Below are 69,637 nucleotides of genomic sequence, written 5' to 3'. Positions count from 1 at the left end.
AAACACACACACACACACACACACACACACACACACACACACACACACACACACACACACACACACACACACACACACGCACACACACACACACACACACACACACACAAATTGCCATAGGGAGTAATAAAGATTTATAATTTATCCCTCTCCAGAGTAGGGATGGGCATTTCTAGCAAAAACACTATTCGAAATTCGCTGGCCAAATTCGAATTTAATTCGAATTTCGAAAATAAATAAAAAAATGTAAAAAAAAAAAAAAAAAAAAATTTTTTTTTTTTTTTTTTTTTGTGTGAGTGAAATGTTGCATTGTCTCCCCTGATTCTAAGTCTACGGCTTTATTAATTAATATAAAAAGCTTCTGCTGTGGATTTTTAGCTCAAACAAGCATTGCACCACTGAAGTAAAGAACATGTTACATGACATTGACATTTTCGAAAATAAAAAACAGTTTTGACAATCATGAGTGGTTCATTAAATATTTAGTAGGCTCAGGTCTGAGTGCCAAAGGGGTGCCAAAGTCACCCCCTCTCCCTCTTCATGGGATTTCATCTGCCATTAATTTTTCCATAAACCTTGCTTAAAATGCTTATAAAAATTGTTTTACTTGCTCAAACCAAGCGATTTGACTATACTTAGAATCAGGGGAGACAATGCAACATTTCACTAAAAAAAAAAAAATTTTTTTTTTTTTTTTTTTTTTTTCGAATTTCGAATTTCAATAATAAAAGTCGACCTTGATAATAACAACGATTATTCGAAAATTCGAAATTCGATGCCCATCCCTACTCCAGAGGGCTAGGACTTTCCTCTCTCATTGCTTCAAGTTTCCTTCCGAGTCTGACAATAGAAGCCATTTCATCTCAATCATTTTCAGACGAGTAGTTTCCATCATGCAGCCTGCAACAGTCTATTACATTCCCATTGGCTGGCTGTTTATTATTATGCTGTGATTTTTGATAAGTGGAGAAATGTGGTCAGCATGCATCATCACACCGTGCAACAAGGACAGCCATTTTCCCTTTGCCCACAGATGAGACCTTCCCAGGCAGTCACTTTAATCTCCACTGTTGTCAATAATTCCCTTTGGAGGAAACTCTCTTGCTGCCTTCAACACCGATGATGACAAATACACACAAATTTATAGTGGCAATTTATGGCATTTGTTTGTGTTTGAGCTAAAGCACTGAAAGAATATTATTGGTGGGGGGGGATCCAAAATACTGCTGGTTAAAATAAAATAAAAGATGAAATAAGCCTCCATTAATTTGAGCAATACATTGAGCGCTTTTACAAAGCACGCTGCCCCCCCGATCCACCGCAAGAATGACAATGACTTGACTGAGGAAAGAACCATAAGCTGTGATGGGTTTCTTCTGCCTCTCAAGAGAGGAACTTAATTAAACTTGACAGCTCCATTTCACTGCTTATTCCAGGCGACGTTAGACATTAGAGTCGCTGCAGTCTGTGTGTGGTGATCAACCGCTGTCATTGTCAATCTGCTCTTTCCCCCCCCTGACAATTGTCATCATTTAACCCTCGACTTGATGTGAAGTCTGGCATGCTCTGTCTGTTGACAAAGTCATGTACAGCAGCATCTGCTTGCCAACTGTTACACTATAGCCTTTATCAAGTGACTTTCAGTTTCATTTCAGTTTGCTCTCTGTGTAAACCTTTTCAACTGTAACACAGGTTGGGTTCATTCTCAGGTGGTTTATTATCGCAGACTTGTATGCCTTCTTTTTACCACAGCGCTGAGCGCAGCCATGGTCATAATAACACACCACATATTCGGCTCATTCAGTCAGGAGGGAAGGTGTCTAGGGCCCCAAAATTAACCTCTTGCATTGCACCGTAACACGGGCGTTACGTTTCTGATTTTTTGCTGTTTTTGATGTCCTTAACGTGATGAATTAGGTAGTTAATTCTAAACAATGCTGTTCATGCACCAAATTAATCGTCTGAATCTTGCGCATCGAACCATGTCTTCCTTTTTCAGATCAGATCAACACAGCAGAAGTTATAGCCGTCTTTGTACAAAGACAAAGACAACATTTCAGATTATTTGGCTTTTTCAAATTGCTTTTTCAAATGGCTTTTTGGAAATCCGCCTAGGTATCGCCCTACAAAAACCACTGCCAAATACTCATGTTTTGGTATTTTTTCATTTTCTTTGAGTTGGGATGTGGTAAGGCCTGTGGCTATGTCTCCATTGGGTTTCTAGCCATAAATAAAACAACCACAGGTAACTGTTTACACTCTAAAAGTGTTTTTTATTCTAGGCGAGAATCAACCACTGTGTTTGCGCTGGTGTTACTCAGGGTCAGTAACACATAGAGTCATTCTGATACTTGGGACAGAAACTTCAAAGTCTTACCTTTCAGAAAAGGTCTGGCACTTGTCTGTATCCCTAGCGGTTCAGCCACAGTAAGCATTTTAGTTTGGGTATGTTTTCACCATTTTCTTCAGAAATAGGTGGCTTTAGAAGAGGTTTTAACCGTCACCAAGCGCCAATGACGACTAGATTTTACGTTTGGCGAGTGACTCTCAGACAGCTGTCTGCCGCCTGCCGAGTCCCAAAATAGTCATCATGTAAAATTAATTGTTTACCGTAAGTGGCGTTAGCGCACCCTCTTTAACAACACATGTGTGTTTGTTTGCAGCTCTGAGGAAGGCAAATATATCGTTAGATGTGGAGCGCCAGCTGCTATCCATAGCATACACGTCGCTACTTGTAGCTCAGCTGACAGGAGTCAGACACACACATGCGTTTCACGAACACAGAAATGTTATCATCGCACAGTGAAATTTTGCGTTTAGGCCACATTATTATCACAACAAAACAGCATGTGGGACCACCGAGTAGCGTCACAGCTTCCGGCTATACAACGTCAGCAGCCTCGCTCTGTCTGTCCGAGTTACCCGCGTGTCAAGAGACTGCGGAGTTAGCAAACGTTAGCAACAACAGGTGATGTCACGCAATCATATAGTATAAGATCCTCTTCCCTTGTGCAAATGTGATTATATTAGTATAAGATGACAGTACGATCCATACCCAAATCCAGACCCAAATCTCGGGAATTCTCGCCATGAACAATTGTCCCCTGCACACATACGCACAACACACAAATCTCCCCCACACACATCTCACCAGATCTCACACACACACATCTCACCAGATCTCACACACAAACATCTCACCAGATCTCCCACACACACATCTCACCAGATCTCACACACATACATCTCACCAGATCTCACACACACATCTCACCAGATCTCCCACACACACATCTCACCAGATCTCACACACACACATCTCACCAGATCTCACACACACACATCTCACCAGATCTCACACACACACATCTCACCAGATCGCACACACACACATCTCACCAGATCTCACACACACACATCTCACCAGATCTCCCACACACATCTCACTAGATCTCACACACACATCTCACCAGATCTCACACACACACATCTCACCAGATCTCCCACACACATCTCACCAGATCTCACACACACACATCTCACCAGATCTCACACACACACATCTCACCAGATCTCACACACACACATCTCGACACACACAAGTGACATCGTTTCTGTCATAAATCGTGACGGACACCGCCACCGCCACAGACAGATACAGTAGAGACAATTCACAGTTGAGCAAAACACAGTGGCTGCGTCACTTCCATCACTTTCGTGACTGACAGATTAGTCTCGCTGGCCAGCCTCCTCTCCCTTCCGTCCGAGGAGTCTGGCGCCGCAGGTCTCCATAGTGGGATTGCGATGGGCGGCGCTTAGCGGCAGTGCCCTTGGAAAATAGTTTCCAACAATCCAATTTGCCGTTTTCAGCGTGTAGCAACGAGCTAGCGTGTAGGTTTCTGCCGTTAGCTTGCTAGCTAGTTAGCGTTGTTGTTTTCACTGAGGCGGCAGGGCACTATTTACAGCGACACACAGGGAGGAGGGAGTGGAAGCCGCTCTGATTGACATGGTCGGTAGCCAATGACAGAGCTTATAATAAGCCGGGAGCGGACATCCGGCTGCCACCGAAACAGTTGCTCAAATGGGAGAGCAGAGTAGAGCAGGGGAGGGTTTATCCCAGTTATGGAGACCTGCGGCGCCAGACTCCTCGGACGGAAGGGAGAGGAGGCTGGCCAGCGAGACTACTGACAGACAGACACCGCCTACCCACTTTTAACTTTTCAACGACTGTAAGAAGATTAGTACAGTATTAACAAACATTATCTTACTAGCCAAGAAACAAAGGCGAACAACAAAGAACTTTTACAGATCAGAACAGATGGACTGCACAGAACGCTTCAATACAGAAACAATACCACACCGTTGATGGAGCGAGGCAGACGGTGCAGGGAGCAGGACACTGACGACAGGAGTTGGTTAGCTCAGCTAAGAGCTGATCCATACAAAAGAAACCCCACTCGTCTCAGCATTTTTCTCGCAAATGGACATCAAAATGGTTGAGCTACATCGCTACACAGGAGGTTATTTTAATACATCCATGCACGCACAGGATACATAACAGAAAACACACCAAAGCACTGGAGTCAGTTACTTTGTGGATAACTTACCAATTGCTGGCCTGCTGCTGGATCTGTAACGTCATCCACATGTTCCAGGTCAAAACTGTTCTGTATTTGAGTTAACTGTTCTGATTTCAAAGTCAGGTTCCGCCCCAATCACAGTGAAGGTTGTTGCAGTACACCTGGGGCACCCGCGGTCTTCTTGTGCAGCTGGCTGTCGCAGGTTGTCGTAGGTCTCACTTTGACAGCTCTTCCCTTCTTGGATGAGGCTGAACCATTATGGCTTGGATGGTACCTTGACTCGCGTCTTCTTCGGCCTCATGCGTTGTAATAATAGTCACATCTCTGCGGTCTCCAGGCTGCAGCATGTAGCTCTAGTGGTCACTCCCTCTGTTGTGTTTGTTGTCTGATTCAACAGCGTGATATTAGGGCCATGGTTGGGACGGGAGAGTAGTGTCCATAGCAGCTTATCGTGAATGCTGCCCATACAGTACTCTACATTCCCACATTTTACCGTCCTTGAAGCATGCCTTGAAGGCACACTGGCTGCTTCCGGCTACAAATGACGTAAAATACGTCATATAGAAGACTTGCACATCTCCATTCACGCCAATTGACCAAATCAGCGGGGATGTTTACATTTACTTCCGGTTACCCCTGGGTCCACACATTATAATGGCGGTGGACGGCACTGACGTGTTGAAGACAAAAACAGACAAAGAAGACAAAAATGGTTCGTCCGTGTTGTGTTGTTGTTTAATATCATTCATAACAACACTTTCACTAACGTTAGTGGAGACCAGACTAGCTAATTTACCTGTTGGACCAGACCAGAGTAGACTTGAAGCTAAATTAAATTAACGTGGCGTCAGTAGCTCTGTCTGTAACGTTAACGAGTCTGCAAAAAAACTGCGAGTTTGACAGACAAACAAACGTTATTAGCTAGCTAACACTACATAAAACAAACACAGAAGAAAGGCTAGATACGTCGGACAAGCATGTTTACCAACCGTTTGAACATTTAAATTGAAAGTAGTCGGCCGAAAACAACGAGAGGGTTTGACAGCATTTATTTGACAACACGCACATTTAAACCTGCCGCCTTCCCCAAGTGGTACCCGGAAGTAAATTTGTTTACATGGTGACGTCACGGTGATTTGGTCTATAGACTTTTTTTTTTTTTTTTACCTCATAAAAGTTCCCGAAAGGTTCTGGATATAGCAGTGCTGTCGAGTTGCAGCAAAATGGACAGTTCGTTTTGTACTTTGAAAGGGTCAGATGTATTAAGAATCAAATTGTATATTATCAGCTTTATTTTTGCATTCAAACAGCGCGAGACCCCTTTAGTGGCTATTCATTGGCTACTCACGCATTTCTGGACCTCCGCTGGCGCCACTCTCTGGCAGCGCAGTGCACGTGACGTTTCGCAAGCTCCGTGCTTCCTCCTGGGTATATGCTTGCTTGATGTTTGGCCCCGCCACACGGAAATGAGAGACACGGAATCCTGGCGAGAAAACGTGTGAGGCTTTGCTGTTTCTGCTCGCGGAAAACTCCACTTTGTCCGCCCAGCCGCGTCTACGTAGTTACAAAATTCGGGGTGTGCACGACCAGGCGAAAACCGTCCGCACAGGAGCCTTGCGGAGGGCGTGTCTGCTGATTTGACATCACTTTTTCGCACCGACACTCGCGGGCCTCGCCGATGCGGGAAGCAATTCCAGCTGACTCCGCTAGATGGCAGCGTCAGATAAGCTTTTTCCCGTGTTCTGAGCGGTTCTGAGTGAGTGCACAAGTTCTGGAACTTCACGTTCATACAATGGAGGTGAGAGTTATAGCTTGATGGATTCTACCTTTTGAAAGAATCAGGCAGTTTCTAGACTAGTCTCTGACTCTATGCTAAACTGCTGAATGATGTAGCTTTATACATTTACTGTACAGACATGTGGTATTCCAAAGGTATCATTTAGCCTACGTATGTAACCGCTACAGGCTACACTGTTTAAAAAAAAGCATGCAACACAAAATGTTAATTAACAAATGAACACATTGAGAAAGGTTATTTGCACAATAAGAAAATATACAAATAAGAATATTGTCCAAAAAAGTAACGTTATTCCTTCACTTGTTTCGTCATAGGTAATCCGGCAGAGATGGGGACTTGGACTTGGGACTTGGACTTTTATAGTCCCACTTAAGTCACCCACACAGTGACTTGAGAGTCTCAAGTTGAGACTTGACTTGAGACTCGTCCTTCAAAGAATTAAGACTTGACTTGGACTTGAGGTTTGGGACTTGTGAACAATCTTTATTTTTTATTTGTATTTTTTTATGTGCATAAGGAAATCTCTACTAATGCCATCCAATCAACTGCACACTGTATGCTAATAGATAAAGGAGTGAGGACAATACACTACTTAGGCCTACATGCTTTGAATTCCTTAGTTTTAGCTATGCAGTGCTAAGCAGACCGGATGGTCTATGCAGCAGCCAGCAGATGATCCATAGAGACTTGTGACTTGACTTGGACTTGTGACCAAAGACTTGAGACTTAACTTGGACTTGCAAAAAATGACTTGTGAGCATCTCTGCCATACGGTAACTAACTGTCTATTTGAACTGAGTTGATTAGAAAAGAGAGCACGTGATTTCCCATGCAATTCTAAAAGGATGAGATTTCAAACAGATTATTTTAATTGGAAATTACAACATAATATAGTCAGGTCATGTGAATGGCTCCACTGTCCAGTTTCTGAAGCAGAACCACAAAATATACTCTGTAGGCTATGTGATTTAAAATGTATCTATGTACAGTAGCCTACTTCAGTAAAAAAATATGCTTAAAATGAAGTAAAATGACTGCCTTACTGAAGTAGAGTATAAGTAAAAAAGACAGTAAATTTAATCATGCGAGTCAATTTAATGTATGTTACTTGCAGAACCCTTGCACACCACCAGATGTCGCTGGCAGCAGCAGGCTAGTAAAGCTGCAGTTCAACTTCACTCTGACAGAGAGCAGCACAGTGTGGGTGTGTGGGCCCCGTGTCAACAGCAGAGGGAAGGAGAAAAAAGTGAGAGGAGAAACCCAGAGAGAAAGAGCAGAGAATCTGTAACAAACAATATGGAGCTCCGCTCAGAGCTGCTGAAGTCCATCTGGTACGGCTTCACCGCCCTGGACCTAGAGAAGAGTGGGAAGGTGTCTAAGTCCCAGCTCAAGGTGAGTGGAGGGGTCTTCTGCCTGGGATATCTTCTATCCATTTCTTTTGGATCTATTTATGACAATTTTTTTTATTCTGCTGTCTCATTTCCGACCTTATTTCTGATCATGTGGTGGTGGGGTGGGTCTGAGGAAGATGTTTAAAGTGAAGATTTGGTTATTTATCGTTATACTTCATTTGGTTCTTCAGGAAATAATGCAGTACACGATTTAACGTATCACCATCTATATATTTCCTGTGTGAAACAAACCTTTAACATCACATGGCTCTAACGAGGAACACGCTGGTGGTAGCCTATTTCCTATGTTGAGAAAAATGCTCTCACTGCAGAAAAGAGAACACAATATGCACCTCTGTCTGGCACAAGTAGTACGAGCGGGAGAGGAGAGCAACAGTTTGTTCTCAGTCTGCTGCTGCATATGAATGCGAGCCCTCATCTCCAACTTGTGCCTGGTCTGGGCCGTGACTGTGCCAGCCTGTAGTAGTGCAATCAGTGCTCTGGCACTGGACCTGAGTGGAGAACCAGCCTGGCTGAAGATCATTGTGTTAACAGTGACAGGCAGCAATCAGCAGCATGTTCCTCTACTGTGTGCTCGCTACAGTAGAAACATATGCTGCTGATTGTGTTGTGTCTCTCTGTCTCTTTTCTCACTACTGCTGGGCATCAATGATGCCACTGTGTTGTGTTGATCTCACCATGATGTCACTTTTGGTGTTGGGTGCATCAGACCAGTGGTTCTCTCAACGTCGGGTCTGGGGGACCACCAGGGGGTCCTTGAAGAGGGGGCTCCGGGGCAGCTCCACAGCAAATGGATGAATTGTACAACGTTATTTATGTATTTACTTTATAACAACATTATTTCATTGACAAGAATTTAACATCATTAGAGAATGTAGAAGAATGACTGTTTTGATCATAGTTTCACTGGAATTTCTGGACAAAATCATATCTAACAATAAAATATATTCTCAGATTTGGGTCCGAGAGACATATGGGGGTCGATGCGGTCCTAATGTGTACTACTAACTTAGGGGTCGTTGATATGAAAAAGGTTGAGAATCACTGTTGTAGGCCAGTGGTTCTCAAAGTGGGGTCCAGGGACCCCCCCCCCCCCCCCCCCGCCCCCACCAGCGGTCCTTCAGGGGGTCCCAGGGGATCCCCAGCAAAAAGAGGAATCATCTATTTATTTATTATTTCTCTACCTACAGTACAGATAGGCACGGAATTGGGATAATGTGGGATAACTTGTGGATCAGACTGTGTTCCAGCGAAGACTCATGACTGGGCTTATCCTCCACACGGCACGCAGGCTGTGTGCCGTCTTTAGTTGGCCCCAGAGACTCCATGTTCTCAGACACACACACACACACGCCTTCATAAGCAGCAAGCTGTTCTCACACAACGGCCCTCGAAGCTGTCAGATGTCTCAGAGCCTACAGGAGACAAGAGGCAGGATGTGGTTATGGCTCAAGACGCGGAAGACGGGTTTGTCTGATCAACAACATCAGATAAACTCGACATGGTGCAGGTTCCTACTTTCAAAATCGACTACACCGACTATACAACACACTGACAACTTACACAGTTTTGTTACATAGTTTGTCGACGTGACATTTGAAACGACATCAAATTATATTTTCCAGTTTGAAGTTTGTTTCTTGAAATAGTGAACAGCTTTTTGGAAAACATATACACTGTATATTTTTTCCAATATGTATAATTATACAGTATTGCTGACTCCAACCGCACTTGACAGTATCAAAATCATGCCAAGACGCACACAAGTTCTTCCCCTCTGTCTCATCACTGTGTGACAGGTGACAGGTGTCAGAGGGCACTCTGTCTCATGCCTTCTGGTTCTGCCCTTCACCGACAGGATTCTGGGCCAAAATATTTGACTGGTACTCTAAGGCTTACAAAATAGCCCTTCAGCCGGAGGCGGAACTCGCCATTTTCGGCTGCCTCGGAGACCTCTCTGGGCTTCCCCGCAACTGTGCAACTGTTAGGATGATGTCATCATCCCTACTGTGATGTCATCATTCCTACTGTGATGTCATAGTTCACTCACTAATGATGTCATAACACAAGGTGATGTCTTATTCGGGACCTATAAAGGTTCGGTTCTGCAGGTCCTCTGCAGTTGTTCATAGACTAGATTAATCTCGCGACAACACTCTGCAACAGTTCCCCATCTTCGAACCTTGCAGACCCAGCTATCAAGTTCCACAGCGTTCCTACTTATCGAGACTTCAGTTATCTCTGACACTAGGGGTAACTTTTGCCAAATAACTTATTTTGAAAGAATGGAAGTCCCCCTCTTCACCTTCTTTCCAACTGTGGCTGATGGACATGAGCTCTGTTATAAGGATGGAGAGGCTCAGATCTCTTAGAACCAACAAACTTGAAACGTTTCTGGCTGTTTGGGACCCGTTTCTGGGCCAACTCGATGAGGTTGGGGACGGTGGGTGACTTGCCCGGCTGGTTCCTGTTGGGGACCCCATGCGTGACATCTCTGACAAGCACATAAGCACCCTATATGGATGCTAGCATCACATTATGACTGTTGATATTATACGTATGTTTTTTTTTGTTTCTTTTCCTTTGTCTGAGCTTGTTTTGTGCTTTGTTCATATATTGTCAAAATTGAAAAGAAAATATAAAGAAAAAATCATGCCAAGACAAGTAGGAATGACAACAATTCAACCTTGAAGAGTGAAGAGAGTGCTCCTTGGAAACAACCTCGATATCTGTTCTTTACGCGTCGATTTAGCTCTGTCGGTCCCTGCTGCAGTGTTTATTCCCCCCATTTTAAATATTCTTGTCTTCCTTTACTTGATTGTATTTTTACAGGTACTGTCCCATAACCTGTGCACAGTCTTGCGCATCCCACATGACCCAGTGGCTTTAGAGGAGCACTTCAGGGATGATGATGACGGACCGGTCTCCAGCCAGGGCTACATGCCCTACCTCAACAAATACATCCTGGATAAGGTGACAAACACATCTAAGATGCCCTGTGTTTAGTTTGAATTGTAATAGCTTTCATTTTTTTTAAAGTGTCTAATACCGCGCTGTGTCTTGCATTCAGGTTGAAGAGGGCGGCTTTGAGAAGGAAAATGTCGATGAGCTCTGTTGGACTCTCACGGCCAAGAAGAACTACCGGCCAGACAGGAGCAGCCTGAGCATTCTGCCAGAGAAAGATGCTTTTCGTCTTTGGTGCCTTTTCAACTTTCTCTCTGAGGACAAATACCCGTTGGTTATGGTACCCGATGAGGTTGGTTCATCACTAACATTAGGGTTGTAACAGAATGAAGGGAATCTAATGACAAAAACATCTGTTCAAGTTCAAGTTCAAGTTCATTTATTTGTTTGTCCCAGAAGGGCGATTTGATTTGCAGCAAAACATATAAAGGCAGACATAAATCACCAGGGAGACATACAATCACAAGATAAAACACACGATAACCTAAAATAATAAGACATAAACATAAAGTCATAAAGACATAAAGTACGCAATGTAAGACACATAAAACAATAAAAATCAGGATGGCAGTTCGAAGTATCAGTGCAAGTGCAGGTAACCCAGACAGGGCCTAGCTGAGGTAAAAAAAACTAGCAGCACATCAATGAGAGTTAGGCAGCAGCAGTTCAAAGTGCTAGTGCTAGTGTTACTGTTACTGTCAAAACACAGGTCAGATTACTGGTAAACTACTTAAAAATACTTGTTGGATTACTTGTAATTCAAGTCATGTTTGGATGGGGATTTCCCCCCACCCTGAGATTATGGATACTAACATATTTTTACACATCTTGAAAGGATGTGATGATGACACTAATTTCACTAATTTTACAGCAGTTCCCCCTCCCCATGTGAGATTATTGGATTATTTATGTTGGGTTATTATATTATTGATTACAATTTTTAAGATCGTAGTCTATAATCTAAAGCTGGTTGGAGCACTGAGAAAATACTAAACACTGATGATGTTTTAGCCTGAGACACTGTTCCTTGCCGCTGTGCTCGTTTCACGCAGCAACAGTGTGGGCTTGTTTCTCACTTGCAGCATGTTGGTTTCCTGTACTCTGTTTTTCACAACCGCTGTGATGGTAAACCCTAAGTTTCAAAGGTAAAGTGACGTGTACGGTACGGTAAAAAAACAATCTGGATCCTATTTTATTTTTGGTATGTGCTACACACATTAACCTTTGTACAGTGTCATTCAGACAGGGGGGTAAACATGATTCATTATTTTAGTGCAGGGATGGGCAACTTTGATGATAGAGAGGGCCACAGAAAAATTTCTTCGCTACCAGAGGGCCAGATTGTCACCGTGCACTTCCACCTGTAGCCTACTGTAACACCATCACTCCCAATTATAGCTACTAATTTGATGAAAACGACCTGTAATCAAAGTTTATTATACCAACATTTATATTTTTCATATTCAAATTGACTAATTCTTCCATTCAGATGACACCAGGTGCCTCTTGCCTACTGAACCATCTTTATTTCTGTACTCAAGACTTTCGGTTCCCTTTTTCTGTCCAGGTGGAGTACCTACTCAAGAAAATGTGCATGGCTATGAGTATTGAATTGAACGTTGGCGAATTAGAGGACTTCATCTCCCAAGATGCAGTGCAGAAGAGTGGCTTCACCGTTTGGGCTTTTCTGGAGATGATGAACTCCGGGAAGATAACCAGAGGAATTGATAAGGGCATAGTCAGCATGGCTGTAGAGGAAGTATACAGGGAGATAGTTGGTGATGTCCTCAAGGAGGTAGGAGTCAAAATCTGCCACCAGTCGTCTGTGTCTTGGCTCCAAACTGTCCCTGCTTTGTGTCGGTGACAGTGTGTGTTGGTGGGGTGTGTACAGGGTTATCTATGGAAGAAGGGCCAGCTGAGGAGAAACTGGAAGGAACGCTGGTTTACCTTAAGACCGAGCAACCTGGCCTACTATACCGGGGAGGACCGCAAGGATTGTCTAGGCGAAATAAACCTAGATGGGAACTGCTGTGTGGAGGTAAGCAGACCAAACAGTGTTACAGGGTTCAGGCTTGCTCTTAAAAATGTCTTCCTTCTCAGTTTGTCTAGAGAGATAACATCTCAGAGAATATTTAGTCATTACTTAAATAAAAACATGCAATTGCAACAGATGGAACTGAAGATTACCATGTTTCACATTCAGTTTTCAGATTTTTAGACAAATCGCATGGCTTGTTCTTGACCTGAGTCAATTACGATCCCAAAAGCTGCTCCAGTTACCTTTTCAGCAGGAGCGCTGCAGTTTGAACGAGTTGACACTTCAAAGAAAACAAAACAATCATGTCTTAAATCATGCTTTATTATAGGAAGTAGAGGATGATCAAATATTGTTTGGTCGTTCAAAATGGATGAAAAACTTCCTATTACCAGTGAGTCCCCATACTTTTCTTTCTCGCCACTGTATGATATTGACATGAAGTAAAACAGGAGTGCATGATCTAGACTGAAAAATCTTTTTTCGGGTGTATTCTTTGTCGGACAGGCACTGTCCGACCGGGATGGGAAGAGGTGCATGTTCTGTCTGAAAACCATCTCTAAGACTTATGAGATGAGCGCCTCAGACACAAAGCAGAGGCAGGAGTGGACTACAGGTCAGAGGGGGTCTCCCAGTCGCCCAATGATCAATCACACACTGAACACATTTACCGATATCGATCATCGACACTTCACATATCTCAGATAGATTCTCCACACCATAACTCCTCTTCCCACAGCCATTCAAACAGCGATCAGGCTGTTTGTGGAAGGGAAAACGTCCCTTCACAAAGACCTGAAGCTCAAGCGGCGCGAGCAGCGCGAGCAGCGGGAGAAGAGGCGGCAGGCCAAGGAGGAGGAGCTGCAGAGGCTCCGGGCGCTGCAGGAGGAGCGCGAGCGCAAGCTGGCCGAGCTGGAGCTGCTGAAGGAGGCACAGCGGCAGGCCCAGGCCCTGCTGGAGCAGGACGAGCAGAGGAGGCGCCAGCAGCACGAAACGCTCCAGCGGGCCCTCGAGGTCCAGCTTCGGGACGCCGAGGAGGTGAGGAGAGGAGAGGAGGGGAGGGGAGGGGAGGGGAGAGGAGAGGAGAGGAGAGGAGGGGAGGGGAGAGGAGAGGAGAGTTTGGAGCGTTGTGGGAAGACAGGGCTTGAGCATGACGGAGAGAGAGGTGGAAAGATGTGAGGGAGATGAACGTTGATGGGAAAGGTGGGGAGGAACTTAGTGAAGAAAGGGAGGGGAATGGGATAAACAGATAAGTGATTGAAAGATGGACTTCGAGTAGGAAAATGTTGCTCTTATCAGGACTAAAAACTGGGAGATCTTTTGGTTTAGGGCCCTTTCACTGTCTGTTGATTTTCCCATAGAGCTTTTTTTTCTCTGCCTATACCACCGTCTCTAGACATTACTTACCTTAGCTGGGCACTGAAGTGAAGATGGTTTTCGAACGATGAAAGCCTTTTCTCCAAGGTGGGGTTGTGTGGTAGACCCACACATTTATATAAAATCCACTTTTTTTGTAGTTAAAAGCATGTGATGTATCCATATTTGAACCACCATATTGTATGTGCAATACCCCTGATGTAGTAGTGTAGTGGGGTTGAGTAGGCTACTGATAAGTGCTAGGCAAAAGTGAGGAGGTGAAGAAAGAGAGAAAAGCCATTGAAACGTGGACTTTCGGATCCCATAAATGTATTTACTGAGAAGAAAGAGTACAAATGAACAAATGACACCACCTAGGCAGTATGCACACTGTCGATTTGGAGCAGGTCAATAGATGTTCCATTGCGTCATGTGATGCGACTCCAGGCACGAGTCACCATGCAGGCAGAGATGGTGCTGAAGGAGGAGGAGGCGGCGAGGCAGAGGAAGAGGATCCAGGAGCTGGAGGAGATGCAGAAGCGTCTGGAGGAGGCTCTACACCAGGAGATCAAAGCCAGGCACGACGAGGAGGACTTCCGCTACGCTCAGACAGGGTGAGGCCCCTCTGTGCATGCTTGCACATTATGCAAAAAAAAGGTGATTTGTTTGAATGCATGGCTTGCAAACACTGTTGTATGAACTGTGTCTTGGGAGGTGCTGACAGCATTATGTTTTACGAGTGACTGTGAAGCTAATCATCTTGTGTTGAAAGCAGGTCGCGTTGCGTTATGTTCCTGAGGAAGTACAGCTGCAAACAGAGGAAGTTTTCAAGAGGCGTGATCAGTGATATCTCTTGCCTTTGTTTTTTGTGTGCTTTTCTAAACCTTTGCAAGTAACATCTTCTGAAGAAATGATCACAGGAATCTACAACGCCCTGCATCAGGCCACGTGGCTCTAAGCTCACCCACACTCAGTCTCTATATATATACGCTGCCTGGCATTGTTGCCTTTACTTAGATATGACAGTGAGCAGACAGGAAAGGTGTGGAGAGTGACACACACACACAGGCTCACACACACACACACACACACACAGACACACAGCACCCACACGTGCGCGCACACACACAAACACACACACACAGGCTCACACATGAGATCATCAGCAGATCTGATCATCCTGCACTCGCACCCGCGCGCACACACACACACAAACATAAACACACAGGGACATATCATCACACATAAGACTCGCACATCAGCGGATCTGATCATCCTGCACTCGCACCAATGTGAGTGCGTGAAATGTTTACCCGCACACTCTAAAAAAGTAATGGTCGCCTATGTGACCGTTTTGGATATTCACATGTATTTGTAACAGGGTTTATAAACAGGGTTTGACTAATTTCAACTCCAATGTTATATTCTTCAAAAGCTGGGTATCATTCATTCATTGCATCATATGCTATAGTTTTCTCTGGCAGTTTTCTAAGCAAAATGTTGTACAGGGTGCAAAATTAACTTTTTATTCTGCTGGTGGTGAGTGAAGCAAAACTACCTGCCTTGGTGCTAATTATGTGCCCTGCTTTCATAGTATTCATAGCTTAACTGTTAGCTTAGCCAGCTAGGTTGACTAACAAAAGGTGTGACACCATTGCTAGCTTATGTTATTCAAATATCGCCTTCCTTTTTCCTCATCCTCTTTTGTCTCTCTCTTTTTGACTTCCAGTTAACTCTTCATATCATCATTTTTAGTCATTCACTTTCACTTTTAATTCAAGGGAATGTATGATCCGAGTTTGACAGGAATGACATGCGGCCCCTTTAGGTTTAGGTAGGAGGTTTCCTACCTTGATGTCATCTCGTTGCAAATAGTCTGAACATGAAATCATGCTCTCAAATTGATAGGCCGTGCTCTTGAGAGGCTTCAATGTAATTGCAAATCATCCAATGGTTGTTTAATGGGGAGGGGGTTACAGTCACTGCTGTGGAGTAAAGTTTGTCAGCCCTCGGGGCCCCTTAACACCCTGGAGCCCCAAGCAGTTGCCTGCCTTGCCTGTTCACAAGTTGTGCCTCACATCTACATTGATATCAGTCTTTTATAAAGTAATATTTCCATGCTCTGTGCTGCAGGTTGCTGGCTGAGGAGGAGGAGAAGATGAAGGCCATGATGTCCCTGAAGGACGAGCAGGAGGAGTACATCCTGAAGACCCAGAGAGAGAAGCAGGAGCTGAGGCAGGAGATGGAGAACAAGTCCCGAGCACTGGATGAGGCGCAGAGGCAGCTGGAGGAGGTCCGCGCCAACCGCCACCGAGTGGACCAAGACGTGGTGGTAAGAAAATAAAAAAAAATGCATTTAACTGTAAACTAGTTGTCAATCATTATGTTGTAGGATAACGTTTGTTGGGGGTCCAGTATGATGATAAAAAAAAAAAGACTCTTATTGAGCCAATAGAATCAGTTGCTCCAAAACTGGAACCACTCATACACTCATTTCCATCTTCTAGTATGAGAGATTGCACTCTCTTTGAGTTATTTCTATGACAGGATCCCCCCCCAGGGGAATTCCAACCAATCACTAGAGACCAAGTCCAACGTATATCGGCCTGAATCTTACGTTAGTTACTCCAGTCGGGCAAACGTAAAATAAACGAATAAATAAATGCCCTCCAAGCAGTGTGCCGTTTGGATTTCAGAGTAATTGGTACTTTGGTACTCAATTTGAATCAGCCTCGACAGCATGCAACGGCCGCAGCCATTGTTGTTTACTCCTCGCCGCAGTCTTGACAACATCACTTGACAATGGCTGACCCACCCCAAAATGTTGGGTCGGGTAAAGGGGCTACTTGGATTCAGAAATCAGGGAAAGGGGGTACTGAAGCTAAACAAAACAAAAGTTTGAGAAACACAGGTGTACAGCTACTGAACTGTTACTGTATGTATTGAATGACTATTTGTAATATGAGGGTAACATTACTTGTGCTATTTCTGTTCTGCTGATCTAAGCATAATGGAGCCAGCAGTGCGACTTCCCTTTATTTGAGCTGTTAGTGTTTCTCTTTTCTTTTATATCATGGCACTTTGTCATATTGTTAAGAAAATGTCCATGTAAATATAGTACTTATTCTTATTCTTATTCTTGGTATTAGTATTAGCATTAGTATTAGTATTAGTATAGGGTTAGGGTTATTAGTTGGTGTAGTAGTAATTGTATTGCTTGTAGAGAACAGGAGTTTCACTGAACTGGTCTTCGTCTCTCTGACAGGCCGCCCAGAGGAAACTTCGCCAAGCGAGCACCAACGTCAAACACTGGAACGTACAGATGAACAGACTGATGCGTCCGATCGGACCAGGTGGTACGTGTCCCATCCTCATGACAAGGCCACGCCTTATGTGACATCATTCAGTTGGCCCCTTCCATCCATATGTGATTCCAGTAGAAGTAGTAGGCCTACAAGCTGCTTTGACAGCAGCTGTCTGATTACATTAATTCCACCACTGTCTGTAGATGGCAAATAAGTCACTTTATTTTATGTCATGACAGGTGAGTATGCTATGATTATTAGTCAACAGTGTTGCATTTTAATTATTATCACCTTAACTCATTGAGTGCCACGGACGTCGATCGACGTCAAAGTAAATAGTGACGTAGAGTGCCACAGACGTCGATCGACGTCAAATGCGTTTTTTGACGGTGGGACGTGGATCAAAGCCTCCTGGATCTCCTGTACAAATATTGTAGCTTTTGGAGGTGTATAACCTATTTTACAGACCCATTAGGTGGCGACAGTGCTCTCCAGATTAGAGGAAGGTCCGGAAAACTGCAGGAAAAAACCCCGTGATCAAAGAGAAACCGCTCATGCTGCAGCCAGAGCCATATAGATGGCTCTGACTGCAGCTTGGCTGCAGCTGATGTTGGCTGCCAACAGCAGTCAATCCGCGCACACAACTGAGCTCCTCTGCCTCTGTCTGTCTGTCTGTCTGCATAGTTTCTTCACACGATTAGCCGCCAGAAAGGCAGCACCCGACGCCGAAGGGCCAAACCTTTCCATGCAGTCCGGTTTGCCATTTCCTTGTCGCGCTGGGAGCCGGCGCAAAAAAACGGAGGCTCCGAAAATAGACTGGGTGCGTGTGGGGAGGAGTTTGCAGCTGAGGGGGGGAGAGGGGGTGGGGCACGCATGCACCACACAACTACACCACGTCACTACATCAGAAAATATTATCTTCAGACTCAGAATGTGCTTGAAATGCTGCATTTTACAAAAGGCGGAATAACTCAGCTTCTAATTTGAAAAGTGTATTTTTGCTCAAAACAGCCTATCTTCTCCGGCTCATAACTAAAGAACGGAAAATGGGATCAATAAACTTTTTTTTGTAGATGATAGAAGAGAGTCTCATCGTTCTTTGTGCATGTTCGGTGTTTACATAGTAATATCACACAATATTCTGTGGGCCTCGAGAAATCACTGAAAACGCTCTGAAACTCTGGCACTGGGAGCGTCCGTTCTCCAAAAGTGGCTGGCACTCAATGAGTTAAAGGATAAAATGTCAAAACATTATGTCATTGAAAGTCATTCTGCTGTTTCCTTTCTGTAGGATATCTTAAGCAATGTAATGTAGGTCACTGAACCTGACATTTGTTCCTGTGGTTGGGTTGGCATTTCACTTTGCACCAAGCAAATACCAGTTAGAAGTGTCACACTGTGTATTTTCCCACAACCCCAGAGCATTCACAGGGTTCTTACAATGTTCTGAAGTCTGTATCGGACTGGGCAGAGAGAGGCTAGTTGGATTTCATTCCATGTTTATGTAAACGTCATGAAATTTGATTCTTCTGGCACCAGTGAATTTCTACTCTGTTTTATCAGAAGCAGCATCATCTTACAGACTTTTATCTGAGCGGTTTTGTTTCTATTGTCTCTCTTTGATGCTCCCAGAGAAGCGACCGTCCCTGGGAAGCACGTACTCGTACCAGATCCCGACACAGAGAGACCCTGGGCTGCGTCTCAGAATGAAATCAGAGGACCGGGGTGAGGCGAGCAAAGAAAATGTCGACAAGAGTGCTGGGAGCGAGGTAGAGAAACGTCACTCGCATGCCTCGAATGGAGATATGGACATCCCCTAAATCCATCGGTTCCCAAACTGTGGTCCGACCACTGGTGGTCCACGCGGCCCCGCCTGGTGGTGTGCCATAGCATTGCTATTTTTATTTGATTTTTATTTATTTTTTACAGACAACAGTTTTTACATATACATAACCCTGAGGAGTAGGCTTGGGCCAATTTTTGGAAATATCGTGATATTCGGGAAATATCACAATTTTGAAAATTTGTTTTCAAAGGCTGTATCAGTATCAGGCTCGGTTTTAAAGAGTCCAGAGTGAAGTTTCTGGTATCAAATGAAACTAGAAGACCTAAAGTACTGAACATGTCAGCTTGTCAGGAAGGTTGTGTGTGTGTGTGTGTGTGTGTGTGTGTGTGTGTGTGTGTGTGTGTGTGTGTGTGTGTGTGTGTGTGTGTGTGTGACGTTATTTAGCCTTTCGGATGCTATTGCATGGTTAAATCAGCAAATTTGATTTCATGGGGGGGGGGGGGGGGGGATTGTTGGAAGTGGTCCCTCTGAAATTTGGTTTGGTACATAGCGGTACTTGGTCTGAAAAGTTTGGGAACCCCTGCCCTAATCAACTGTGTAGTAGCATCACCTACAGTCCCTGCACGAGCTATTCTGATGGGAAGGCTCTCAGTCATGTAATGTGTGAACAACATGACAGAAAATGAGATCTACATTTAAAACGGAATTTACGACCATTTCTCTTACAATTGTGTACTTACTTACTGACCTAATCTCACAGACAGTAACAATTTAAAGGTTTTTTTTTTAATCAGAAATTGCATTTACAGTATTTTAACTAATGCTTTCACTGCAGCCTGTGTGTGGGAGCTCTGGTCTCAAACAATACCTCAGTGTGAAGGAAACAGCCTTGAGCATGATATTTCATCTGGCACATGCAAGGTCATTTGTCATTTTAAGCCCATTACATAGATAGAGGAAGCTCAATTGTTTTTAGACTGTAATCAGTGGTGGAAATGGCCAGGTTTTACTCTGGGAACCCTACTTACGCAGGATCATGGGGATCCCTGGACACAACGCGGCCCACCCCCAGCCCGATATGGCAGGTGGCATAGGATATTATTTCTGAATGCTTGACTGTTTTTTTTTTATTGATTTTACTGTTTTTTGTATTGATCTTACTCATTATACCATTACAGCTATGTAAAAATCGTATTTCCCCTTGATTTGATTCATGACAGACTTGATGACACATTGATATTGATGCTGCTTATTCAGCTTCCAAATACATGTTCTGCTACTATTCTCTGCTCCTTTCATGCTGCCCCCCTCTCCACTGCTCTGCTCTCCACTGCATTGCAAGACATTTTTAAGGGGAACCTGATGAGGAATGCGTTCCCTCTCTCGTTCTGGCCGTTCCTTCTCAACATTTACTCTGGGAACTCCATTCCCAGGCACCCCCCCCCATTTCCACCAATGTGTAATATAGATCAGTAAAAATATATATATATTTTTGTATTTTGTTTTCCTATTCTTGCAAATGGCTTGACTTTTCAAGCAAAACAAGTTGATTTGTTGTTAGAGTATAGCACAGTTTCATCCTCCAAGAGCATCTCCCCACCTAAACAGGACAAAGAGAAGGAAACAGAGTCTGTGTAGGCTACTTCCTGTTTCCACTGTCAGTTAACATGCTTGTAAATAGTGTGCATGCCTTAACCACAGATTTCTGTCTACAGGTACCCTAACTGTGCAAAATACATACAGAATTGAAGTGAATTGTAACCCTGTTTTTTGATACATTACATACTTGTCTCTTCAGATATAACAACATGCATTTTAATCATGGACTGTATATATTTTTTATTAATAAAGCAGATGAACTGATGGAATAATTTGAAGCCTACAATTGCAGTTTGTAAGCTCCACCTGTGATTATAGGTTGATCATCTACGACTACGCCATTTGTCCTATATGCATTTGTCCAGACAGTAGAGAGAATGTGTCATCATCACCACTGACTGACTGATCAAACCCTTTGCGAGAGAACAGAGACATCACCTGACTGCTAGGGCAAACTGCATGTCGGTGTCTGTCATTCATCCACAACTGATTTATAAAATGATTAACACTGTGCTATCTCATTGTATTGTATGCATACACTTTATATGTAATCATTATAAGAGATTGATAGATTAATGTATCCCTCCATACACGTACACACACATTATGATAAACAAACAAAATTGTTATTGTGGGGGGGGGGGGGGGGGTATGGTGTGACCTGGTATGTGTGACGCACGCAGAGGAGGAGTGAAGCAAAGCTAAAGAGCAAGGAGACGAGAGTAGGGGAAGCATTTCAGTTGACTGTGCTTATCTTTATGTGATTTGATAGCAAGTAGAAGTCCAAACAGCGCTTTATTTCAGCTGAGCTAACGCTAAAAGATCTGTCAGCGCGCTATGAAGGCTGGGATTTGTTGTTCGCATAACGTCGTTAGCTCGTACTGCTAACTCCTTGCCTTCAAACTACTTGTCAACAACCGTCAACCCTGGACGGGACGTGTGTGGGGTTTCGCTAGCATTACTTGTTGGTTTTAGCCTGGACGATTTCCCATGCTAGCTTAAACCTTCTGAACCAGCGAGAGAGGTAAGCTAACTTGGCAAGTCAGCTATTTAAAGGCACAAAGCGCATAGGAATTTGGGTCAGCCGCGCTATTAACAGTTGAATAGCTAGGTTAGTAGCTAACTGAGCTAGCTAACGCTCAGTTAGCGTTAGCTCAGTCGCTGTTTTCGCTCAAAATAAGAAGTTTGATGAGTTACAGTCTGTGCAACTTATAGCCGTCCTTTCACCGCACACTTCCCTGTATCCAGTTACAGTAGTGCCCAGCCCTGGCCTTACACACAGTGACTCATATCGAAAATGCACAGCAGATATTCAGAGAGAACCAGTGTGACAGGTTGTCTGCTGCCTGCAAGTCTGAACACTCCTACTCTTTTTCGGATTTTTTTTAAAAGTTAAAACGTAATCATCACAGGACATTCTCCGGTACCGAACACAGTTGTGATACAGTTTCGTTTTGGTCTGCCATGTGCTTCAGAATGCATTACCAATCAAGTTGTCGCTATAATCAGATGGCAGTGGGGGCAGTGTATTGCCTGTCTGTCTTGGCATAGCTATGCTGTTAACATGGTATGCCTGCTATCAAGGACATGCCCTTGTGCTCAACCACCACCACCACCACCATGAATGGAATGAGTACAGTGCACTTAAACTACAGTAGTAATCAATTCAATACACATGATTTGATCTGATCTGTAACCCATGATGGCATATCCTCACTGTTTGCCTCTTTTTACTACTGTGCTTACATCAGAGACTGGCATTTCAGCTCACGTTTTTGCCTATCTAAGTACATGTTTAGACAAGTGTTGCACACTATTTGACTGGACACTGGACACATCAGGAGAGCCTTTGGTCTATTTACCACTCGCTCACCATACTGGTGAAGTGGATGGTATGTGGACTTTGGGGGCATGGCTTTAGAGCAAACATGTCAGGTCATGTTTTGAATAGCAATGGTTTACGGTTATTTGTCACTTTGGATCTAACCCACACACTGTTAAACTTCATATTTTTGATTTCGCTTTTCCTACGTCTAAATAGGGGAGCTATGACGGCAACGTGACAGGAGGGGAGGCGCTGTGTCAGCTTGAACGGAAACCATGGATGAGTTTCAGCAACCTGCTACAGAGCAGAAAGACGGGGTGAATGGCCACTGTGAGCCCAATTCCCCCCAGGACACAGCTGACGTCAGGTGGACGGTACCGGAGATAGAGTCTGCAGCTCCAGACTGTGGGGGGACAAACGTGGTGGAACTGACCGAGTTGAGAGCCAGGGATTGTGATGAGGACGAGGCAGAGAAGGATGCCTCACCTGCTGCTAAAAGTCTGAATGGAGAGCAGGACGGGAACAATCACAGCAGTGCAGCTTCCAACTGCACAGGTAAGATCACACCAAGACTAGTCACAATCTAATGACAAATTATTCCCCCCCCCATTTGCTATGGGAGACAACAGTGGTTGCAGACAGGTAGTGCAGTAAGGCTATAGATATCCCACATGCTATGGGAGACAGCAGTGGTCGCAGACAGAACGGATGAACCCGTAAAACTGCAGACGGTGCTGAAAGTTTGTGTCACGCTAATGAGCCACCTGTCAACAAATGTGGGTGCTATACTGTATAGGGAGTGGCGAAAAAAGTTTGACTGTATGTATGGCGGAAATCCTTATATGAAACTGTCTAGTTTCTCTCTTTTTTCTTGTTACCGCCTACCGTTTGCTATTTAAACATGCAATGTTAAACTTCCTGTTTGGTGCCATAAAGCAATCTGCCTTTGTACCATAAAGTAATACAGCAGATTTCCCATACATTAAAAATATATATATATATTCCCCCCCCCCATTGGTAGCTAATTCTCCATGTGCTTATGTACATGCATTAAACAAATGAATAATAATAACATACAAATGTCCCCATGTCGATATCAACCTCCTGTTTTAACACCAAATTCATCAAATTACAGAAGCAAGACACCATCTAAGTAGTGTCTTGTTTTCCGTTTTTGCCTATGTAGAAAAGCTACTGCTGAGCCAACATCCTAAATAGAAGAGCCTCTAATAGAACTAATAATGATGTTATAATAATGTTGTTTCATATCTTTATCCAGACCTGTCGCATATCTCGTCTCCCTCGCTGTCAGAGCAGCTGCGTCTTGGCCGAGAAGACTGCAACGCTCCCGGGATCAGCGTGGAGTGCAAGATCTGTGGGGACAAGGCCTCCGGCTTCCACTACGGTGTTCATGCCTGCGAGGGGTGCAAGGTAAGCGTGTCAGTTTGTGGATCACGGCACAGTAGCTGACCTTAAGATAAGAAAGAAGGTGCATGTAAAAAAGGTATCACCAGGTGTTGGCTCCAGAGAAGCCCTCCTCCTACTGCTGGACTTTTCGTAGGAATCGTCAACCATATACATCTTATGGAAAAGATGACATTCACTCTCCGCCTCCAGAAAGACAAGGGGGGGAAACCTCTGGATAAAATGGGACTGTTACCTGCAGGAATCTGAGACTGGCTAGGGTTCTTTATTTATTTTTTATTTTTATTTGTATCTCTCTCTTTGTCCTCTCGCTTCCATCCAACATTCTTTTCTCTCTCTTCCATACTTGAAATAACAAAGTTACTAATATAAGAAGATCTGCACCTGGAATACCTCTCTCTAACAAGACCTCATGTTCGCTGCCCCATTTGTACTTGCATTATTGTTTTGTTTCTATTTGTGTATACCTGTCTGTTTTTGTCTATTTTGGAAAATTGACAAAATAAAGAGTAAAAAAAAAAAAAGAAGGGATAATGGCTGCTTGATGTCTTCTGCTGACCGTTTGTATCGTTTGTGACCCAGGGCTTTTTCCGACGAACCATCCGGATGAAACTGGAGTACGAGCGCTGTGAGCGCGCCTGCAAGATTCAGAAGAAGAATCGCAATAAGTGCCAATACTGTCGCTTCCAGAAGTGCCTCTCTTTAGGAATGTCCCACGATGGTGAGGGGGGGGGGGGGGGATAGAAGCCCATAAACTGGATGAAATTAGTCATTTATTTCATATACTGTAATTCACATGCAAGCTAAGTCTGTTTACAATGTCCAAGACATGAATGATAAGGTCATGTGTTGACAGAGGGATTTATTCCTAGAATGTCTCCACTGATGCTAAGACCGACATGTTGTTTGCCCAGCGATCAGATATGGACGTATGCCTGAGGCAGAGCGGAAGAAGCTGGTGGCCGGCCTGCTTGCGGAGGAGCTGAACCCCAGGAACCCGGCAGGCTCAGACCTGAAGAGCCTGGCCAAGCAAGTGAACACTGCCTACCTGAAGAACCTCAACATGACCAAGAAGAAGGCCCGCAGCATCCTGACAGGCAAGACCAGCAGCAACTCGGTACGCCCCGGTTTTAGCACAACTCGTCTCCCCTGGACAGCCTGGGTTTTAGATTCATGAATCTCTGGAATCAGCTCAACAATTGTTGTTAGTTGCAGATCGTATTTCTTTTACCAGCACTTCTCTTTCATACATGATCATCCTAGGGAATATTATGTTACATCTATTGTCAGGGCACTTTGGCTTGTGACCCTTGTACTCCTCCTTACAAGTTCTTGAAATTAAGTAATTGAGTGATCAACTAATGCGAGAGAACCAGAAAGTGCCCAGTTTTCATAAATGGTGTCCTTGTGTATCATGCTATTCCACAGATGCCTTTCCTCTGCCAAAATGTCTTGTCAGCTCTATTGTAAGTTCTGAGGCTTTGAAGTTACAGACGGCCATTGAAGAGAAATTCTTGTTCATCCCTTTTAGCCGTTTGTGATCTACGACGTGGACACCCTCTGGAAGGCAGAAAGCGGTTTAGTGTGGAGCCAGTTACTTCCAGGTGCGCCCCTGACCAAGGAGATCGGGGTCCACGTGTTTTACCGCTGTCAGTGCACCACGGTGGAGACGGTGCGAGAACTGACGGAGTTTGCCAAGAGCATTCCTGGGTTTGTGGACCTCTTTCTTAATGACCAGGTAAGGGAAGGTCTTTTCCCATCGGAACATGGTGTTCAATGTGTTCTATAGTCGGGTGATTTGTAGGGATGCACCGATCCACATTTTTTCACTTCCGATCCGATTCCGATACCTGAATTTGGATATCTGCCGATACCGATATTATTCCGATACCGATATTTTTCTTGAATATACAGTATTCATAGCTTTCAAGGGGCGTTACGTAAGTACAAGGAACGCCCATTCTGGCGGTCAAAACTCAAAACAACAATGGCGCTGAACACTGACCAGACGCAGCTGCAGCAAAAAGCGGGCTTTTTTCCACCAGTTTCCAGTCAGGAATATTTAGACCATCTATCAAGCGTTGAAAAAGAACGATATCTAAACAAACTGCACGTTTTGGGCACTTCAAACAAACCGAACTATCGTTAACGTTACTGTCCAACACATGGCAGTTCGGAGAAATTGTTTCACAACAAACTGCGTGCGGAGTGCGGACTCGTTTTTATAATGTTGTGGAGAGAGAGCACAGCCCTCGTCGCGTGTGAAGAGAGAGGGAGAACGGGTGAGACAGAAGCAAACTATTTTTTGCAGATCTCAAAAGCAGGTAAACCACTGTGGGATTAGTGAGACTATTGCTAAAAGAGAAGATACTGTAGTGATGCCTGTGCTGTTGTCCGCTCAAACAGTACTTAGCAGTACTGTTTGACCGTCAGGTGGGCGTTCCCGGCAGCACGTAACGCCCCTTGAAAGCTATGAATAGGCAAACATTTGGCCAATTAAAGATTTTTTTTTTTAATATACCTTGCAGACAAAATTAAGAAAATATACAAGGCAAAGAAGGATACTATTATACATGGGCAAATTACGGCCAGCGCTGCAATTGCAATTTTTTTTTTTTTTTTTTCTGCCCCCGATTCCGATCCGATTCGTGAATTATGTCAGTATCCGCACCCGATACCGATATTGGATCGGATCGGTCCCATCCCTAGTGATTTGTATGTGCAAAAGCCCCCCACACACAGACACACACACACACGGTTGACTAGTGGTGGGTTGTCAATTAGTCAGTCTTCAGAAACGCATACGTTTCGTTTAAATTAGGCTAGAATGTGGATAGAGACAGTCGGCATGTGTGGGAACGCCTACAAAATGTTATACGGCTGGCGCGCGAGTGGGGTAAAACCGCTGATATATCTCAATGGGCCGGCTGACTCACCAAAGGACCGTGCTGCGGCTCTAAACTACAGGTTTGGGGGTTCTAGAGCAGAACACAAGACGTCTGCTCAGATGTGCGTTTACTGCGGCGGTTAAATCCCCGATCGTGTCAGCCTGGGCTTGGCTAGCAGCTAAATTCTAACTTTGCTGAATGGATAGAACGGGGGATTTACAGCCAGCTAACCCAGCGTCTATGACGAGACATCGCCTCAACCTATAGAATAGATTTTGAAGCAGAATGCTTATCAAATTCTTCTTATATTAATTAAGAAAAGGTGCAAAGATACATTTTTTATATATCGTGTATTTCTTCCTTTATGCTTATGTTGAACATGAACCTGCAGCCTTGTTCTCATTTTCAATTTCTGCATAATCTCATATTTTAGATGATTGATGAAAATGGAATAATGGCAATATATTTAAGACTGCTTCCCCCAAACGTTATAACATTTTGTGGGATTAGGCAAATTTGGCGTCATGACAAACAAAAAGGTAAATAGGCTGTAGCATGCAGTGCGGCACGCTGCTGTGCACAAGTTCACAATATAGGTCTACGCTTTATTAGGTCTACATATAGGTGATAGGTCTACGCCTTATTAAGTCTACACCTGTAATCAAAATAAACAATAGGTCCATGTCAGGAATGAGGGGAAAATGGACTATTCTGTCCCATCCCTAGTTTGCGTGTTGCTGTATAAGAAGTTGATGAAGGACAATAAATGTGTCCTTGCTTTCTGTAGGTGACGTTGCTGAAGTACGGGGTGCACGAAGCTATTTTTGCCATGCTCCCCTCTCTCATGAACAAAGATGGCCTGCTGGTGGCCAACGGTAAAGGCTTCGTGACCAGGGAGTTCCTGCGGAGCTTGAGGAGCCCGTTCAACGAGATCATGGAGCCCAAGTTTGAGTTTGCCGTCAAGTTCAACGCCCTGGAGCTGGATGACAGCGACCTGGCCCTCTTTGTTGCCGCCATTATTCTCTGTGGAGGTGAGAGAGAGGGATTTCCCTTGGAAGTACAAAGATGTACTTACTTGACATTGACTATGTTTACATTAATAGCTAATAATCTGACAATATATTATTGGCCTTATTCTAAATAAGACAATATTCCGATTAAGCTGTCTACATGGGTTGCTTATACACCTGTTCCAGTCCATTTATATTCTGTTTACATGCTGCAGAACAAAGTCAGATTAATAGGACAAAGGAGAAGTCACTGAGTGTGTTTACAAGCACACAATAATCAGACAACTGAGAATAATCAGCTAACGGGCAATAATCTGATTTCTGCGTTTACATGCACTTTAGTAAATAGCACAAACTCACCTCAAAGTGCGTGAGTGGACATTGAGATTGGGCTATGCGCTGAATAAAAGCAGAGAGCTACTGTAGGTGTGTTTATCGGATTTCGCGTAAACCGATAACGGCCTTTATCCGATAAAGGATATCGGTTTATGCTGTTTACATGACCACTTGATAATCAGCTAACTCTAAAATGTTGCAGAAAATGTTGCAACTTATTTTTTCTAGTCTCAGTCATCCTTTTGCTCTGTAAACAAGTTTACAACCACTGGAAAGTAGAGCGGCAAGCAGTTGGAAAAGCTGAAAATACTTGATAGTCATAGTTCAATTAAGGTGTCTATATCACGAATGACTTGAGTCCTCGTGACTCCCGACTCCCGAGTGGTAGCCAGTAGGTTGGTTAAACTCACTCCCCGGTAAAAAAGGCCCGTTAACTAGCTCCACCAAGGCAGCTTAGCTCTCTTGGCGTAGTGGTTAGCGTGTGCGCTTTGAAAGCGGGAGGTTGGTGGATCGAATCCCGCTCCACCCTGAAGAAAGCCCTTAACATTGATTGCTGCCAGTGCTGTCAACACAACGCAGGTTACATACTGTATGTCTAAAATGCCCTTCAAAATAACGTGACTAAAATCAGAATACTCCACGTCTTAATGCAATTATGCTTCCTCCGACTCTGACCTTATTTTAGGTTACGGTATTCAGCCTATGTATTATTGCAGTCTATGTAGACGTAGTCGTTGCTAAGTTTACTTTCAATCGTGACTGACGCTGAGGTGTGTCCTGTTGCCTCGTCTTTCCCAGATCGTCCCGGGCTGATAAATGTGAAGCAGGTAGAGCAGAGTCAGGACAGCATCCTCCAGGCCCTGGACCAGCACCTCCAAACCAACCACTCCGACTCCCTCTACCTCTTCCCCAAGCTGCTGCAGAAGATGGCCGACCTCCGGCAGTTGGTCACCGAGAACGTTCAGCTGGTCCAGAAGATCAAAAAGACGGAGTCGGAGACCTCGCTCCACCCTCTGCTACAGGAGATCTACAAAGACATGTATTAATAAGTGTTCTTCTCCGGGCACAATACGGTTACAGACTTAAATTCTGTTTATATTCATACACACTGCATCGTGTGCAAAGTGCTGCTCTGCACACGGGCATGGATTTTAACGTGTGCCGCTGAGGCAAAAGGTTACACATGGTAGGGCTAACACAAACGGCAAAAAACTTTTCAGTGTCAGAATTACTTACAGCACAATAATGTGTGTGATTTGCATCTGGAATCATGTGTTTTGCGAGTCCAGGTTTCTCACAACGGTCACTTAATAGATAGAATCTGCTTTTACCGAGGCTCTGGGGTTAAGGTGCTTCTCCTCTGTCATCCTAATAATAAAACAGACTCGAGAGCAGTGTGGAGAGAGCTTCACCCCACACACTTATGGCTGCTTAATAGAGCACCGCAGGAATGAGTCCAGAAGTAGCATGGAAGGCGGAGGTCCCGGACTTCCTGGATCTTACGGGGAAAAGTCAATGGGGTTTTAGAATGGGGATTTCACTTGAATCCATAAAGTAAGGTCTGTGTGGTTAACAAAAGTTTATGGGAGCGGTGAATTGGGTTCAGCAGGATAATCTTCACAAACTTTTATGATTTTTTTTAAACACGGTTTTTAGAAAATGTTTCAAAAGGCATAAAAGCGATTCACGTTTGTGACGATTATCCTGCTAAACCCAAATTACCACTCCCATAAACTTTTGTTAACCACAGACCTTATTTTATGCATTTAACTCATTCAGTGCCAGCCACTTTTGGAGAACGGATGCTCCCAGTGCCAGAGTTTTCAGAGCGTTTTCAGTGATTTCTCGAGGCCCACAGAATATTGTGTGATATTACTATGTAAACACCGAACACGCACAAGAACGAGCTGGCTCTATTGTATCATCAGCAAAAAAAAGTTTATTGATACCATTTTCCGTTCTTTAGTTATGAGCCGGAGAAGATAGGTCGTTTTCAGCGTTTTCAGGCTTTTCAAATTATTAGCTGAGATAATCCGCCTTTTGTGAAATGCAGCATTTCAAGCACATTCACTGAGTCTGAAGATAATATTTTCTGATGTAGTGACGTAGTTGTTGTGTGATGCCCTGCGTGCACCACCCGGCACCACCCCCCTCCCCCCCTCCCCCCGTAAACTCCTCCCCACACTGCACACAGCCTCACGCAACCATTATATTTTCGGAGTGCTGCATTTGTGTGCTGCTGTCGGCTCTCAGCGCCACAGCAGGGAAGAGCCAACCCGGATTGCTGAATGGTTTGGCGTCAGGGGCTGCTTTCCTGTCTGCTAATCGGTTGGAGAAACTATACAGACAGACAGACAGACAGACAGACAGGGACAGAGGGGCTCAGTTGTGAGCGCGGATTGACTCCTGTTCGGAGCCAATGTCAGCTCCCGCGACAGAGCAAATGGCTCTGGGAGCATGCATCGGGTTGTCTTTGATCCACGGCTTTTAGGCTGTTTCTCGGACCTGTCTCTAATCTGGACTGCACCGAGCAAGCACTGTCGCCACCTAATGAGTCCGTAAAATAGGTTATACACCTCCAATAGCTTCTATAGTTGTACAGGAGCTGCGGAAGGCTTTGATCGACGTCCCACCGTCAAAAAACGCATTGGACGTCGAAGGACGTCCGTGGCATTCTACGTCACTATTTAATTGGACGTCGAAGGACGTCCATGGCATTCAATGAGTTAAAGTAAAATCCCCATTCTAAAACGCCATTGACTTTTCCCCGTAAGATCCAGGAAGTCCGAGACTTCCGACTACAAAAATATGTCATCCCTGCACTACTCTTATCTTCCTATACATATGGCATAGGTCAAATGGAGAGGAGCTGTCAGTTTGTACTGTATGAGAATTTTTTATGATGCCAATATATTTGGTAGTGCAGTGGTTCTTCTCAGGCTTATAGTGAAGTTATAAAATGCACAGTTGATTTTTTTGTTTACATCATAATCATTCACATCTGTAGGATCACGATTGTTTTCGTTTGGTTTGTAGTAGAACACAGACTGGGCCGGCGACAAACGGGGAGAATAGTTTCCTGACCCAAGTCATGGGGGCGGCGTCATGGGGACGCCATTAGCTCAGGAGGTACACTGTAGAGCTGTCGCCTGGGAATCGGAAGGTTCCCGGTTCGAGGCCGGCTCCTCCTGGTAGTGCTTTGAAGTGTCCTTGAGCAAGACACTGAACCCCTAACTGCTCCCGATGAGCAGCTTGCGCCTTGCATGCCTGCAGATGCCGTCGGTGTGTGAATGCGAGTGTGAATGGGTGAATGTGAGGTATTCATGTAAAAGCGCTTTGGGTAGTCGCTAGACTATATAAAATGCGCTCGATAAATACAGTCCATTTACCATGCAGGTTATTTGTTTTAAAGCCATCCACCCACGTGTAAACTGTAATAAACGGACTCATGTGGCACAGATATAGTTTTAGAAGAGAATTACACTATAAACACATGATTCACTGAGTTGGAAGGGACAGCGTTTAGTTTTTATTTTTATTTTTTTTAGTTAAGCAAATGATTATTATGAACTTGTCCTCTTAGTTTCTTCCCTGTAATTGCTACTAATCATTTGTAATTATTGAATTAGTCATACTTTTTAAGGGTAAAACATGAATTAACTTGTTTTTATGTATTAAGTATATGTTCCCTCTTATTGCATGTCTGTTTTAAGTGTAGGTTTGTACCAAATCTCTCATCAAGTATAGCAACCAACGTTTTACCTGATGAGGGATTTGGATGATAGGCTAAGAGCAGTGAACAATGATGATTTTAGATCGACGTCCAGATTCTGTAACTTCTCAAGTCTTCTCTGCATCCACCTAGAGTGTGTAGAGTGTGTTTCAATTTGATCAGTTAGGAGAGCCTCATAATAGCCTTACCATTATCCTTATCCAGAATTCAACAGCAAACGTTTCTCACTTTTTTTTATTTCCATGTACCACCGGAGCTGGGTTTTTTTCTGTACTGGATGGATAGCCAGTATCACAGTTTGTACAAAGAAAGTCCACCTTCAAAAGTCAAAATGGAAAGTTTCCTCTTATGTTTCTTTTTTTTTTTTCCTTCTCTCAATCCCAATCTACCTCTACATGTTGTATGTTCCCTGATTCTCTGACAATGTGCAACTGTCTGACATAATGATATTTTTGCCTTGGTTACTGCTATTGGTACACACTGCAAATTTAATATTACTGGTTGATGTGCAATGTGCCAAGCAGAAGGCGTGGATGCAAAAAAAAGGACAGTAAATATTGATGTTAACTACCTCTATTCCTGTGTAAGTGATCAATTGACACCAGTCAACATAACTTTAAATGATTTTGTCCTGAACCTCAATGTATAGAGTATTCACTTAAGTCCCAACACACTCATAAACTTTACCAGAACATTGATCCCAAACACCCTTATTTTTATATCAGATGTAATGTAACTCTCTCTTTCTCTACACACATACATACATAGAAAGCAGTTTACATCACATCTTCTGATTTTGTGATCATCCACTTTAAAGTTTAGAGTTTGGACAAGTGCTAATAATAGGTTTTGGGAGGCCGTACCATTAAACTGGCACGTTTCTATTGGTTAATTGCCAAGTTGATTTGTGAAAGGGACCGCCTGTCAACTATTTAGGTGATTGAGTGGCTGGTCCAGGCAGCAGGAGGATGGACTCCGGAGTAGAGCAGTCCGCATCTGTTCGCACTGGAAATGTTTGTAGGTAAGCAGTAAGTGGACACATCAGAATCGTAAGAAGTCGGTGTAGTTCTGCCGCAAACGTAGTCGGTGGAAGGCTACATTGAAAGAGTATTAGTGAAACAGACAGGCAGGTATTTCACCGCTGCACCACGCTGCTGTTCAGAGCAGCACGAGCATGGAACACGAGGCGTGTTTTTGATGCTGCCTTTTTAGTGCTCGTGTAGTCTGGGAATTTTCTACATTCGGGCACGGACTTTATAACGACGTTCACATTCAGGAGCTTTTGGCCGGAAGTAGAGTGTACCATGTAACAAAAGTAAGGTTTTTGGTGGGTGGTTGATTTTCGCAAATGGGTGGCACAAAGCCAGCTGCCTTACCGAGGAGTTAAAAAAAAAAAAAAAAGGAAGTGTTGCTCGTGTAATTTACTTTTTGGTCATATTTTTTAGCGGTCACTTCGGGTCACTTACGTTTTTTCCGACAACACGTAAAGGAACTATTTACAAGGAGGAACAGTGACGTTGCAGTGACGTCACTTGCCATTTAAAAGTTGCTGGGGAAAACGTCCATGCGTGCAGCCGTCTAGCTAGAGATGGAATCGTCTGGTTCTCGATATCGAAATACTCATGCGGTCCAAACTGGCATTTGCAGGAGGTAAAGTTAGTGTTTCCTTAGCCTGGTAACCAGCCCTAGCCTGGTGAGTTTTACCAACCAGACCAACTGCGGTTCATATGGGGCTGGATACCAGGCTACTGGCTAGTGTTTCCTTGTGTTTGGCTAGCTGACATTACGAATTTGCAGTTTGTAAACGGCTGCGTCAGTTGCCTACAGCTTTGGATAACTTGTTAGCAGTTAACTTCTTGATAACTCTGAAATAGTTTGCAGACTACTAACTTTGATTTGATTGTATGTTGTTTATGAGAAAGTCCTGCCTACCCCCCCCCCCCCCCCCCCCCCTCCCCCTCAGAAACGTGAATCCAGTCTTACTTACTTTTACAGGCAATTCCTAAATGGCTATTGCCGATTTGGTGCTAGGTGTCATTATCGACATGAATGGCCAGTTGCGCCAGTTGCACCATCAGCCCAAATATGCAGGTACTTCCAGGAAGATCGATGCTGGTATGGTGAAGGCTGCAGGTGAGTGGTCCACCCATTGTAAATCAAAGATCAGAATACATGCACATACTCCCTGTGTACAAACTAGACCCCCCTCTCCCTCCCTCTCCGCACAGATATCTCCATGTCCTTCAGCCCGATGGTGCTGCAGCTGCTCAAGCACCATCTGCTCAAGCTAGGAGGGGTTCGATGCCTCACGTCTATTCCTCTTGTGTTGGCAATGGACTCCCTTTCCGAAGAGGGTCTGAGCCTGCTCTCCCAACCAGTCGGGACCGCAGGGGGTCAGGGTCTGTCGCGTTTAATGCATCGCAGCTGCACCACCCCTTCGGTCACCTGACTACAGATATTTCTGAAGAGGAAGGGTCACATGGTCACCTACTTCAACAGGGTACACTTGCTGGTCCTACATTTATGAAGCAGAGTTTATTCAGAATTGGCCTTGTTGTTGATGCATTTTTGTTTTCTCCCTGGCAGATACTAACTCGAATCCAACAGCTTCCCAGGACTCACTCCAGACTTCAGAAATGGCTGATGCAGGTGTATCTAATGGCAGAAATTGGCAGGTTAGTTGTGCATCCAACTTGGCTATTAATTTTGACTGTTAATTCGACAGAGTAGTGGTTAACAATTTTTTGTTGTTTGGTGTGCAAAGGAGACCTCATCCAGAGAGACTGCAGAGGATGGTGGCGCTGCCGCGGCCCCCGCTCCCCAGGAGGGAAGGGAGGACTTCATCCAGAGTAAAGATGTGACCTGTGGCATCTGCATGGAGAAGGTGTACGAGAAGCAGAATCCAGACGAGCGGCGCTTTGCCATCTTGGCCAAGTGCAATCACTCCTTCTGTTTAAAATGCATCATTACCTGGAGGAAAACCAAAGACTTGAGGGAGGACGTCACAAAGTAGGTGTCAGAAATATGTGTGATAAATTTAAGATGCATCTTTTATTATTTATTTTACATTTATTTTACCAGGCGAGACAATTAAGAACAAAATTCTTATTTACAATGTCGGCCTGCCTCATAAGGGGAGGAGGGCTAAAAGATAAAACATGTTAAAAACAAAGCACATAAAACTACAATTAAATCGACAATTAAATGAGATGCAACAAAACAACAATAAGCATTAAACACAGGCATGTAATACTACATGCAACAAAAGCACTAACTAATTAACTAACTAATTAAGACAAGAATACAACAGTAAGCACAAAATGCAGACACGCAACACAATACAACAATACGCACTGGGACACAGCCAGGCACTGGGACACAGCCAGGCAAACGCAACAATACAGCAATAAGCACTGAGAGACAGTCAAGAAAAAGACAATAATACAACAATAAGCGCTGAGACACAACCAATCAAACACAGCAATACAACATACAATCTGACTGTCTATACACCTTAAGGATTTGACTTGACATCACTTTTTATTTCTCAGGAGTTGCCCACAATGCCGAGTGAAGTCTGCCTTTTATGTCCCCAACAATTACTGGGTTGAAGGTCCAGCAAAGGAAACTCTCATTGCTGCCTTCAAAGAGAAATGCAGGTAGGACTTGTCAGCTCTACTCTTTATATCAGCACTCATCACTCCAGTAGCATTTACATGCTGTTGAGATCTAATGGACTGAATGGGTCTTCAAACAATCTTTCATGTCTACACGGTGTGGTGCACTTGGGTTACAGTGGACCTCACATTTTATTTTCTGCCTGTATAGAATGAATGCTTAAATTGGCCTGTACAACATTTGTATGCTCCATGCAAAGCTTTGCCTGTTTCACATTATGTAACATTGAATCACAGAAGTTAATGCCTACACACAAGTCTTGTAATTTGGTTTCAGGAAATGTATAAACATGGCACCCAGACATCCCCCACTTTCTGTTGCTTATCTCTTTTGTTGATTCCAGTAAAAGAAGATGCAGTTACTTCATGCGGGAAGGATACTGCCCCTTCAAGTCGGAGTGCATTTATTGGCACGATCCAGCCCGACCTCGCCGCTCATCATCGCACTCAATCGCACACAATGTTCTTGAGGTGTGATTTTTACTGCTCCTGTATCTGAGAAGATAATTTCAATGAGTGCTTTGCTGACACTTCCTCTCCTTCTCTCAACAGTATCTCCCAGACCCAGACGATGTCGAAGACATGGACATCTTACAGCTGTTTCACTTGGTCAAAGCCGTGCTTCTCGCCAACTTGGGTGATGATGACGATGGCGACCGCGAGCTCCCGTTTTTCCTCTATTATTGAGCAGAAGAGTGATTTCTGACCCTTTGCTTGAACAGACTGAGCAGGGCCTTGTTCATTGGGCCCAGAAAACGACATGGCTTTGTTGACTTTTCTGCCATACCTTCTTCCAGTCTTCAGATCTGTTGAGCGGTCATGCACTCGTTCGAGCACCAGTTAAAAAGCTTGCTAGTTCATGTATGCTTGAGGAGCTATTTACCTGGGGCTTTGTGGTTAAACGGAGGGTTTCCCCCCCTCTTTTGGTCATGATGTTTGGCCATGACGGTTCAAGCATGTTGCAGATTAATAGTGGCCCCCATAGTTTTGCTGCTGTTGGAGTAATCTGGCTAAAGTCTGTTGTGCCAGTTTGCACCATTTTGATATTTTAGAATTGTATGTGGGTGGCATTTTTAATTGTCCAGATAGTGTATTGTACCCCATCTTAAGGCTGGCTTTACGCGGTGAAAGTTTCACCGCGTAAAGCCAGCGTAATGTCCTTACCTTACGCTTACTTCAGTTGATACGTTACTAGTTTTGTTATGAGTAACATTAAATTACAAGATTTTATTCATTTTATAACAAGTTGTATTCAGACACAAACATAAAGAAAATAAACATTGTTTCACTTGGTCTCATTGAAAGCCGTTGTCTTCATTGACCTTAACAGTTATGAACTGGTGCCTTATTTCTTTGAGGGGGTTCCAGGTGTTGTTAAACTTGGTCAATAACACTGGAGAATGTAGACTATAATTTTGGGTCTTTGAGAAACAAAAGCTTGAGAATCACTGATCACTACATTCTAGATTGTGGGATTTGGTGTATGTGTTCTACCACTAGGCGGTGATGCGAAGAATAGATGTGATCAATAAAGTCACGAAGAAGAAAATGTACAAAACTGGCGCCCTTGTTGTTGCTGAAGAAGAAGAAAATGTTTTGCCTCTGAACGTGGTGCTCTATGCTCGGATACTCCTGTCTGTGTTGCGCCAACCACAGGACTGCAGCATGTCCCTGAGCCTGGACCCGGTGTTTGTGAGCCGGTTTGACGGGCAGACCAAGCTGCTGGTCCGGTCTCTGCTGTCCGGAGCCTCGGGGTCCCGGAGAGCTGTGAGTGTCTTCCAGCGGCAGCAGCGGTCCGACCCTCAGCTGTCCCTGCACAGCTTCATACACACTCTGTGCCAGGAGGAAATCTGCCCAGACACTGACAGCCAGACCCTAGCTGTGTAAGTCAACTATGGATACATTACAACATGTTTTATACATGAAATAACGTGGTTATATTTTGCTGTGTAACTTTGTAGTAGCTAGCTCTCCAACGACGTGCATCACTGATTATTTCAGGGACAGAGTAACGTTTATTTACTTTTATATTGCAACTTTATGGAAATCTTTGGCCTCTAAATGTCATTTATAACCTGTTGGTTTATGACCACATTTAACAATTACCCCGTTGAGCAGTAGTAGTGGACCAAATTTAGATTAAGTAGTATGCATATTCAAACATAGCCTTAAAAATGAAAAAAGTTACAGACCCACTTAGCCAAGGGTGGAGACTCTGGAGATGATGCGCCATGGCTGCAGTCGTGACTGACACAGACACCGCCCACACACCTAGGCGCCATCGTTAAACTGTGCGCCATCGGCTCATACTGTACTACATCACAGTTGGGCAACTCGAGCGAGTGACATCACTGATGACTTCAACTGCCTGAGTGACATCACTGATGGCATCACAACAATTGCTTGAGTGACATGGTAAATGGTAAATGGCCTGCATTTATATAGCGCTTTTATCTAAAGCGCTTTACAATCAGTAGATAGTCTACTGTACATTCACCCATTCATACACCGATGGCGGCAGGCTGCCACGCAGGGTGCCTACACACCATCGGGAGCAAGGAGGGTTAAGTGTCTTGCCCAAGGACACAACGACAGCAGCTGGGAGGGAGCGGGGATCAAACCGCCAACCCTTGCGTCATTGGCCGACCCGCTCTACCTCCTGAGCTAAAGCCGCCCCTGATGACATCGCTGATGACATCACAATTGCTCAAGTGACATCACCGATGACATCACAATTGCTCAAATGACATCACAATCGTGACAGCCACACACCGCCGCCCACCCACACTTAGCCAATTTTAACTAAAAAAAAGAAGATTGGACTCTGGTAACTTGTGATGGGGAATTGTATGTATGTATATATATTACATTTTATAGACTAAAATGGTAATCGACACCAAAAAAAGAGCAGAGCAGCCGTATTATTATCCAAAATATGCACCAGAGAAGTCTATAGCCTATGTACTAAGCTAAGACATGGATGTAACTTCTTAGAGCACGTACATCCACTCGGTTAGCAGGTGCAGGACAAACAAACAAATGATCAGCAAAAGGCAAAAAAGTAGAGTCCGCACACTGCGTAAGGACTTGTTCCAACTAGATTTATTGTATGGTTAACGTTCATGATACAATCAATCTACTGGGAGCAAGTCTATGTCTACGCAGTGTGCGGACTCTACTTGTTTGCCTGTCTACGTAGCTTCCACACAGTGGTGTCCTATTTAAATTAAGTTCCACCACATTTGCTCTTCCCTCCAGTAAGCCCCTGGTATGCCTGTTTCCAGCATCATTCAAGCAGAACCTGCTGTCTTTCGTCCATCTGGTCGGCTCAGCTCTTCCTCGGACCGCCGTGCTTCACCTGCTCCAGTGCCTCGGCCGGGAGCCCTGTCCAAACCCCTGGGTCACCGCTCTGGTTCGACAGCTAGAAAGAGACCTAGGCGCCGTCCCCGGTGAGAAACCCCTGTACTCTGCACTGTGCAGCCAGAGATTGAGCGCGCTGTCTGGACGTTTGGTCGGCGCTGGTCAGCCAGGAGGAGGATGGGCCGAGTGCTTCAGCGGCCAAAAAGCAGCATCCGCATCTCAGGGAACGTCGGCGCCGCTGGGGACACAGAGGAAAAGGAAGAGCAGCTTCCTGGCTCCGGACTCGGATGCAGAGGAAACCGGACAGCAGGGTAAACGGATGAAGGTGGATTCCTCTCCTGTGGAGGAGGTCGGTGAGCAACCCGCCGTGGAGGAACTGGGTGTGAGCGAGGAGACCTCAGGAAGATTAGGTGATGGGCACACAGAGGCGTCTGCTGAAGAGCTGAAGCCAGCAGCAGATGATCTGTGCGATGCTCTGTCTGAACACATGAAGGTAAAGAGAATCAAACCTTGTCTTTTTCTTTGTCTAAAGTAGGCTACATCCCCCAAATTCCCAATTTTACCAACCAAGAATAGGATTTCCAAATGATGGTTGTTTACCGTCTAATGTGGCTGATAGCAAATGGCAAGTGGCTGCTGGTATTTGAAATGATTTTTCTTTAACTGATTCTCACATAACAAAGGATCATATATGTTGTTATTTCAGGCCTCTATTCCACAAATCAAAGAGTTGCTGGAAAGTCAGACAGAGGTAAGAGCAATCCCCCCCCACACACACACCTCTTGGCAGCACAGTTGGCACCAACTGGAACTGACACTGATCCTACTTTAACCTGTTGTCTGTTTTCAGTGGGACCAGAGTGCCTCAGATGTCTTCAAAGTGCTGAATGACTGTGACCCTGCCCAAGTATGTCATTGAATTATCTATCTATCTATCTATCTATCTATCTATCTATCTATCTATCTATCTATCTATCTATCTATCCATCATCTATCTACTGTATCTATCTATCCATCTACTGTATCTATCTACTGTATCTATCTATCTATTGTATCTATCTATCTATCTATCCATCATCTATCTACTGTATCTATCTATCTATCTACTGTATCTATCTATCATCTATCTACTGTATCTATCTATCCATCTACTGTATCTATCTATCTATTGTATCTATCTATCTATCCATCATCTATCTATCTATCTATCTACTGTATCTATCTATCATCTATCTACTGTATCTATCTATCTACTGTATCTATCTATCATCTATCTATCATCTATCTACTGTATCTATCTATCTACTGTATCTATCTATCTATCTACAGTATCTGTCTATCTATCTATCTATATATCTATCTATCTGTATTTATGGTTACCAACATCTGTCTACTGTCTGAAAACATTCCGTTGGAGTGGTGTACAAGAGAGAAATATGGTGAACTACCTCCATGGCTGGCACACTGGCTTAGACCATCATATTATATTTCCCATAAAGTGTGAATAATCGTGATATTGATTTGAAGTCATATCACCCAGCCCTACTGCTTATAGAACAGTTGGAATACATTTGACCGATCGGATAGCTCGGCTTAACTACAAAATGTCTAAATTCACTAGATGGGTCTAATCTTGGTCTTTGACTCTCACTCTCCTGTTCAGGTGGAGGTGTTGTGCAGCGTGCTGAGTTTACCCGACATCCCAGAACAGACTTTGCCTAAACTGTGCAGCAGCCTGCTGGCTCTCTCCCCCGAGCTGAGCTACAGCGCCGCAGCCACACTCATCAAGAGCCTCCTGCTGGGAAAGGTACCTCACAGGGTGTTCAAAAACAAATGGTTCTCAATGTGGGGTCCGGGGACCTCCAGGGGTTCCTTGAGGGGGTTCCAGGGGGTCCCCACTGGAAAAGTGGGATAATTTATTTTCACTATAATACCATCCATCAGTAACACAATCACATGTACAGTATGTATGACTATTGTGGTCATGGGTTTCATACACTTTCTGTAATAAAACATCTCAAAGCAAACATCTTAGCAGTTGGGGGATCCTCTGACAAAATCGTATTAAACGGGGGTCCACTCCATGGTCTAGTTCTGGGGTCCTGACATGAAAAAGTTGGAGACCCACTGCTTAAAAGGACGCAACATGCATCACTGTTTTGTAGGGGTGTCACGAACGATACACTCAGTTCACGATACGATACGATACACGATATTGGGTTCACGATAACGATACGATACGATATTTTAACAATATTTTTTTGCGATCGATTTGTAAGTTGAGGGGACATCCTCCACGCTAATTTGAGTAATTTCACCATTTTCATCCTCCGTGTCTGTAAACGTCCCTCGTCTGTTCAAACAAAGCAATGAAAAGGAGAGCGAGCATGCAATCAGATGCAGATCAGTGCCACCATGTTCAGTGTCTTTTTCTCACGATATGAGATTTCATCTCAATGATACATATTGTCACGTTTTGATATCGCGATATATCGTGGGACGATATATTGTGACATCCCTACTGTTTTGGCAACTGAAGAGACTTGGTATTGCTGTACACGCAGGTCCGCTCCCTCTCTGAGCCGGCCTCCAGATGCCTCGTCACAGCGGTGACGTCACTCTGCAGCCGCTATCCCAGACCGACCTGCCATGTTCTAATCGGACCAGTCCTCGAGGAGAAGAACATAGGTGAGAGAGAAGAAGTCTTGAGCTATGATTCACCTTTGATCAATGAACCTACCTTCTGAGCTGGCAGGGATTCAATGTCTTGTTCAAGGATACAAAAATGATCTTTTTCTGTGCGTCGTCCACTCACCCTCATGTCGGTGAAAATGCAGGTGAAGTCTGTAGGTCCACAGAAGTTGGAACACAGCGAGTTTGCTCGCATAGCTCGGTATCAGCCTTCTACAAAAGTGTCTGGAAACTGTTCTTTATAGTTCCAAAAAGGAACAAAAATACCATAAATTAATCCAAGCAGTTTGTGCAGCATAATCAAAGTGTTCTGTAGCCAAAAGATTGCAGTGTTTGAATTCGTTTTATGGAAAACTCTAAAGAACCCGTTGCCATTCATTTCTGCTGTCTTGAACAAGGCTGACATGGAGCTTCACCTGTGTTCTAACCGACATTGACACTAGACACTAGTGAGCACATTTATTTTTTGGGGGTGAACCGTTCCTTTAAATAGGGCAGACGCTAGGTGTCATGGGAGATTGAACCCTGGCTTTTCTGTCTCTCAAATCACTGCTCCACCCTGATGATGACGACGAGCGATGATCTTCCATTTAAAACTCTACCGCTTTCTGTTCAGGGAATCCACAAGCTGAGCTACTGAACAGACTGATAGGAGACTGTCTGGAGCCTCACTACAGACTGCTGGTGCTTCAGTGAGTCAATTATTTCACTATAACTGCTGTTGAACGTCTCTTAAATGCTGATGAAATGTTGTGATGGTCGTTATGTTGACGGAATCGTCCCCCCCTCACCCAGAATGACATTCAAAATTGTGTGGAGTGAGGCAGTGCTCTCCATTATCCACATCCTGGTGGACTCCAAAGTAAGACACACGTATGCATTCAGTCAAAATGAGTCTATATTGTCATTGAGTCATTTAAAATTACGTTACGATTTGTTTCCTTCCAGCCTGAGCTGAATGAAGAACTCTTCACACACTTCACTGAACATCTCATCAGCCAGGCTCCGCAATTCACAAAGTCCATGAAGTTTGCAAAGATGATGCTAACAGTCCTCACCAAATATAACGATAATGTAAGTTTTTATTTATTTATTTATTTCGAGTACAATGGGCGAGAGATTATTTTTGAAATCACTATTCTGCATACATGTTGTTTTTTCCAGGTGACCGCTGCACACAAGCACTCCCTGTCCAGCTGCTTGGCGCTAAACGAGACTTTCCTCAAGAAATCCCTTCAAGCTGCTTTGAAAAGAATCACACACACATGATGGAAGTTTCATCAGAGGACGTCGAGCACTTTAATAAGCTGTTGAAATATTAAATGCTTTTGTCTACTTTTTGGTTGTTGCTAAACTTTAATTTAGGGGAACGATTCTCTGAATGATATCCCCTCTCTACTCTACTCCCTGTAAAAACAAAACACTCCTTTGCTCTAATTCAATTTTTCATTGCACTTTGCGGTTTGCTCTGATATGGCCAATTCATATTCACAGGAATCAGAATAACCCTGATCTTTGCATTCCTTACTATTGGTTAAATTTTGTTATTGTGGGAATTTAAGGTTATTCTACTGCTACACTTTATAAGTTGCTCTGGACAAAAGTGTTATATTAGTATAAATGCCTAAAATATAAACTTACGGTAATTATATCCTAGTGTGATGATGCAGGATGGAATTTGGCTTATATTCCTTTGCTAGTGTTAACATGTTTATTTGTGTGCAGTATATAATTTCAAACCTTTTATTTGGTTACATAATTGCTCTGTTCCTTTCTTTGAACAAGTTGTTGAGGTCATACAAGAACAAAAATAGACCCCAGAACAAAAAAGCAACACAATGACATATTGCCAGAGAGTTGTTTCAGAGGAAGGAAGTAAGATGTCGGCTTTACTCTTCATGCCAGAAATAGTTGAAAAATAGATTTCTAAGTCAATTGAAAAAAGGGGTTTCTCTTCCCGAATTTAGATTTGTGAACACAATTTGCCAAGTGAACATGTTTACAAAAATATTGGTAAATTGGGTGGGGATCTGAAAAATAAAACATGAAGAGATTTCATTATGGGAACCCATTTTGTTATCCAGGGATATTTTAATATTCATTCACTTTAAATATAATTACAGAAGTGTAGTTGATTCCATTGTACAAAATCTGCAGTTTGCAATTACATAGCAATATATTAGCACATGTGATTATTACAGAGATTATTTTATTTATTTAACCTTTATTTAACCAGGAAGTCACATTGAGATTAAGAATATATTTTTCAGGAGAGACCTGGCCAAGACGGGCAGCAGCACAAATGAATACACAGTTTCAAACAAAACAACAAATTTCACTAATAAGCAAGTAGAATTGCTAAAATAGGTAATTTAGCCGGGCAAATTAAAACATTTTAAGTCCTTCATATGGCATTTAAATGCATCAAGTGAAACACACTCAAGTTTCAGGTCATTTTGCAGCATGTTCCAACTTGCAAGCAGAATATCTAAAAGCCCTTTTTCCCCATTTCTGTATGAACATTGTGAACAGACAACAAAAACAGATTTTGAGAATGTAAAGAATAACTCCCGACACTTTTCTGCAAAATATGAATACATTGATATTGAGGAAGACTGATAATTGCTTTGTAAATAAGGACGTACCAATGCACAAGTCTGCGGGTGGCCACTGGCCAGTGCAGACCAACCAACCCGAGCATACAAGGTACAATGAGTGAGCGCCCTACAATTTGTAATAAATCTCAAAGCACTATGATAAACAGAGTCGAGTAATCTATGGCTTTCCTCTCCTCTCTCTAACTTCCTGATAGTTTGGTATCTACTCCTCCACTTGCTCTCTCTGTCATCATGGGAAGAGCTCCTCACAGACTTGTCTCGTTTCCTCTGGACACGAAACTTCATGGCCGATGGTTCGAGGGTCACTGTAGATCTCGTAGTCATTTCCTCCGGGTTTGGTCTTGTCTCCAAAGAAGTGAATGGTGGAGTAGTTGTCCTTCTCTACAATACCCAGACAATATCTCTTATCCCAACCGTCTGGAAACACATCGAAACTGATCTGGCCTCCGATAGAAAATGACAGTCCCTTTCCTTTGAACTCTTCCCTCAACACTGACACAAACCGATCTCTGATCTTCTCCTTCTGATCTAGCTGGTAGAACTCGATCCTCTCCTCCTGTGTACAGCTCCGTCCTATAGGCGAGATGTTCAGCATGCCGTTACGAAACTCTACGAACGTCCCCCTCTTCTTAGGCAGTTTAATCTTGGCCATGTAGTCGAGACAGAAGTTGATGAAATCTTGTAGTAGCTCTTCTCCCATGTGGGCCTGGATGGACTGGATAGAGAGTAGCTGTCCATTCTTATAGGCCACCAGACCGTTCTCAGCAAACACGTAGTCCATCTTCTGGATCACATCGTCTCCCAGTTGTTCTTGGATTTTTTGGAGGTCCGACCCGCCCACCACTCCAACTCGAACCCGCCCCCTCAACACCTGGAGGAACGATAAATTCCATTATTTGTAAAGCAGAATCATTTTATTCACCATGGCACCATGGTATGCTTTCACATACTAGGAAATTGTCTTGGTGTGATTGGTGCTCATGTAACATTGATAAGCCTTTTGGGCTGATTTTCAGTTGGATCTAAAAATTAATTTGGATAAGGAAGCATGATTTCTTATTAATATTCTACAATCCATATGTATATATATATATATATATATATACACACACACACTGTAATGTATACCCAGTCCTCAGGATTTCTCTCCCTCTCTCATATATATATATATATATATATATATATATACTGTAATGTATACCCAGTCCTCAGGATTTATCTCTCTCTACTCTCTATCTATCTCTATATCTCTCTCAAATTGCTTTATTGGCATGAATGTCATAACAACAATATTGCCAAAGCATCAAGAAACAATCATATGCAACATTGAACATCACTACTCATGAATAATACAGTAATACCATACATACAATGCAATAATAATACACATTCATTCTGAAACATTGAGATTGAGACACATCAGTGTCCGTGTGACGTGTATAGGTCACTCACTGTCCCTCAGGTCAATATTCTCGCTCTCTGTCTCTCTCAAAATGCACTTTTGGAAGAAAAGTTTGTCAATGAAAAATCACCTGGAGGAACTCCGCCATGTCTGGATTGATTCGCTGTCTCGCGGCTGTGAGCGTTCCGTCCACGTCGAACAGGCACAGTGTGCTGGAATGGAAGGTGGCGATGGCTTCACTCATCTTCTCTCTCTACTCCCAATTTATCGATGTCTCTAGCTCTCTGTGCCCGGGCTACTTCTCTACTCTCCAGTCCGCTTTATTCAGTCTCACAAGTGTGTTTTCTGTCTCTTTACTCCAATATTATCCTTTTCACAGCTGTTGGCCGCACAAGGAAGTAGTTTTGTCATCTATCTGTCACGTTTGCGATTGCAGTACCGACTTTTAGGTGCATACCGCCACCTACCGTACCGGAGTATGTAGAACCACACATCGAAACAAAGAACTTACACACTGATAAGAACGGAATAACCACACATTATGCCTGCCAATGCACAGGTCGTGCATTGGCATGACCCGACCTAGTCAGCCTCTGATTGGCTGTCATGGTTCTGTGCTGTTGTCGTATTGGCGCAAGGATGCGTTTTCAGGCCAAAATGGCGGCAGTGCGTTTTTATGGTTTTGATGAACGCTGCTCTTGAATTCTATACTCTTTGATCGAATTGTTCTGGCGCCTCCCGATGACATTGCCGCCAGGCGGTCTTCATTTGACGTAACTTCCTGCCCTACTTCCTTTTTCACCGTAGCGAGAGGAGAGAGACAAGCAGGAAAAATGAGGTTAGGGACACCTTGGCCAATATTATGCTTTAAAAACAGCTTTACACACATTTACACGGGTATTATTTCACTTATAGAAGTTGTGGTGTGTTATTGTCTGTCGTAGTGTCATTATACGCTCTCAGTTTTCAGAATTAGTTGTTAGCGTTACATGTGCACCAGCCGGTTCAGAGCCGGTCTCGGAACACAACGTTAATTTTCCGGGATATAATCCGGCATCATCGACACTTTAAAACACTTTTTACATAACAATCCAATATCCAGAAGTAGTTGTCAACTTTTTAACTTAACGTTAGGTCCAATATTTTCAGTCTCTTTTGCGATTTGACAGTTAACACCGATGACAAAACAACATGCACAGATTAATAGTGTTTATTCATGAATTATCTTTAGGTATCTTTATTTTTCTTGTTTTGACAGTTAACACCGATGACAAAGCAACATGCACAGATTAATAGGGTTTATTCATGAATTATCTTTAGGTATCTTTATCTTTCTTGTCATTTTATTTTACAGCAAAGTCTCGAGGGATACGTTGTATGAAGCTGTGAAGGAGCTCCAGCTAAATTCCCTGGCCAAGACTAGGAAGTAAGCAAATGTCACTACTTTTCCAAATCTATAACCACTTCCCCATCATAGTAACATTTTGGACAAGATGGTTAACTGCTGTCTTCTCAGGTTTGTGGAGACGGTGGAGCTGCAGATCAGCTTGAAGAACTACGATCCCCAGAAGGACAAGCGATTCTCTGGCACCGTCAGGTTCGGCCCTTTACTGTCTCACCCAACCTTTTCCCTGTGTGTTTCTCCAGCCCTGTCTGATTAGGACAAAATGCTGTCATTATAATATGACGAAATGGCGAGTAGCCTCATGTAGAGAGAACAAAAAAGAGTCCCAGACAGGCCAGGAGCAGACATGGAGAAGTACTCTGGGTAGTCTGACCGAGCCGACTCTTTATGGGAAGGCGACGCAGACGGACCCCTACCCTGGGTCTTAAAACATGAGGGGAGGCTAATGGTGGCTGTGCTGCAAAGCTCACGCCACCAAGCCGACCAATTTAAACTTATTGGGGTCGACTGGAAACCGTCCATGTTGGCGGTGTGGGGTAAGGCCTTTTCTATGTTACAGTAAAATCAGGGATTGAAGCCGACCGTTCGGCAGGGTCACTAACCGCTCTTTTTATTTATTGTCCAGGCTGAAGACTCTTCCCAGGCCCAAGTTCTCCGTGTGTGTCCTGGGAGACCAGCAGCACTGTGATGAGGCCAAAGCTGCAGAGCTTCCCCACATGGACATCGAGGCCCTGAAGAAGCTCAACAAGAACAAGAAGCAGGTCAAGAAGCTCGGTAAGAACTTGATTTGCATTGTGATTTTAAGCAGGGGTGGAAGAAGTACAAGAATGTCCTACTCTTCTAAGTAGAAGTGCTGTTACTTTTTTGGATTTTGAGAAGTAAACGCATCTGTGTAAAATATGCTTGTGGTTGATTTTGCATGCATTTCTAATGATGAGGGACTGAGTTCAACTTCAAACTAGATTCTTTAAATTCGGATTCTTTAAACGGTAAAACCGGTTTACTTTGGCTCCACATTTGGCTGGTTTATGATTGTCAGTTTCTAATGCAATGCTTGCAGAGCTTACAAAATGTATTCTCTGTAATGGATGTGATTCAAATGTAGCAAAATGCAATACTTATTTACAGATTTAAAAAATACACTGTACAATTTCACAAAAAAGCTAATTATGGCAAACTGTTTCAGTCAGACATGTGATGTGTTGCACATTGTCTTATCGGGCCTTAATGTTTATCTTCTTGTGTCCTGTAGCCAAGAAGTATGACGCCTTCCTGGCCTCAGAGTCTCTGATCAAGCAGATCCCTCGTATCCTCGGCCCCGGACTCAACAAGGCTGGCAAGTTCCCCTCCCTTCTCACCCACAATGAGAACCTGAACACCAAGGTGGACGAGGTCAAATCCACCATCAAATTCCAGATGAAGAAGGTACACTCAGCAATACTTGCATTTGTGTGTTTGTGGGGGGGGGTCATCACATGAGATTTCTTTACTTTTGTTTTTATTATAAAATCTATATTATGGTTGTTTTCTGGTTAGACTAGGTAATTTTAAGACATCACTTTGGACTCTGGTAACTTGTGATGGGCATTTGTCATAATTTGACGTTTTTGTAGACTAATCGGAATAATAAACTGTTGCAGCCCCACACTGAACTCATTTATGTTGACCGTGTTTCCTGTGTTGTAGGTGCTTTGTCTGGCCGTGGCTGTGGGACACGTGAAGATGACAGAGGACGAGCTGGTGTACAACATCCACCTTGCCGTGAACTTCCTGGTGTCTCTGCTGAAGAAGAATTGGCAGAATGTGCGCGCCCTGTACATCAAGAGCACCATGGGGAAACCCCAGCGCCTCTACTAAATTGCACAGCTTTTGTACAAATAAAAATGTGTTCAAAAAATTGTTTTCCCTGTTAAGTTTCTTTACATACATAGTTTGAAACCTTTCATATTTCCCATTTGGATTCATGTGTAATGTTTGCCCTTTTCATTAATAAGTCATTTTCATCAATTGTGCATTCTTATGCAATGGGATATATTGGGGAATAACAGATTCCCTACATTGTTATTTCACATGAACACCCAACAAAGTTGGTCAAGTCAGAAACGTTGCTACCAGTTTTCAGTTGGGATACAATCGTGACAACACGGGCGGAAAAAGTTATCTTGGTCGACTTTAAGAAAATTCATAGATGCTCATTTATTGCAGGTTTCTTGTCAACTAGCTGCAGAAGGTCTGTTGTGTATTTCCTGGGCTTGACTTGCTAACAACATTGTTTAGTGGCTGACTTGGAAGTCCTGGGTACCTACCTGAACATAAATGCACAAACTGCCTCAGTGACCCTGACCTATTTCCTAAGGACAAGATGTCAACTGGCATTTTGAAAACCAAACGGGTGATCTTCAGTACTCTTGAATCAATTAAATGGCATGGATCCAGAATATAACAATTTTAAGTGTTTAGTTATGAGTTCTCTTAAAAAAACTCATTCATATACTCATTCACCAATTAAACATAAGACAGCAAAACATTTGCTATTGCTGTTAATATTCACTGGTGTAACATTAGTTGGGATCTTAATGTTTCCTGGTTATTCAGAGGACAGTCAGGATGATGTGGTGTGTGTAGCCCTTTTTAACTGGAGGAGGTGCACATTTGATCCCAGACTTGATCTCTTTTGGGACAGATCTAGGATCTGCTGTAAAACACACTTCACACTTGGACAGATAAGAGAGAGGGCGAGCCAAAGCAAGTTGAGTTGAGCTTCTTAGGGCGGCTCCTGGTCGTCTTCCTCTGACTGTGGATCTTTTAATAGGATTATCTGTTGTCTCAAGTCCTTTTCTGGAAGATGGAAGAGGGACAAAACAGTCAAAGTCAGACAGGAACTCGTGGAGATTTGTGTTTATGTTTTCAGCAACACTGATTCACGGAAGGTTGATTGCAGAGATTTCAATATTTTAAAATGCGTTTGCCTGGTTAAAGCGTTTGGGATTATTCTGTCAGCCGCCAGCTGGTGAAATGAGCGTTCAGGTGAGTCAAAGCTTCAACCAACTGCTTTACTCTTGTTCCTGAACTAATAACTATCAAACACTTTCGTTCAATTTCACTTTCAGATACTTTTGTGACAGTATCATTCAATGCCAGAGGTCATGTTTCTGAACTGTTCCTTTAGCCTGAAGCAGAGACACCAAATATTGACATTCAGTTCACAATGGCAGACAGTGAGGACAGCGAGGAAGGTACAGTTATTGGTCTCACTTTATTATCGCCGCCTAGCTGAAACATTGCATACAACTACCATCAACCAAAAGAGAAGTTAAACCGGGCAGTATCTCTTTTGTAGAGACCAGTCAAGAGAAGCAGCCAGTCCCAACTTGGAGTGAACTATCCATCATAGAGCGCGTGGGCCTCAACAGGTGATGGAAAGCAAATTTTACAAATTTTACAGTCAATACTAACAGTTGACCTTTGACCTTTCGATCCTCTTTTTCCCCCCCTGACAGTCTAGAGATGTCAGAGGAGGACCTGGAGGTAAGGCTTCAAATTTCCACCTCTCATCGGTGCCAAGATGTGTTGGGATTTTTTGTTAGTTAGCCTACTTACGCTTTTCTAACTCCAGCTACCTGTTCTCCTGCTCCCAGACGGCCTTCTCTCAGATCGCCCTGGCCTTCCGCTGTGACCAGTACACTCTGAAGCAGAGGCTACAGGCCGAGGAGCACGCCCGCAACCTGGCCGAGGACAACATCCAGCTGGAGCTGAGCAGGGGCCGCGAGACGCTGGAGGTCAAGCAGAGAGAGGGGGCATGTGACCGCAGGGAGAGGGTCAACCTACTGGAAACAGAATTTGAATTGATTTGGAATTTAAATTTAATTCAGTGAAATTCTGTGATGTTTTATCTTAGCACATATCTGAGATAGATTACATGCCAAGGCTGAATATCATATGATGTTCGTTACCTCTCTCAGGTGGGATTGATTTAAAATGTTTAGCAAGCCAAGACAAAGTGGAATTTCGTCAAATTTTATGCAATTAAATTGTGTGTTTGCAGACACTGAGGGCCATGTGTCTGGACAGTAAGCGCAGCAAGGTCCTCCAGAGCCTGGAGTTGTGTCTGGATATCCTTGGTGGGACTGTGGAGCGAATCTCCAACACGGCTGAGGTGTTGGGAGCTGTGCACCAGGTGGCGTAGTTGCTCCATTGCTCTTAAAGGGATAGTTCACATTTTTTTTAAAGTCTAGCCCTATTTGCCACTTAATGATGATGTTGATTGGTAGAGTTCTTTCTCAGCACAATCCATGCGGTTCCTCATAGTAGCTCTGGAAAGTTGGGCAAAAATGAATGCAAGGTCACTGGGGTCACGCTCCTGTATGTACAAGCTGACTGAAGCTCTGTGTGTGTGTGTGTGTGTGTGTGTGTGTGTGTGTGTGTGTGTGTGTCTGTGTGTGTGTGTGTGTGTGTGTGCGTGCGTGCGTGCGTGCCTGTGTGTGACAGGAGGCGCGTGTGAGCCGGGCTGTGGACCTCATGGTGGCTCACGTGGAGAACGTGAAGAGACGACACGACAGAGACCTGGCCGAGCTGCAGGAGACCAAGAAGCTGATCCAGCACCGCCCGCGCAGGAGCCTCGTCCAGCAGCGCAGAGTCTCAGCAGGTTCTTCATGTCTTCTAAGGTTCTTCGTGCCGTTTGTTCTGCCGTTCTTCTATTTAGCTGACCACTGGATCTCTCATTGTAGACGGCGCAGAGGAGATCGAAGCTAAAAACGACAAGAAAAACTCCCAACAGGTGTGCAGATATTTGACTTATTGTACCATCTGTATCTTTATTATACCATCTCCATCACTTCAATCTGTCACTACTCTGTTCTTCTCTCCCTTTTCTCTGTTAGAACAATCTCCGTCATAGAGTCAGCATCTCATTAGTCTCCAACCACACCGAGGTAAGAAGGTTGCTTTGATCAGCTCCCCCTTTTCTTATCAAATTGTGATTCTCAAAATATTGAAATGGGGGTCGGTCTGGTCTCTTCGTCTCTCCAGGAGATGAGAAAAAAAGCCTTGAGGAAGCAGGTAGAGAGCTGCAACAAGAAGGCCTTCACCCCGACCTCGAGCTCAGAGTCCAGCTGCTCAGTCATGACCAAGGATGACAGGTAATCCAGAGACATCTCTGCCTTCTACTCAGGCCACATGATAATGTTTTGAATCAACACGTGTTGTGCATTAACCCATAGTGCCTTCCCTCTGGTTTATAGACCACTCATCAATCCAGGTGATATGGTGTCAGAAGCTTCAGCTGTTCAGCCTCCGCTGGACCGCTCTCCCTTCCCTGACCCTGAGCATCCCACTGCGCCCCTAAAGGAAGTGACCATCAAGAAGACACAAAACAAAAAGTACTGCAGACTCCTCGTCCATCTGTGTTCTGTCGACGTCTATGTCCGTCCACTCTTGTTTGCTTATCACTAATATTAGTCTGTTTTGTTACTTACAAACTGTAATTAAAAACAAGTCCGACCTCCACAGAGCGGGAGGAGGTGGTGGGCCAAAAATTTAAAAATGTACTGCATGGAATGACTGTTCTGCATGATATTGCATCAGAATATTAAGTTGTAGTAGACTAACATAGGGAATCTGTGTGTTTATTTCAGTTTCCCTCTGGATACTTTGCGACACAGACACAAGGCGTCAAAGAAAAGGGCACACAAGGATAAAAAGACTTCACACCTTTACCGGCAGTTTTCTGTGGGCAGGTAAATGTATTTAATTTAAAGTGTAGTGATAATAATGATGATCATTTGTTTTGCTGAACGTGTGACTGCTCTCCTCAGGTGTGGATCGTTGCTGAGACAACAGAACCCTCTGGCTCACTGGCGCTGGCTCCTCCCCTTCATGTACCTCCTGGTGCTTCTCTGTGTCGTAACACTGACTTACTTCTTATGGAAGATTCACGGCCGTCCACTTTAGCAATGATCTGTTTTTCTAGAATAAAAAGTTAGCAGGGGCATCGCTCTATCTGTGTTGTTTAGAACTGAATCATCCAATAACATGTTTGGCTTAATGTCTGAATTCTCTGACTATAAAAAAGTGTGTAGAGAGACTATAATACCTGTCAATCTGGCATCTTTGTACTGTATATGAATACAATTCATTTTGATGTAACACTTCTGGTTGTTCATGTGTTTTGAAATACTTCTTCTATCTCACAAACCTTGTACTTGCTAGAAAATTCACTAATAATAACCATAACACAAACTTAATATTTACTAGTCATAAAAAAAGTGTTTTTTATTATAAATATACAAACAATATCAAAACTGATACAATCATATGGTTAGTAATACAACACTGCAGTGAAAACCAACACAATGCCTCAATATTAAAAAGGAATCAGGGATTAATAAGAATTAATAGCAATGGTTAAGATTCAGCTTACTTCACATTGTCATGGCTCTACAGTTTTAATTATATATTTATGAAAAAGAGAGCAAAGTATTTTAAAAAGCATATTAAGAATTTTAGTGACCGCTCTCTGCTACAAGGGAAAAACTTTAAATAATAGATAAATATAGCATTAAAGAATTATATTAGGAATGTCAAAACTTTTGGAATATTTGAAAACTAGGTGAATTTAATGTGCAAAATGTGTGCGAGCCACAACCAGATGCTGGAAACTACAGCAAGTGTGTTTGAAATCTGTGTGACATGATTATGAAATTTTATGAAACTCAAATTCACCTCAGAAAATTCAATTTAGAAATAAATAAACTGGCATATCACCTTACATAAAGTTTTAAATTAAGAGATGTGCTTATCATGGTACCAATAGGTCCAAGTTGTCTGCTTTCTGTCAAGGACAGCGTCTCGTCTCTTTCCGACATACAATCTCACAGAGAGTCCATTGACTTGAAGGAATATACGTATATTCTACTAAACGTCTTGCAGCAGGGAGTTCTTCCTCAGCTACACCTGGCTCACTATTTCAGCATCTTCCTCCACAAACCACTGCACCGGGGTCCCGTCTGCTGCCCGCTGGAGAATCACACTGCCAGAACCCTAGAGACAAAGTCATGTCATCAATGATCATTGATCACCTTGTTCAAACTGTATGGATATACTGTTTATCGGTATTTTATGTCACTTGGTATTTCTCAAAAACTCCATGACCTATTTAATTATTCTGCTAGTGCTGAAATGAGTTGATTAATACATTTAGTCGATGGACTGAAATTGGGCCATTAAAAAGAAAATTCATCGATTATAATTGTAATGATTAATTGTTTTAATCGTTTACGGAGTAAAAATACATTCGCTGGTTACAGCTTCACAAATTTGCAGATTTGTTTACTTTACTCTATTTCATATCATTATAAAATTAATACTTTGGGGGTTTGGGTGGCGTTGTTGGTCAGACTACTAAGCAATTTTAAGAATCACTTTGGACTCTGGAAAGTTGTGATGGGTATTAGGCTTAGTCTTTTTTATATTGATTAATGATTCATCTCTCTATTAAATGGAGAGATTAATCTATAATGAAAATGAACGTTAATTGCAACCGTATATTCCGGTTTGATAACCAAGTAAAAACAGGTTATATGATGAAGGATGGTGTAATGTGCATGTAATGATGTTGTGGCACACCAACCTGTTTATAGGGGGGCGGGTGGTGTGAAGTGGGGCTCCTGATGCTGTAGGAGCCCTGGCGTTCCACGGAGCCGCACCGCGACTTCTGCAGCTGGTTCCTCTGGTGCCATGACTTCAGCTCCTCCGACACAATCTCCCTGGGCATGAGCCGGCTGGCGTGGTTGGGATACTCCTTCAGCGAGGGGGTTCGCACCAGCCTGGTGTACGGAGGCGGGGGCTTCAGCACTCTCCTGGGGGAGGACGGCCCGTCTTGCCACTGTCTCTGCTGGGGGTTGCGGGCCACAGGCGGAGGCGGGGATAGATAGCGATTCCCCAGGTTCAGGTCCTGAGGGGAGAGGGGTGCGTTCTTGTAAGCGGCAGGAGGACCGGGGAAGCCGGAGAGCGCTTTGTTCTGGGCTGCCAAGTGGAATCCGTACGGCGGAGGGCAGAGCTTGGGGATCTCGGTGGGGCCCTGGTCCCTGCTGGGGGAGCTGGTGTAGGAGGAGATGGAGGAGTGCTCAGAGCTGCTGTCCTCAGAGCTGGACTGGTACAGGCGGCGGGGGGAGTACTCTGGGGAGCGCACCATGAAATCAGCCAGGCAGCGCCGCTGGGGCAGCCTGGCACGCCCCCGGTTGTTCTCGAGAGCTGGCTTACTTTTGGGAAGTCTGAGGATAAAATGTGACAAGTTAGTCAGTATGTATTGCATAAAATATGGTGCAGTTATGGACTTAATCTACTGATATGTAGAAAACTGAGACACACTGGCTCTAAAATTGAAAACATTTCATTTTATTTTCAATCTTAGACACCCCATTTACACCTGATCCCCATTTTACGATCCGATCTTGCCTTTACGTTTACACCTGGTATTTTTTATGTGTTCTCATTATCCTCATTAAGATTCCCAAACTATTCAAGACCTGGAAATGATCAAATGCATTTTCAATACTTTTCCAGACCTGCATAGGAACCTTGTTATCTATAGTAGAGACATATAATATTCAGCTATACTGGTGGTCAACAACAGCCGGATGCCAGCACGTTGTACGGATTGTGTTTACACCTACCTATCCGAACACAATGTGCGCCAGACTACCTCCAGATGTTGTCAGGCAGATCCGATCACATTCTGATCACGGCACACCTTATGTGTTTTCCCTTTTCCAGATAACGTGTCTGGATACAGATCACATTTTAATACCAGGTGTAAATGGGGTCTTAGTCTCTTCTCTTACTGGATTTAGAGATCCTTGGACTTTGTGCATCCAGCTCAAGAGTTAACTTTTTTCTCAGTAGAGGTTTTCATCCTTCAAGCTACTTTCTCCGTTTGGACTCCTGTTTCCAAAGAGCATCTATAAACCTAAGGACCTCACTATTTTTTATGAATCCACAAGAGCACCACGTGTTACTTCTGTCTAATCTACTGGTGTGTCTGACATGATGAGTTCTTACCTGAAGGACTGGGAGTACTGTCGGCGCACATGCAGCTCTGGGGTGGAGGGGGCGCTGCTGGAGTGTGTGTGACGCTGACGTAGCGCCAGGCTCTTGATGAACTGTGAGGGAAGAATCCTGGTCTCTGCACACACCGGGGTTCCCACTGGACTACTGCACACAGCAGAGACAGGATCGATACGGTGAGGCACGCAGTACCGTTAGGTGTTCAATGGGCTGTTTTCAGACTTTGATTGACTTCCTCCTACCTTGACCTGCTGCTGCAAGCGGAGAGAGGTTTCGTGACCTTGTGGTAAGGCTGATCCAGACTGGACTCTTTCCATGGAGAGTTCTGGATGGGGGAGCGCGCGTACTGCACGCTGACCTGGTCCGACGACTGCTGGGGCGAGTGGAGGGACCTGGGGGACAGCTGAAGGGGGTCTGAACAAGAGGTGCCCAGCGCCGGAGGAGAGAGAGGGCCAGAGGAGTCCACATCTGGGAATGGACAGAGGAAACATCAGATGTGAGGCGTGACTGTCGGGAGTTGTATTTTTGTGGTACGCTGTTGACTGCCAATTAGTTTCTAATTTTGTTTTTATGAAAAAAGTCAAAAGGTCTGGTGTTTGATGTGATAAAAAGTGAAGCACAGCAGGTTTTTTTTTTATAATTAGCAAGATAAAATTGTATTGTATTGAGATTATTTTGGTCAAGATAATCATCCTGTGAAATTTTAATAGCAACACAGGCCTAATCTTAATTTAATACATATCTGTATCAAAACAGCTCTATATAATAATGAAAGTAGTTCAAAAGTTGAGATAAATATATAGGCGTCAGAAACCCACCATCATCCAGAGCCACCACATCAGACAGGGAGCTGTCATCAGACAGGCACAGATCTGGAAACAGACAGGGAACATTTTAAAACGTGCTCCTTCATCACACCAAACTATTGATGTATGAGCGTTCATGGGTCTGTTGCAGAGCCCAGTTTGGCCTGCAGGTGGCAGAAGCGTCACTCACCTTTGTTCTGGCTGGTTGGGATGGTGGAGCAGGACTCGCTCTTGATCCTGTGCTGGAACACGGCCTCCTGCAGATCCTTCACCTTCCTCTCCTCCCTCTTGCACTGCTGCAGCCGACTCTTCTTCTGCGGTTTGCTGAGGTTCCCCTCCAGGGAGAGCCGCAGGGCCGCCTCGTGAATCTGCCGCTGGAGAGCCAGGTCAGCTTCCAGCGCCTGCAACTCTGAACTCTAGGATGAAGACAAAGTCCTTGCGTTAGTTTGAGCTCATACATTTTAGTGTCTCCTGCCAACTTACTACTACCACCAGATGACACATGATAATAATACAGTCAAAACTGACAGTGGCCTGTACCTCTCCATTCTGGTGGATCAGACCTTCGTCCAGCTTGAAGGCAGCCCCTATCCTCCTTCGAACCTGAGGTGGCTTCTCATCTGGCATCAGAGGATAGTCTGAGGACAGTTTACCAGTCAGCTCCTGTGAAGACAAAGCCCAGGGTAAGTGTGACCCTTACACACACACACAATGCAATTCCACCTACTACATACAGCATTTACAAACACAACACTGTTCCTCATAGCTAATCAAAATGCAGAAGCATTATCTGCTACTGTAATGCTTTGAGCATGCAGGAGTGTCGCTCACCGCTTCTCTAATGCAGAGCTTCCTGAGCTCCAGCAGGCAGAGCTCCAGACGGTCCTCCAGGGACTGGTGCTTCAGCTTCAGGGCCCGGGTGTGTGTGGTCAGGTCCTTCACGGGGGATGTGGGGCTGTCTGGACCTGCAGCACATTCAGAGAAGATCAGCACAACCTTTCATCGTCCTAATCAATAGCAGCCTGAGAGCATGAGGCATCTGTGAACTAGGGCTGCACAATAGACAAAAAAAAATATCAATGCATTATTGTGATTTTCACCAAATGTGATCGAAACTCATGTGAACTTGCGAAATTGTAGGTAGGTTGGTTATGAGATGTTAATGAGTGGGATTTGTTTTCAGACTAGCACATTTGTCCTCTGATCGAAATATTAATCCACTTTGGGCCGCTTTTTTTTAATTGATATTTGGTCCTTTTTATTGATATTCTTAATATGTACCTAAAGTTTGTGGAGGTGTGTCTCTGTCATGGTTTTCTTACCAGAGTGCAAGATAATCCCACTGTCGGTGTCACTGATCTCCTCTTTGCTATCAATGGCCGTCATCTTGAGTATCTCTTGGAAGGTAAAACCTGTTGAAATAAGTAGAGTTTTGTCAGAGGAGTGGAAAATTAGCTTGAGAAAAAAAAGAAGAAGCTAAAACCTCCTGTTCTTTTCCTACCAAATGACTCCACTCATGCTTGCTGCCTCGACAGAAGTGAATGAATGGATGGCGAGTGTCTTTTCACACACTTATCCATGCAGCTCTCCCTCTCCTCCACCCTCCCCCCCCCTCTGCCTCCCTCCCCGGTGCCCCCTGCCCCTCCATCACAAAAGGCAGCAGACCCCCACGCTTGACTCGGCACATGTGCGGGGGGGCCGGGGGCGGGTTAATCCGAATCGGGGTGCCATGGTGACGGGGCACGGCCCGGCCAGGGGAGCGTGTCGCCGTGAGGCGTGTCAGAGGGCGTTTAAAGAGCCCGGACCCCGAAAAAGAAAGCAGATGGCAGCGGGAATTACCCCTCTCTCTCATGGACTGCACCTGTTCCCCCCCCCCCGCGCGCGCCCCTCCTCCCCTCCTCCCCTCCTCCCCTCAGCTCCTATTCAACCAGTGTCCAGAAAAGCCTCTCTGGGGCTTTGAAGTGGAAGAATGTCTCAATGCGGGGCCTGTCGCCGCGTCGGCTCACAAGGTCCCTGCTGACTGGTGTGTTGTGCCGCCACATTGCCCGTTTCACCACAACACAATTCATGTTTATGGCTCCGCGCTGCTCCCCATTGTGCCTTTTTGCACTGAACATCTGACGCACAATCAACACAAGTGTTAGCGGGGAGAGAGAGACCACAGCAAGAGAGGACAACACAATGACAACAACAACAACAAATTGGAGATAACGTTGGATCATACATTTAGGTTAATTCGTGTAAAATCTGGTCAGGAAGTCTCTGAGGTGGGGTTATGGAAAATCACCTATAGATAAGAGAAAATGCGGACTTTATTTTCTCCTCGTCTTGGTCAATGAATGTATTCTCGATATCCCACATGTCTGCTGCCCATCACCCGAGACCTCTCCAGGAACATCTCGGCAGATCACAAAGAGTCGACTCATATGGCCACTAACATGATTAGAGGAGATCATTAGCTTAGCTCGTTTCACACATTCATTAAACCGCAACCAATCATGTGTGTCAACGGGTCAGTCATAGTAAGCGATGCTTTATTAGTGAATATTTCTGAGGCAAGGGGACACACATCCACACACTAGTGCTGAAACAATTAGGCGATTCATTGATTAGTCGATTGACAGGAAATTTGTCGATTACAATTGTGATCATAGGATTAATCGTTTTAGTCATTTTTCAAGTAAAATACCAAATGAGTGCTGTTTACAGCTTCACCAATGCTAAGAGTTGCTTGTTTCTTCCCCTGTTTCATGTCATTATAAATTGAATATGAGGGGGTTGGGGGGGGAGTTGGCTATTGGTCAGACTGGTAAAACCATGTGTAAGACAAGAAAGCACTTTACAAAATCACTTGAGCCCTGGTAACTTGTAACAGGTATTTGTCGAATACCCGTGCAAATTCAGCCATGAATCGTTCCTAATCCCCTAACTTGCTCTTTACACTTTGTGAAAGATTCAACGCCTTCATGGCGCGTTAAGGCATAGCTGTGGCAGAACACAACTTCTGCTCACTCACTCATTCCCACACAGACACTTTGCATTCTTCTTATTATAGGATGTTGGACATTCTATCTTCTTCGACATGATGAGATGATTAATCGAAGATGCTCTCGATAGATCAATCGGATAATGAAAACAACTGTTAGTTGCTTCTTAATCCACAGCGCACATTATTAGTGAATGTGTGTTGCGTTAGCGTGTCTAATCCTCAAGTCCTGTCTCATGCTCTGTTTAGAGATGCCTATCAGGCCCTTTTCCTGTAGGGACCAGGAAGACTCAGCGCCCGTGTGTGTGGGTGAGAGAGCCTCCTTTGACAGGATGTTATTGTGTTGATCCCATAGGCCTGGACCCTTTCAGCACAGTAACTCACGTTATTGTGTTGATCCCATAGGCCTGGACCCTTTCAGCACAGTAACTCATGTGGACTGAGGCAGCTTTGAGCACACACAGCAGCACAATGAGGAACAGGCAGCTGATCTGTGCACACAGTGCTGCAACAAAGGCCCTGTATCCACCGGACCCGGGCCACGGTAATCTGCTGTGGTCGTGCAATATGTGCTGACGACACCTCCGGCTTCGGCCCGAGCGAGCGGCGTTTGTTGGGTCAGCGCCGGCCGGACCAATATTGAGACAAGGCTGCAAGTGAGAGTAGAGGAAAGGAACAGTGCTGCTGCTGAGTTGCTGTGCAAGGTACTGTATATGGGGCCCGGCACAGGGAGGGAGCGGGCCGTACTCTCTCTCAGACACATGGCTCTGCACCACTGCAGCAATCTAAAACTAAAGACGTCAACAGGAATTCGGCCCCGGTAATCAGAGACAGGCAGGGTAATGTGGGATTTTACCCACTTACACTCCATAACTCTCTGAAGACTTTCACAATGTCTGTGGTCGGAGGTCTAGGCTGAGTGAGTGGGTGGGTTTCGGGTAAAACAGCAGATCTCACTCAAAGTTGCAAACTTGTTTGCCAAGAAGTTGACACCGTTTTCTATACAGCTTTCCCAAGAATCAAGAGTCGTGGGTGTTTGGTTGGGCAAAAAAAACAATGCTTTTCTTGATTTGAGTGTAACAACAGGAACAACAATCCATTTCCTGGAGAAGTAACTGCTGATACCATAGTCTCCACTGACAGACGTGCGCTTAATTGCAGTTTCAAAACATGCGCTAATTGCAGTCTGTGTGATCGCCGCCCGCTAACGACGACTATCTAGGAACGTGTCGGGGACGGCGTTCCTACTGGACGTTCCGCCCATCCTCGCCGCTCGCCGGAACGGAAGCGCCGCTGTTTATGTCAGGAGATTATGGATTCACTGTCTCCCAGACTTCCCCCACCACCACCCTTTCCCATGAGCATTTGGGAGTTGTGATCTCCTGGAATGCTGCCACCACCGTGTTCATTACCACTGTGGTCGGCGCTGGAATTACCAACGGGGACCGGGGCCTAGCCTAGGAAACAGTGAGGGATGCCTGAAACCCGACCGAGGCCCGTTCCGAAAGCCTGTAATTAAGATTCTCGAGTGAATGCTGATACTATGGAAGAAACCAAACGACTTTACAGCATGCCCTATTTCAGAGGCTGACGAGGAGCCAAAATCCATTCAGCAAAATGGATCCGTTCTGTACACAATGTGGGCCCGCTGGAAGAGAAAAGTGAATCAATGTGGAGGAGCACACAAGTGTTGTATTACAACAACGCACGTCACTGACTGCAGTCAGATCATAGCTCGCCGAAGCCGTGCTAAGTAAAGGAAGCTGCACGCATGATGGTGCGACAGCATAAACACAAGGTTCAAAAGCCGCAAAGATGACAAGACTGCACAGTGGCATTCGCTAGCTTAAGATGAAAAACATTGTTTGAATATGGCAGCCCCCCCCCCCTCTCTTTGTCAGCTTTCATTCAAATCACAACTGCTATATGGTGCAGAGGTCTTAGTTTTCCAGCATCAGAGACAATACAGGGCTAATAAGCACCATACCCGCCTGCTCCCAGTCAGTCAGTGGAGGCCATATGCTGGCCAGACACAGCAGCTCTGTCACAGCCCAAAGACAACGTAAATACAGAGGGCAGGAAGAGATGCGCCATTGTTCTTGAAAAGGCTGCAGGGAAATCGTGACACTTTGTCCCTTTTGAGTCACCGTTTTAAAGGCTGAATGGTCACCGATGGTCATCCAGCCCTACAGCTATATGACCAGCAGCATGTGGCTTTTCACCCGGCACAACAATGACAAAAGAAGCAGGAGAATGCATGGGGCAAAGTCACACAGAGGTGTTGTTATCGGCACCAAGGTACTGAGAGCATTGAGCAAGCACTGCATGTCTGGAACTTGTGTGTGTTTATAACAACTGTCACCAAACAGCGTGTTGCCCTTTGCACACAGACAATAGAGTTGCTGTGCCAAAAGTGTGTGGAGGGAGGCAGGCTTTTCATTCAATCTTGAACCTCTGCAAGTGTCAATAGGTGACTGACTGACTGACTGACTCACTCACTCAAGTAGCCAAAACTCAACAAGCCCGAATCCTGTTGTTGTTAATTCATGTATATCAGCAAATACATACAGCTGTAGTGTATAAGCTAATGCCGTCTATACACTTTTTTTTCCTGAAATAAAGAGGAGTGAGATTTAATACACAACCACAATGAAAATTTATGTTTTGAATGCGTTTCCATCTGTAACGTAATAGCACTAGTTTAGTTTACACAACCCTAATAAACGTTGCTGTATTATAGTCTTTCTTAAAGTACGCTAGCCGCATCTCTCAAGTTTGAAACATTAGCGTCAATATTAATGATACTAAGTATGATAAGTAGACTAGCACATTGTCATTGTACCTTCCAGTGTGTAGCCTGTCCTCTCCTCTCCTCTCTTCACACACGCAGCATCACTTCAGCTGGCAGCAGCAGCAGCAGGAGTTGTGTGACTTTTCTCCGGCCTGGCGCTTGGGACATCTGTTTCAGCCCGCTCCATTTTATCGATGAAGGGGGTGGACTGCTATTTACGTTTTTGAAAATAATGATTTGCTGCTACACGTTGCTCTCATTTAAATAAAATGTATATCACATTCTACTAAGATCCACCAAAAAATGATTTCTATAGCCTACAGAAAGTATAAGCTCTGATTAATAAAGGCATGTAATGTCTTCGTTTCGACGGATCCCCCTCCTAGTTTAAAATGGTTTGGCCCGACGCTACTCCTGTTTCCAGTTCCAGACACACGCTCTGCATTGACACAGCAGCACGCGACGCACAGAGGGGGGGTTTGAAATCAGAAAGGGGCGAGAAGAATGGCCGGACTCGGAGGGGGGACAGCTGGCGAGTGGTGGGGAACAACAACAGGGTCTTACCCGTCCTATAATAATAATAATAATAACAACAACAACAACAACAACAACAACAACAACAACAACAACAACAACAACAACAACAACAACAACAACAACAACAACAACAACAACAACAACAATAATACCAACAAAACAAAAACAAACTAAACTAAACAACAAATAGCCTGTCGACCAAAAATATGTTGTGTAGGTCAGTGGTTCTGAAAGTGGGGCCCGGGAACCCCCAGGGGTCCTTGAGGTGGTTCCATGGGGTCCCCAGCAAAAAAGTAATATAGATTTCAACAAGAATTCCAACCATAAGTAACCCAATTGAGAGAAGGGATGAGGAAGCGCTGCGTGGGTCCTTGGTAAAATCACTGAAACAGGTGCTCTTTGGTGTGGGTGCAGAGAAGCATGGATAAAAGTTCAAGCGGAGAAAAAAAAAAAGGAGTTGAGGAGCAGGAGAACTTGAAAAAATCCAAGGCAACAACTATTTCAGAAGTAATAATTAAAAAGCCTTTATTGTGGCATGGGCAGCTAACTTTGTTAGCCATGCCACTATAAAGGCCCAATCACCCTAACGACCCTACACCAGGCACCTGCAAAACAGGGTCGGGAGAGTGGGAGGGTCGCCACAAATGTTATCAGATGGGGGATTCTGGGACACACTTTTATCAAAAGGGGATTTGTGGTCTATTTTGTGTCCGTTTAGGGGTCCTGGACATGAAAAAGATTGAGAACCACTAGTATAGGTGAATGGAATTCATTCTCATACCCCATTCTGAGATTAAAAAAAAAAAAATCTATATTTTAGTTTTCCATTATGTTTTTGGCCAGTTGGCCACTGGTATATTTTTGATACATTCTGGCATAGGCTTATGTTTGTTTTAAGTAGATGTGATCTTCATAGCGACACTTTTAATGTTTGTTTTTCGGCCAGCTATCCTGACTATCCCAAATGTCTCCAGTGTTTTAACCAGGCCCTTGGGTATTTCTATACACCATGAAAAGCCTCCTCCAGATGGCCTGCTCTCTCCACTCGTCCCGTGATGGAATGAAAAGACCAGCTAATTAAACAGAGTCCCATATCCATGTCAAAGAGCCTTGGGGGCCCTTAGGGAGAGGAGCCGTGTGCAGAGAATAGGAGCTGCATGCAAATCAATTATCAGTTTTGAATTGTCTCCAGCACCACAGTGCATTTCTGCAAACCATAAATAGCTTTATTTCCATGGCGGACACACACTATCAAACATCATCGGCACACAAATAGATAAACAAACATGCAAATCGATGCACTGGGTGATGAGCTGCGTTGATTTTCATTGATAGAGGCCAGAAAATGTCTCTGTTATTAAGCAATCCCATAATAATAGTAGCCCATGAGAATGTAAAGATTTAGCCCTCCCAGGAAACAAACAAATAGCAAAAACAATTCCATCATGCTGTAAATCAAGAAATATACGATTTGGAGAGAGAAAATGCTTATTCGAGTCATCAACAAAAAGACAGACAAAATGTCCAACTTCTGACAAATAACACATGTCCATATAATTAATTAAAAGTGGCCTCTTATCATAAACAGAAATGTAAGAAATGTTTAAATAAGCCATACATATTGATTATGTGTTTCTGGTACAAGTATTGGGTACTGCATGCATGATTTCTTGCGTAATTTCTGATATTTAAAAATCCACATAGCCAGCCGTTAGTTGGGTCGTGTGTGTGTGTGTGTGTGTGTGTGTGTGTGTGTGTGTGTGTGTGTGTGTGTGTGTGTGTGTGTGTGTGTGTGTGCGCGTGCGTGCATGCGTGTGTGTGTGTGTGTGTGTGTGTGTGTGTGTGTTTTCTTATGTGACTCAGAAGACTGTGTGCATTAAGACAGACACACTGTGGTGAGAGAGGCTGCTGGAAGGCCTCACTGCTCTGATGTCTGTGTGTGGCGCAGGTTGTCCCTCACACGGACAAACTCTGGGATCTTCTGCTGGTCCTCCCTCCGCCTGGTCTCCTCCTCCTCATACTGACAAGAATAACACACAAGTATCACCATACAGCATATCATGGCTAAGGGTTGGTGATACATCAGCTTAAACAGTACAGTATGTCAGGCAGATCAGACATATAATGGGCTTTCAGATAAGGAAAAGTTCAGTGATTTTTGACAGCCTGTATCATTTGCATGTAGCTGTAGTACTTGGTTGTGGTTTGTACTGCTCACAAGCAGTACAAACATGACTCTCTGATTTCAGGACAGGTCCAACCACAAGTCCAAGTCAAGTCAAGTCTTTTGAGCTATAGTCCAAGATCAAGTCTCAAGTCTTTGGTAACAAGTCCAAGTCAAGTCTTTTACGGATGAGCGTTCTATCATCTGCTGGATGCCATCCGGTCTACTTAGAACACTGCATAGCTAAAACTATGGAATTCAACCATGTACTGTATTATCCTCAGTCTAATTAGCATACAGCATGAGCATTGATTAGTTAAAATTATTTTTTAATATACATTTCCTTCATGTTAATACACACAAAAATAAAGATTGTTCACTAGTCCCAAAGCTCAAGTCCAAGTCAAGTCTCAAGTCTTTGAGGACAAGTCTCAAGTCAAGTCTCAAGTCAAGTCTTAAGTCACTGTGTGTGTGACTTAAGTGCGACTCAAGTCCAGGTCTCAAGTCCAAGTCCCCATCTCTGCTGTGGGGTGAAAGGGCATCATGGCGGTGTGATCTAGTTTTGTAGATGGTCAGGTCAGATTGTAAAGAAGACAGTGCAGTGCTGCTGCTGCTGCTGCTGCTTTCCTGGGTGTGAATATAAAGATATCAGTTGGTATCAGACTTTCTTTTCTGGAGATATTTTGACAAACCCTCTTGTTAGCAGCAAGAGGCCTATGACTCTGGAGCCAATATTGTCTGCAGGTCCAAATGCTAGAGGTAGGCCTAAGGTCCACCGCCATTGTGATGGAGGTTCCTCCCTGACTACAGCTACATACAAACTGTCTGTAAAACCTGCAAAGCTTGTAAAAAACTATTCCGTTGTGTTTTGTTTGTGGATTCATTCTTCATTTAAAGGCGGTAATGCATCCCAGAGTTTCTCCTGCCATTGAGAAGGTGTGGTGAGTCAGCCCGCCTTAACGAGCCTTAACGAGCTGCCAGCCCTAAATGAATGTCATTAGTCTGGGTTTTAATGGGTTTAATGGAGGGACTTTTTTTTAGTGTGCCGTGATGGCTTAAATGTTGTTTCAGAGGCGTTCCCATCATGACAAGAATACAGTTCTGGGGTAAACATGGGCTGGTCTACTACTTTGTTTGGGGGCATAGAAATGATCAAATTCAAAGTGAATGAATAAGCAGAAAAAATATCAAGCTATTGGCAGCCTTAGAATTACAAAATGTTCAGCATCAGTACCGTCCTTCAAAAGCCAAAGCCTATACACTGACATGTTATAAGCCCCCTGCTTTGGGCCTACTATATGTAAGGGATAATGTATATTGAGGCGGTGATTACTGGGAAATAATGACCTTCAGGTGAACGATTAAGCCCTCCGCTACGCGTCAGGCTCAATCCACCTGTCGGTCATTATTTCCCCAGTAATCACCGCCTCACTATACATTATCCCGCTTAGAACATGGCCTACAACTAAATCATTCAATAATCTGACAAAAATAATTATTCAAATAGATTTTTTAATAGCGTTTTCAACGACAAAGCGGTTTCATTCGTAATTGGCACACAAGACACCACAGCTGCAACTGGTTGGCCTAATTAGTAGTGTCTGCTGACAAAAGGCTCTTATCAACTGATTAATCCAGGTGTGGCAGAGCAGCGGTCGGTTGTCGAGAAATAATGACCGGTGAATCTTGTTGATTGACCAATCAGAATCGAGTATTCAAGAGAGCCGTGTTCTAAATTAGTATTAGTACTACTACTATCAGCTGTTTGTTGTGTCTGTCTGTTTGTGTCCTGACCTCTTGAAGCCTCTGCTGCCTCTTGCGGAGCTCCGTCTCCAGGTCAGAGGGCCGCCGCTGGGCCAGCTCCTCCTCCCTGTGCTTGCGTTGCTCCAGCACCCGCTGCAGCTCCGGCTTCTCCTCCAGCACCAGGCCTCTGGACATAGAGATTTAAATATAGCCTAGAGATATTTTTGATACATTGCAATTGACGGAATAGTCATTCCCAGTCAAAAGTCACTCTCAAATGGACATGTGGCTGGTAAACCTGCAAGAGCTGCCACAGAATATTGATAAAGTTGACTTGGTGCATGACTTTCAGAAGGAATCCGTGTTACCATGGTAATGACATCATCTGGATGAACATTCCACTGGCAGTTGTGATGGACATGAACACGAGTGAGATTCAAATGATATATACAGTATCTCTTTGTATGCCTGATGTACTTTTATACGTTCATGACGATGTGCTTCATTATTGATCGATGTTTGTTGTGTGTAAAATTCCAGATTCATCAACTGAAACAGAGTGATGTCAAACCCAGGCCATTTTTTTTATTATTTTTGACAATCTGACAATTTGCTATTAACAAGAAAGATAGAAAGAGATGATCTTATCATCACAGTCATAATCACAGTTACAGACACACAAACACCACATTCACTCCGCCGTCTGCTCTCTGCATTGTTTCCCAGGTCAGCTACTCTGTCACCGTGTGTCAGAAGTGTTTGACCTGCATACCGTTTGTGGCTGAGTAGCAGCTCCCGGTGCAGGTCCTGGTGGCTTGGCGTCTCCACAGAGCAGCCGTTCAGTCTCCTGGGCTGAGAGACGTCCTCACCGCTGCAGTCTGTGGTGGACTGGCGGGACAGCGGCGGGTGGCAGACAGAGGTCTCTGAGGGACACGGAGGAAATGACATCACTGACCTTTGAACTCTGTTAAACTCTGATCAATGTTCCAATAAAATAACTATTACGCCTTTGTTGAATAGATAACTTGGACCCTATTCTACAGGCAAATAGTAATTGGTCTATATATATTATTTTGTTGTGTTGTTAATCAGAGGTGGGGACTCGAATCACATGACTTGAGTCAGACTTGACTTGATGCATGAATAGAACATTTGAGACTTGACTTGATTTGGGTTCTGATGACTTGGGACTTGACTTTGACTCTTGTGTTTGTGTAAATGACTTATTGAGATTTGTTCCGGCAGATGATTGAATTTAAAATATGTTTTCTCAATTTGTAAGGAATTATTTGTTCTATTGAAGTTGAAACTCAAACTGACTTGTTCTTCATTGGGTAAAACTTGGGACTTGACTTGATACTTGTGCCTGACTTGGGACTTGATCAAAGTTGACCTGGTCACATCTCTGTATGATATCAGTTAACAATGGGCCGAATATGAGTTGAATTTATTCTAAAATGATCATGTGATACTGAAAACTTAAATGAAAAATTAACATTTCATTATCAAAACTATAAATTGTTGATCAGCATTTTGCTAGTAACTGAGATACCTTTTTTGTGGTGTCCAAATCCTGGCCTCTGAGAAAGTAAAAAAAAAAAAGGGGGGGGGGGGAGGAATGAAAAACATGTTAGTCGCCAAGTAAATTACTTACTGAGCCAAAACTAGTTTGTTTACTTCTGTCTACGGATCTTCACCTTGGTGGACAGATGGTATCATTACATAAGAGCTGAAGAGGACAGCACCTGCTGTGCTGCTTAAGCAGGAGAGAGCTGTGTTTACTACTGGACACAAAGCTGATGTAACGTTCTATCACCTTATCACACAAAGACTGTAATGCGAGCTTGGCTAACAGTGATATTCCTTTGTCTTTGGCAAAGTTCTACCAGTAACACAGAATTCACAAACAAAATCAAATATATGCCATTATCAATCACAGTAGGTACACTACCAGTGAAAAGTAACACCTGATTGAATGCACTATGTTTATCATTATCTTAAAGTCATTTTGATCTAAAGCCTTATACTTAAATACTTCAAATTAGTTTTTAAACAAATTACATCCTGAAGTTGATGCCTATGTATGCATTTCTTTCCCACGCCTTTTCCTTTACTCAAGGCAAATATAAGATATTTTTGATTTGTTTAACACTTTTTTGGTCACTGCAAACTTCCATTTTGTGTTATTTCATAGTTTTGATGTCCTTGCTGTTATTCTAAAATATGAAAAATAGTAAATAATAATAATCGTCATAATAATCATAATAATCAATAATCATAACAAGAAATGTGCATGATTCCAACTTTTGTCTGTAATATTTTCAAGTCATGATAACACCATT

At 43.9% G+C, this 69,637-nt stretch overlaps 8 protein-coding genes across 9 annotated transcripts; 5 read left to right on the top strand and 3 right to left on the bottom strand.

Annotated features, from left to right (window-relative positions):
- Positions 1–7,645: 7,645 nt before the first annotated feature.
- Positions 7,646–19,705, top strand: LOC310778956 (differentially expressed in FDCP 6 homolog). 2 transcript variants are annotated; one of them, XM_083639428.1, is made up of 12 exons: positions 7,646–7,770; positions 10,623–10,763; positions 10,861–11,046; positions 12,322–12,549; positions 12,646–12,792; positions 13,121–13,183; positions 13,297–13,405; positions 13,529–13,827; positions 14,593–14,759; positions 16,279–16,477; positions 17,411–17,501; positions 19,083–19,705. In XM_083639428.1, the coding sequence occupies exons 1-12, from the start codon at positions 7,675–7,677 to the stop codon at positions 19,268–19,270; spliced, it is 1,914 nt and encodes a 637-aa protein (XP_083495554.1). In that variant the 5' UTR covers positions 7,646–7,674; the 3' UTR covers positions 19,271–19,705. The 2 variants fall into 2 exon arrangements, with proteins under 2 accessions (XP_083495554.1, XP_083495555.1); XM_083639429.1 differs by lacking the exon at positions 13,121–13,183.
- Positions 19,706–21,561: 1,856 nt separating this feature from the next.
- ppardb (peroxisome proliferator-activated receptor delta b) lies at positions 21,562–30,340 on the top strand. The gene is made up of 8 exons (XM_083639542.1): positions 21,562–21,859; positions 22,877–23,215; positions 23,940–24,091; positions 24,668–24,806; positions 25,000–25,202; positions 25,617–25,823; positions 27,761–28,004; positions 29,118–30,340. The coding sequence occupies exons 2-8, from the start codon at positions 22,936–22,938 to the stop codon at positions 29,363–29,365; spliced, it is 1,473 nt and encodes a 490-aa protein (XP_083495668.1). The 5' UTR covers positions 21,562–21,859; positions 22,877–22,935; the 3' UTR covers positions 29,366–30,340.
- Positions 30,341–34,097: 3,757 nt separating this feature from the next.
- Positions 34,098–36,824, top strand: mkrn4 (makorin, ring finger protein, 4; the record flags this gene model as incomplete). Its single annotated transcript, XM_083639267.1, has 7 exons — positions 34,098–34,185; positions 34,281–34,451; positions 34,639–34,727; positions 34,817–35,061; positions 35,604–35,711; positions 36,074–36,200; positions 36,282–36,824. The coding sequence occupies 7 exons, from the start codon at positions 34,098–34,100 to the stop codon at positions 36,414–36,416; spliced, it is 963 nt and encodes a 320-aa protein (XP_083495393.1). The 3' UTR covers positions 36,417–36,824.
- Positions 36,825–37,394: 570 nt separating this feature from the next.
- On the top strand, positions 37,395–43,076 carry fance (FA complementation group E; the record flags this gene model as incomplete). The annotated part of the gene is made up of 10 exons (XM_083639266.1): positions 37,395–37,612; positions 38,988–39,582; positions 39,796–39,840; positions 39,940–39,996; positions 40,753–40,896; positions 41,654–41,777; positions 42,397–42,472; positions 42,576–42,642; positions 42,729–42,854; positions 42,945–43,076. The coding sequence occupies 10 exons, from the start codon at positions 37,395–37,397 to the stop codon at positions 43,047–43,049; spliced, it is 1,557 nt and encodes a 518-aa protein (XP_083495392.1). The 3' UTR covers positions 43,050–43,076.
- An 840-nt stretch (positions 43,077–43,916) lies between these two features.
- pmm2 (phosphomannomutase 2) lies at positions 43,917–46,184 on the bottom strand. The gene is made up of 2 exons (XM_083639051.1): positions 45,931–46,184; positions 43,917–45,269 (listed from the first exon to the last, which is right to left on the bottom strand). Exons 1-2 carry the CDS (start codon positions 46,042–46,044, stop codon positions 44,628–44,630), a joined length of 756 nt encoding a protein of 251 aa, XP_083495177.1. The 5' UTR covers positions 46,045–46,184; the 3' UTR covers positions 43,917–44,627.
- Positions 46,185–46,601: 417 nt separating this feature from the next.
- rpl10a (ribosomal protein L10a) lies at positions 46,602–49,102 on the top strand. Its single transcript, XM_083638530.1, has 6 exons — positions 46,602–46,638; positions 47,155–47,226; positions 47,317–47,397; positions 47,831–47,979; positions 48,458–48,630; positions 48,892–49,102. Exons 1-6 carry the CDS (start codon positions 46,634–46,636, stop codon positions 49,060–49,062), a joined length of 651 nt encoding a protein of 216 aa, XP_083494656.1. The 5' UTR covers positions 46,602–46,633; the 3' UTR covers positions 49,063–49,102.
- A 4,430-nt stretch (positions 49,103–53,532) lies between these two features.
- inavaa (innate immunity activator a) lies at positions 53,533–62,927 on the bottom strand. The gene is made up of 10 exons (XM_083638029.1): positions 62,903–62,927; positions 58,397–58,486; positions 57,906–58,039; positions 57,615–57,737; positions 57,265–57,490; positions 57,087–57,140; positions 56,511–56,736; positions 56,263–56,415; positions 54,833–55,475; positions 53,533–54,243 (listed from the first exon to the last, which is right to left on the bottom strand). The coding sequence occupies exons 2-10, from the start codon at positions 58,458–58,460 to the stop codon at positions 54,151–54,153; spliced, it is 1,716 nt and encodes a 571-aa protein (XP_083494155.1). The 5' UTR covers positions 58,461–58,486; positions 62,903–62,927; the 3' UTR covers positions 53,533–54,150.
- Positions 62,928–65,306: 2,379 nt separating this feature from the next.
- Positions 65,307–68,243, bottom strand: LOC310778819 (protein FAM107B; the record flags this gene model as incomplete). The annotated part of the gene is made up of 3 exons (XM_083639264.1): positions 65,307–65,408; positions 67,347–67,482; positions 68,068–68,243. The coding sequence occupies 3 exons, from the start codon at positions 68,241–68,243 to the stop codon at positions 65,307–65,309; spliced, it is 414 nt and encodes a 137-aa protein (XP_083495390.1).
- Positions 68,244–69,637: the final 1,394 nt, after the last annotated feature.

Source organism: Poromitra crassiceps, assembly GCF_964638095.1.
Source record: "Poromitra crassiceps genome assembly, chromosome: 6".
Taxonomy (NCBI): Eukaryota; Metazoa; Chordata; class Actinopteri; order Beryciformes; family Melamphaidae; genus Poromitra; species Poromitra crassiceps.
Note: the sequence above shows the minus strand (reverse complement) of the source record. Positions and strands in the feature narration are given on the sequence as shown.

Excerpts from the sequence above, each read along its gene's own strand:
- pmm2 (XM_083639051.1), bottom strand. The coding sequence starts at position 46,044 with ATGAGTGAAGCCATCGCCACCTTCCATTCCAGCACACTGTGCCTGTTC. Across the intron at positions 45,270-45,930 it reads ACATGGCGGAGTTCCTCCAG|GTGTTGAGGGGGCGGGTTCG; the intron begins GTGATTTTTCAT and ends TCGTTCCTCCAG.
- rpl10a (XM_083638530.1), top strand. Across the intron at positions 47,398-47,830 it reads CGATTCTCTGGCACCGTCAG|GCTGAAGACTCTTCCCAGGC; the intron begins GTTCGGCCCTTT and ends TTTATTGTCCAG. Across the intron at positions 48,631-48,891 it reads TCAAATTCCAGATGAAGAAG|GTGCTTTGTCTGGCCGTGGC; the intron begins GTACACTCAGCA and ends CCTGTGTTGTAG.
- LOC310778956 (XM_083639428.1), top strand. The coding sequence starts at position 7,675 with ATGGAGCTCCGCTCAGAGCTGCTGAAGTCCATCTGGTACGGCTTCACC. Across the intron at positions 12,793-13,120 it reads ATGGGAACTGCTGTGTGGAG|GAAGTAGAGGATGATCAAAT; the intron begins GTAAGCAGACCA and ends GCTTTATTATAG. Across the intron at positions 17,502-19,082 it reads GCGTCCGATCGGACCAGGTG|AGAAGCGACCGTCCCTGGGA; the intron begins GTACGTGTCCCA and ends TGATGCTCCCAG.
- inavaa (XM_083638029.1), bottom strand. The coding sequence starts at position 58,460 with ATGACGGCCATTGATAGCAAAGAGGAGATCAGTGACACCGACAGTGGG. Across the intron at positions 57,491-57,614 it reads TGATCCACCAGAATGGAGAG|AGTTCAGAGTTGCAGGCGCT; the intron begins GTACAGGCCACT and ends TCTTCATCCTAG. Across the intron at positions 56,416-56,510 it reads GCTTGCAGCAGCAGGTCAAG|TAGTCCAGTGGGAACCCCGG; the intron begins GTAGGAGGAAGT and ends TGCTGTGTGCAG.
- ppardb (XM_083639542.1), top strand. The coding sequence starts at position 22,936 with ATGGATGAGTTTCAGCAACCTGCTACAGAGCAGAAAGACGGGGTGAAT. Across the intron at positions 24,807-24,999 it reads TTTAGGAATGTCCCACGATG|CGATCAGATATGGACGTATG; the intron begins GTGAGGGGGGGG and ends TTGTTTGCCCAG. Across the intron at positions 25,824-27,760 it reads ACCTCTTTCTTAATGACCAG|GTGACGTTGCTGAAGTACGG; the intron begins GTAAGGGAAGGT and ends TGCTTTCTGTAG.